The 61,896-nt window shown below is 45.4% G+C and overlaps 1 protein-coding gene across 1 annotated transcript; it reads left to right on the plus strand.

Annotated features, from left to right (window-relative positions):
- Nucleotides 1-5,802: 5,802 nt before the first annotated feature.
- Nucleotides 5,803-40,335, plus strand: C1QBP (complement C1q binding protein). The gene is made up of 6 exons (XM_069614600.1): nt 5,803-6,191; nt 27,291-27,441; nt 32,006-32,090; nt 36,451-36,546; nt 37,500-37,622; nt 39,572-40,335. The coding sequence occupies exons 1-6, from the start codon at nt 5,963-5,965 to the stop codon at nt 39,719-39,721; spliced, it is 834 nt and encodes a 277-aa protein (XP_069470701.1). The 5' UTR covers nt 5,803-5,962; the 3' UTR covers nt 39,722-40,335.
- Nucleotides 40,336-61,896: the final 21,561 nt, after the last annotated feature.

Raw genomic sequence — 61,896 nt, forward strand, 5'->3', positions numbered from 1 at the left:
ACTTCAAGAGTGTGTGGATGCTGTGGGGCTGCAGGACACTTTACAACAACGTGCCGGGCTGCTTCTCCAGTCACCATTCCCAGGGGGCCGAGCAGAACGACCAGCGAAATGGCACGCAGGCAGAGGAACGTGGCCATGGTAGAACAAGAGTTACAAGACCTTGAAATTGAGGAAGAAGAAGAAGAGGAAGAAGAAATCTTCTTCATATCTAGCATTGACTCCGTGAAGAAGAAGAAAAGAAGGCAACCCATGTGCACGATGACAGTCTGTGGGACATTGACTCCGCTGCTAATAGACACCAGCGCATCAGTATGCATACCTGCGACCAACCATTACGAGGCACTTCCAGGACCTCCAGTGTTAGGAGAAACACGTACCAAAATATATTAATTTGGAGACAACCAACCACTCCCCCTCCGAGGCGTATTTCTGGCTCAAGTGACCCATGCTGACAATACCGTCAGAGCGAGGTTCTTTGTGACGGATGTCAGCCCTCAAACGCTCTTAAATTGTGCCGCATTGGAGGCACTAGGAATCGTACACTTTGCACCCTCACTGTATGCCGCAGACATCAGACACATACTTGAAAAGTTTGCCGACATTTTCTGAGGCATGGGGAAACCCATGGGTGAGCCCATCAAATTGCATATTGACGAGACAGTGTGCCCAACAGCGCTAAAACATCGGTGTCCCCCATTGTAGTCGCTGCCAAATCAAAACAGCCAGGGTCTGTTTGCATCTGTGTGGACATGAGGTTACCTAACCTTGCCATAAAACGTGAAACACAACTCACAACAACACTAGATGGCGTGGTGGGGGAACTACAAGGAGCAAAGGTGTTCTCCAAACTTGATCTGTGATCCGGATACCACTAATTAGAATTACACCTGGACTCACAATATATAACGACATTCACAACCCATCACGGGTTATATCAATACAAGCGCCTGAGCTTCGGGTCTCCTTGGCGGCCAAAGATTTCTAGAATGTCATCAGAGGAGCCTTTGCCGGCCTAGAAGGCGTAATAAACTTGAGTGATGACATATTGGTATATGCCACATCAGAGACCGAGCACATGACCCGGTTAGAAAAGACACTTGAACGGATCAGAAACCTAGGCCTAACATTATACAGTGAGAAATACGAATTTCTCAAAGACAGCATAGAATTGTTTGGGTTCATCTTCCATTCCAAGGGAATCTCTCCAGACCCGCAGAAGGTAAAGGACATTCAAGAAACGAAACCCCCAGAAAACATCTCAGAGGTTAGAAGCTTCTTGGGCATGGTGACCAACTGTGTGAGATGTATTCCGAACTTGGCAACCCTTTCAGAGCCTCTCCGGACCCTGACTAGTAAGGACACTGCATGGACATGGTCAAATACTAAACAGAAGGGTTTTGACATCATAAAAGAAGCCCTCACAGGCGGAGAGACCATGGCGTTCTTCGATCCAGGGAAGGAGTCTGAAATAATTGTAGATGCCATCCCAGTTGGGCTTTGGGCAGTACTCCTTCAGCTGGACATCTATGGACAAATGAGACCCATAGCCTATGCCAGCAAAGCACTTACAGCAACAGAACAAAGATACTCTCAGATTGAGAGGGAGGTGCAGGCTGTTCTGTGGGGCTGTCGGCACTTCCGTATCTATGTTCTAGGCAAACCTGTGTCTGTAATTACCGACCACAAGTCACTAATTCCAATCCTATCGGGTTCATCCTCCAAACCACCACGTAGGATAGAGCAATTGGGAGCTAGCTCTCATGGAGTATGGGGTGAAACTACAATACCGACTGGGAACCCACAACCCAGCGGACTACTTGTCGCAACATCCCAGGTGTGGCAGCGATCCGGAAACGACAACGGTTTTGGATAGTGAGGAGCATGTCCGCCTAGTGGTGGACTCAGCGAAACCAGTAGCCCTGACGCTGGAAGCAGTGGCAGGGGCCTCAAGCGAAGATGAATGATTCCAGCTCATTCAGGATGCCGTTGTTAGCAGTGAATGGAGGTCAACTCTAGCTGGCACAACTCACAAAGGCAAAGACATTCAACGCGAACTACAACAACTGTGGCGGGTCCGATACAAAAACTCTCTAGAACGGCAGAAGGATTGATACTACGAGGACGACAGATCGTAATCCTGAAAATGCTGGTCACGAGAGTAATAGAACTGGCACACTGCGGCCACTAGGGCACGGTGAAGACCAAGGTGAGGCTGCACCCGCCCCAAGGTGTGATTCCCAGGGCTTGAGGAAAAGGTGGATGAGTATGTTAGCAAGAGCATCTGGTGCCAGGTAGCCGCCCCTGTCAACAAGGAACCCAGCTTCGAGTCAATAGTGCGAAGCAACAACCCATCGGACACAGTGCATGTGGATTTTGGGTCGACAGGGAGAGGAATGTACTTTCCGGTGATGATCGACAGGTGGTCAAGATACCCAGGGGTGGAACTGGTCGAGTCAACATCATGCGAACAAATCATTCAAGTAATGGAAAAAGTATTCGCAACCCATGGGTTCCCACAAGTAATATGCTTGGATAATGGACCACCGTTTCAGGGAAGACACTTTTCAGAATTCATGACAGACTGCGGTATCACACATAGAAAAGTGACACCTGGCTGGCCGAGAGCAAATGGAGAGGCTGAGTGTTTTATGTGCACGCTCAGCAAAATATTTCGCTTTGCACAAGAACAAGGAGGAGAGCTAAAAAGAACTCTATACCAGATCCTCAGGGAATATCGATCTACCCCCCACCAATCCACAGGGGTGCCTCCAGCTGAAGCCCTATTCAACAGATGCCAGAGGGGGCTAATTCTCGAGACAGATGGCTGACAACCGGGTGTCATCGACGACCAGAAGACGTCAGAGGACAGGCTAACGCACACAGAAGGTGAAAATACCAGATGCCGGCTCAAACCACCAAACATTGAAGTGAGCGATATGGTCCTGGTGAGAAACCGCCATCCGGGGGGAAAATTGTCCCTCAACTATGAACCTACTCCCATAGGAGTAACCCACGTAAAAGGGTCCATGGTGACCGCCGCCGACCAGCGAGGGTCGGTGACAAGGAACTCATGTTTCTTCAGAAAAGTTGCAAAAGAAGAACAGAGAGAGCTGCAAGAGGAAATGTCCCCAGCCCGAACAGTGAACAGAGAGCAGCCTCCGGAAGAAGACACTGGGGATGCAAAAGGGGGCAAGGTGACCTGGAAAGAGAGAGAAGCGATACTGCGACAGAAGAACGACATCCCCACCGGGAAGGCCGGAGATGTCCGGCGAGGTTCAAAGGCTACATCACGGACCCGAGCTGAAATCAACCTGCAGTTCTCTGTACTTGCCCACGTTGGGCTCATGTAATGTTTCATGTGTATTCACATGTCTGTCGATTTTGACAGTAAGTTATGCCTAACGGCTATGTTACATTTCGTTATGAAAAAGGAGGGATGTGACGATGATCACGTGAGCGCGACGGCAAGGTTCACCGTCGCGCATATGTAAGAAATAAAGTGGGTGTACCCAGGCTCGCTAGTGCGCGCCGGGAACCCGAACCGTGAAGACCTGTGTCCCGTGTCGCCTTCCAGGTACGGGGGGCGCAAGGCCTGACAATGGCGGTCCTTAGCACCTAATGGACTCAATGAGGAAATCAATTATCACTGTTTTCTATGATCTTGTGTTATTTCTACTGTCATGATTGGTATGTTCCTAGATAACACTTTATACAGTGTTATCAGTGCCCATATATTGTGAACTTTGTACAAGCTCTACTTTGATTCCTGGACTCATAGTCTTGGACCTAAAGTGCTGTTACTCGATGACACCAATCACCTAAGGTATGCACACTGATGTGCAATATAGATACTATTGCTTATTCTATTTACCTCCTGACTCCAACGCTGCACATCCTGGACCCTGTGTCTAGGACCCAAGGTGCCGCCCTAGGACGACACCAATGGCAGCGGAGTTTATTGTCATTTGCATTACTTTTTTCATTTGTCATTTTAATCTGTCAATACAGCCTTCTTGCACCGGTATTTCTTCTATTTCTACTATACTCTTTTTTCATTATTTGATCACTCTACAATTCCCCACTCATCCTCGTGAGGTCTGATAAATGTCTAGATTCATGTATTTCAAGTCCATTGGCCTGATTGCAGTATCTGGTATCGCCCGCGCGCGCATCGGGCCGCAACGCGGTCACGTGTCGTATTTAGGAAGCGTTGCCTCTGCAACACTGCGATGCGACAACGGCAGTCTGCTTCATGCCGGCTACGGGAGAACAGCTCCGCTCCCGCCCTCGGTACGGTAACACTTCCCTCACCTTTTAAATAATCATGACCACGGATGAGAACCGCTTTCAACAACGGGTTTCTTCTGTTTCCAGCAATCGCATTGCAGGCTACTTTACTGCGCTGATTCCGGTCAGGCAGTTCGATTCGGTCACCATATGGCCGCTACACTTTAGTTCGCCACACTCAACATTCTACCTACCAGTCACAGGTAACTGGCTTTTCTTGTTCATTTAACTGATTGTTACCTATATACAATAGTGACTCATTGGCCTTTTCCATTTTTCTTTTTTCTGCTCTTTCTTACTCATCTACTACTGCAACCTCAACTGAATGGTATGTTTTTAACTTTACCACGATGATGTATGACACCAATATGCAATTATGCACCATTTTGAATTGTTTTCTTTGTTTATGAATATGTATGTATCATTCTAAGACTGGCCCTGATGAAGGAAATTTATTTCCGAAATGCATTGGCAAATTTGGTCTGATTGATGAATTCATTGTGGCAAACTCTTCCTCACTAAGAAAATATTAGTGACCACTCATTTTTTTAGATCATTTTTTGGATATCAACTAATTTGAAAAACAACAGAACTTCTCGTTTATCTTTTTGAAATTTGAAGTATATTTTTGACTATTAAAGTTGAACTATCAGTAATTTTGAAAAACCACAACCCAGGAGAGTGGCTGTGTGACTAGGTATTTTACTTGGTCTCTTGCTCCACATGGACTTTTGAGTTTGGGTGTCTCCAAACTTGTCACAGCCAGCTCCTTTTCAAGTGTATAATATATACATAGCTCTCAACCATTTGTCTCGCAAAGGCGGGTGAAATCACCCGATTTTGTTTATGCCGGGTGAGACGCCCATTGGAATGAATGGGCGTGCAGGAGACTTGGCCGGTGAGTCAGCCCTTTGCAAGGTGGGTGACACCCGCCAAAAGCAGGTGAGTTGAGAGCTATGTATATATCGTTTGAAAGGATTTTTTCGTGCACTAATTTTGAATACCAAAGACACATGGATTTAATACCAGTGGTGCCCACTCACTTCACTTTCGGCTATTCATGAAACACCACACCTCGGAAGCAAGCTGGTGCAAGCTGGGCTATCCAGATTTTCCAAAATTAGTGTAACACGCAGTTACATGATATACACAGCTGTATGCCAAAGTCTTATGCCAAAACGGACAGATTTCAGATATGCAATCAAAAGACATTTTTAGTCTATGGAAAACCCAATGTAAAAAAAAAATCTATTTTGCAATGTTTTTGTTAATATTGCTCCTTGTAAGTTCTCCAAATTTGCCAAAGATGTGTGTGCATACCCCCAAAATAGTATTTATTTTGCGAACAGTTCGACGTTAAAGTTACAGCGGAAATTATTTAATTTTGTGTAACTTTCCTTGCTGTTATATAACCTTAACTATAGCGTCATTACCGTGTAATACATAGAGGTTCGTGTATAGGGTGTGATTACAGTAGTACCATTCCAAGATGGCTGCTTGATTCGTCGAAGCAGTAGCTCCTTTCCATAAGCCCTTTTCGATGCCACCCTCTACTGTAAGTGGAATGTCCTTGAAAGCTTCCGGTGGCGTTGATGACGCTAATTCCGGCTTTTGCCCTCTGCACGTGTGATCCCTGTCCTGTCTTCTGTATCGTAGTGACCCATATCCATTCAACATGTTGAGCTGTGTGTCCCGGGCGCTACGCCCCGCCTTCCGCCTTGCTTCCCGGCCACTGGAGCCGCTGCTGCCCTGTTCCCCCCTTACTGCTGTTGCTTCTACCCGACCTTTTACCAGAAGCCTTTGGCTGCTGGGCTCCGCCAGTACTCCCCAGAGGCCTGGCCTGCTGCACCACCACCGGGGCTTGCCCACCGTGTCCTGCGGCTGCGGGGGGCTGCACACCGAAGGTTAGTGCTAAAGAAGGGGTCCATTGATATGGCGGTATAAAATAACCCGAAGTGTGTCTAGTATAAGGAGACAGATGTGACTCGGGGTGGGAGTGCGGTTTTCAGACGTTGGTGAGCGTGATGCGCGTTCTACAGAGCTCGCAATTTTACTGTGGCCATGCATGAGAAGGCCACACAGTCCTGTGTTTTCCCGTTTGGATTCTTGGACTTGTAGTTTTTTCGTTCCCGTTTGAAATGAAGGAAAACTACAATTCCAAGCAAGGACTGGAATGGATGGCCATCTGCCCCGAAACTTGCCTTACCATGGCAGACTGCTGCACTCTGCATAGGAGTGCAAGGATTTCTAAGCAGATAACTGGTGACATGCCATTTTGTTGTGAGGTTGAGGGGCGTGACGGTGTGAGGAGAGAAAGGTGATTAGGCGATACCAAGGTCACTGGCGAGGGACACTGAAAGCACGAGAACCATTGGGAGGTGCTACACTCAGTATAGCCGCTATTATGTCATTTATAACGCGCTTTTACACTAGTGTTTCTAAGCGCTAGATAAATGTATATAGTAAGTATGACACTAGGGACATGTAATGAGGTGATACCAGTCGCCCTGTTTATACACTTATTTGAGTTGCTATTTCAGATTTTTGATTAGCCAATAACAGACCGTGGGTTCCAAGTGAGATTTCAATGGTCAAGGATGGCTTATAAAGTGATGGCTTATAAAGTGACGTATATCAACTGTTCTAGAAATTTACATTAATTGTAGAAAAATGAATTATAGGACACACAGTATATGATAGGTTAATTGTAAATTAAAATTGTCAAAATACTGGTGTTGACATGCACAGAATTGATTTCAATAGGAGTTAACCAATTAGTATAATGTAGGAGAAAGGCATGATTGAAGTCTGAATGGTGCAGCAGGACATTTCAGCACTACTGGTTCTGCATGGGCCGCTTTGGCGTGGGCATTTCGCTGCAGGAGCCAGTTTGGCGCGGCTAGAATTGCAATGTTAACAAGGACATAAAGATTTTATCGATTTCATCTGCAGCAGTGCTTATATTGGGCATAACATTCAGAATGACCCATGTTAAAAGAAGTAACTGGTGCATCTGAGTGATAAAATCTCTATAGCCTAGTGGTTATCTTGTCTGCCTCTCAAACCCTGCAAGCGAGGGTTTCGAGGCAGCATTAATACTTCATTTTGGTCATTTAATTAAAATCCTTGAACTACTGTATCGAAACGTGCTGGGGCCAAAAGATCCCGGCGCCGGACTGGCCTTGGTGAAATGGGGTGTACCGCTGAATGGATGAAAGAGTATATTTATAGGACAGAGTTCCTTGACTCATTTTATTCACTGCTTTTAATATTTCCTTCACACGGGCCAGAGTAAGAAGTGGCAGAAAACAGCATTGCTTCCTGTGGGGAACGAGATGCATTCATTTTTGTTGGTGCTTGGACAAAGTCCCGCCCCCTATCAGGAAGTGGATTCAAACGGCTGGCCGAGCGCACTCGACGCGCCTGCCCACAAGGAGTGCCTCGACGAGTGCTGTCTACGCATCAGAGGTGTAGAACTAAGCTACTGGCTAGTTGAAAGCAATGTGTTAAAACGTAAGGTTTAACTATGTAATCAAGGGTCGCAAAGGGGGTTATTACTGCGGCTACTCTTAATTGACTAGAGTTCCTCGCCTGAGTCCCTGGTATTGTATCACTCCCACTTTCTCCCCCTTCCCTTACTTTCGCCCTTGTGCGTGGGAGCGTGGAGCGTGACTATGCATGGCAAACTGAAATGGCAATTGAAAGCCTCTGTTTCACAAGGTGAAACAGAAACCTCCGTTTCTCCTTGTGTTTGGTCTGATCACCACATAATACTGTTCTCCATCAATTCCAATCCACCCATAGACAAACCCAACCTTGTCCCGCCCACTTATACACGCAATAAGGATATCTCGGCTGAGAAACTACTCCCTCTTATCCTCCCTTTACTGAACTCTGTTACATCTAGGTGCTCGGACCCTACTGTCCTGGTAGATACAACCGTGTCATGTTAAAAGCTCTCAACACCATTGCCCCTCTTAAACTGCGCGAACAAAAACCTTGTAACCACCTTAATTCTTGGTTCACCCCTCACCTTTGTGAACTGCGCAAAGAAAAGCTGAGGCCCATTGGAAAAGCTCACCTTTGCCAGTCAATAAAAACCTTACCACAGCCTCCCTTACAAAGAAGCCATATTATCAGCTAAAAAAGAAGTGAATAACAATAGGATCACATAAGCACAATCTAACACCAAGGAACTCTTTAAGATCCCCAAGGAACAAGTCTCCAGTTGCCCCACTTGATACGTGCACCCCGACACTGAGTGGTGTTCCAACATTCAAAAGGCTCTATTAGACAAAATTGCCTTGCTTCAAGCCAAAATTAATACCAAAAAAAGCCACCTCCCAGGCACAGAGGGTTACCCCACCTCGTACAAAATCCCCTCTCCTAAGCACTCCTTCAAACCTTTTAGTTTCACACCCCTTTCCATTAAAGATGTTGAAAATATTATCTTGTAGCTCAAGCCTTCTAATTGCCAAGGAGATGCTTGCCCAGCTCCGGTCATAAAGGAAGCTGCACATGATCTCGCCCCATTCATTACCTCTTTGCCTCCTTCAAAACTGGCTCGGTACCTGACAACCTCAAAGGTGTGTGGGTCATACCTCTTATCAAAAAACCTAATCTAGATCCTAGTAATCCGGCTAACTACAGGCCCATCACCACGGTGCCTTACCCACTCAAAATTTTGGACCGAGCAGCTTATCTCCAAATCCAGGACTATCTTGATACCAACAGCCCTGATTGATCTGAAAACCCAAATCGAGGACCTGAAAGACCAGGGCAAACAAGCTCTTTTGCTCCTCCTTGATCTCTCGGCAGCCTTCGATTTGGTCGATCATCAAATTCTCTGCCATCATCTCAAGATTGCTGCTCACTTCTCTGACACAGCAATATCCTGGATCAGCTCTTTCCTGGCAAACAGATCTATGAGGGTCTTCTCCCCACCTAGCTGCAGCTGACCCGGCACCAGTTCCCATGTGGAGTCCCACAATGTTCTTGTGCATCTCCCATGCTTTACAACGTCTTTACTAAACCGCTCTTTGATATTCTGGACTATCTGGGTGCCTCATACACTAATTATGCTGATGACACCCAGATACTTATTGCTGGCGATTATGTAATTGATGTCAAAGCTTTAAATGCTGTCTATACAGTCATCCAGGCCTGGATGGCACATTATGGGCTCTGCCTTAATGATGAAAAAACAGTTACTCATCCTAGGCTCTCAGTCCAAACTTACTAAACTAGACCCCAAATACAAATCCTTCATTATTGATAGTAACATTATCAAAGTCACTAATGTCTCCAAAACTCTTGGAATTTACCTAGATTCTACTCTTTCTCTCAATAGACAAACCGATTCAGTGACCTCAGCGTCTGCATATACTTGTAAACTGATCAGCATGCTGTCCTTTCTTGAGAGTGGGCATTGGTTTAATCCTTGCTAGAACCCTCATGTCCAAAATTGACTATTGCAACGCCCTCTACCTTGGGACGAGTCAAAGAAATCTTGATAAACTTGGGTCACTCAGAACAATGCTATAAGGGCAGCTCAATATTCCTAGGCGCTCCCACATTTCCTCCACCAGACGCAATCTGCATTGGCTACCCATTACTCACCACATCTCCCTCAAAGCACTCACCCTAACTCACAAGGCCCAGAATAACGCAGCACCCGCCTATCTTTCCACACGCTTTAGACTACATACTGCGTCCAGACCCCTGCGATCGGTACAGGTTCACACTCTTAACTATTCCCAGTTTCAAGCTGCAGACAGCCAAAGGCTCGAGCTTCCCAGTCCTAGCGGCCAAGCTCTGGAATTCTCTACCTAATGCTCCTGCCTTCCAATCCTTCAAAAATAAAACCAAACTCTGGCTTCATGAACAGGATGTCCTGGCCACCCCACTGTAATCCAGGCACTTGTTAGCAGTAAACTGGCTGCACATTGTATGCACTGTACACACTGGTCTGCTCTGCTATCCTTTGCAATGTTCTTATCCTCTATGTAGATATTTATAAAAATGCTATGTACCTATTAATGTAACTTGTAACTGCCTTCTAAACATGTGCCCAGATGCCTCTGGGCAGGGTGCACACTATAAATAAACAAATACAAAATACAAAGCTCTCAAAACGTCCAAAAGACTGGGGGCTGCACAGAGATATAGTGAGGGCCGGTAAAGGACTGAGGAGCCTGGCATCCCGACCTCTGTCTGGTTGCAGCATCCCAAGACAAAGACAATTGGCCATTGACAGAAGCACTTCCCCTTGAAGCAGAGGTTGATGAGTCAGCCGATGACCTTACCAAACGCTCAATGTTCATTGCCGGAAAGAGTTAACGGGTCATTGCTTAAGCTTTGTTTTGAGTTGAATCGTAAAATCATTGTGCCCTGCTTTGATGAGCTGTGATAATGTAATAGGAACAAACTTATCAAGTAGCCTGAACTTGGAAGCCCTGCTCTCCCCTTCAGAAAAATCGGTAGTTGAAAGCTTGGATGACAACTCCTCCCCTGTGATGTGTAAAAATGTAACCCGCTCGGGCCATATTGCTAGACTCTTCACCCTCAGTAATAATGCTGCTGCGAAGACCTTGGGATGATATATTGGCTAGCATGAACCTTCTGATAACATTACATGGCCACAGAGTAAGCAGCAAGGTGTGTGAATCACAAAAAGTGTTGGGAAGGTGGGGCCAATCAAATAAAGGTTTGCTGCCAAATTTGGTGTCTTAGTACCCCAGTAATATCGGATTTACAGAGGTATGTTTATTTACTGACCGAAAGATTCAGTAAATATTGCTGAAGACGACGCCCTAAAAGCCCTCTGTAATGAGAGATCAATGAGGAAAAGTCCAACTGTGGGAAGTGAAACGGATGAATAAAAGTGTCCCGAAGTGCCATGTGCGGAAACTGTTAAAACAAGGACCGACCCTAATTCCTGCATGCTGGGCAGTCTTTGCCGGGCAGTCGTCGTGCAGCAGGGATTAACATTCCGCAAAGTTCAGGGTGACTGAACAGCGAGACGGGTTGCGCTAAGAGGTCCACTAGATTAATGAATTTACCCACACCCCCCATATCCACAGAGTAGGGATTTGCGTTCTTTTGATCCACGGCACAAGGGTGTCATGTTTGAAGCCAGTAAAGTAGTATCAAGGGAAAACCTGAGCGACACTTTGGGTATTTGTAATCCTTCGTCCTCCCCTTTCTACAGGAAAGTGGGCCGTGACGCCTCAAGAAAAGGGGAGCCTAAACCCATGGTAAGCGACTCACTAAACCTTCATAACCGCGGGGAGTCAACTAAAAAGGTTAATTATCCCCAGAAGCCATTGTGACTTCGAGATTACGTAGCAGACAAGCCTAAGCCATATGGCTCACACTTGATGGCCCTGAATTTGAATTCGCTGGTGAAGATGGACCAACTGAATCCGATGGACCTGCCCCTCCCTGAACCGTTCTATCCTGCTTGATTTAAGGACGAGCATTCTTCCCATGTCCATGATTGGAAGTGGGGATATGCTAACATCGAACTGCCCAAATGGGACAGCACTACTAATTGGGCATTGATTAAATTTGTATGTCCGGTGGTGGTAGCGCTGTTGTGCACATCAGTGGACATTTTGCTAAAACTGGGTTTTAGACTGGTGGTTTTCTACGAAGAGCCTATTAAGAACCCTAGGGATACCTTTGAACATTGTATACAAAGCTATGTTCTACATTGTTTGGTAAGAAACCCTGGGGCGATAATGCAAGTGCCTTTACGACAGGATAGGGCTCTTAGTAGAAATGAACAAATGCGAAGGGGGCCCGAGATCTGGAACACCCGAAAATCAGTGGGGTAGGGGTAAATGATATTATATAGTTACCGGAATACAAGTACAGAAGGCTTGGTGCATTCGCTTGCTAAAGCGACTGTGTTTCTTCTACAGGAAACCTGGCTTGATAGTCCCATTTACTTGGATGGTTTTCACCTTCTCCAAATAATGGCCAATAGGGGTCCCCAGGGCTCGACCGTATGGGGGGGGTTAATTGGTGAGGCAGACCATAGATTCCCGATGCATTGAACTCCCTACCACTATTAGTAGCATACAAGTAGTGGAATTGAGGAAGGGGGATGGGAATGAGAAGTGTACCTTGTTGATTGTAAATGTATATATGCCTCCAGACACACTCTCCCTAGAACCCATACATGACCTCTTCCAGGAAGCCCTGCTGACAGGAGCGGTAGCTAGTGATAGGCAGATAACCGAGTGGAGATTTGAATTCCCTGTTGCATTGAGGAGCCAGTGTGCTGCCTATTGGAATGCCACTGAAAAATGTGTGATGAAACGGAAAGACAGCAATAGGAAGGGCTCCCAGTGGATGAATTTCCTGAGGCATAGAGATCTTATCCAATTGAATGGTAGAACCAGGGGAGACTGCCCGGGGCAACAAACGTGGGGTATGGAGAATAGATCTACATTAGATTATTTCTTAGGTAACCACTTTCATGCCTGGAAAAAAGGGCCACGAGTAATTGCCAGTATCTTTAGCTATCATTACATTCTAGCTTTAACTAGAACTGGACACAATACAGTTAGCAATCTCCTTAGCTGCCAGCCACTTTGCAAGGCGAACATATCTTTACATCAACTTACGCCCAGAGATATGTCTACCCTGAGACAGGAACTGCTGTAAAAGGCCCTCTGGTAGCCACAAATGGCTTTCATATTGCCATTTGAGATGCTAAGAAAATTACGTAGTGCTGTTTAACCTGAGAGGGAGCGGCAGCGTAAGACTAAGACCATAAATGCTGAATATAAATACTGGCTAACACAATGGTGATTTTCGATCAAGAATAGCCAATGGCAAAATATGGTTGTTGCCTTATGTAGCCATGAGAGTCAATCTATCTGGAGGATCCTGACCCAGGCTAAAGGAGAAGGAGCATACAAAACCGTTAACCCCATAACGAGAATGTGTGGTTGTCTTTCCTTAACAATTGCGATTGTGGCCCAGTAAAAAAGGAAAGGGTAGCTAGTGTTAAAGAGAATTCTAATTTCTGTGCTAATTCCCTTCAACCTTAGAGACCCCCAGCTCTGTTGCTGGACTTTTTATTTCTGTCCTGGAGTAAGTGAGCCCTTTTGCTCACTCCCTCATGTATTTTTGACCTGATTTAGATTGTGTTTCCTTTGTTTCTGGAGTCTGACGAACTCCATAGGCATCTACTTTTTGTATGGTGACTCACAGCACCTTCAGTGTAGTGTCACATTAAAATCCTTTAGATTTCCCATAAGCTTTAAATAACTTTTCTTGGGTGAACTGCAGTTCCCAAGAATAGTAAAGTGAAATTGACTTTACCTTTTTCCTATGTAGGTCCATGGGGAGTGCTGGCGGGTTACTTAGTAGCCCCTTTTCCCTACTTACTCGTAACACTTTTTTTTTTATATTGCCCTCACTACTTTCAATGGCTGGTGGCAGTGGTTTAATTTTCCTACCATTGTGGTTTTTTACTGCAGGCTGCATCCTCAGCTGCAGTATAGCACACATGGGTGACCATTGTGTCAAAATGGCCCTGGTCTTATTTTTTCCACCATTTCCTGTTTGTGAGGTCTTTCTTTGGTTTTACTCTGCATGCCAAACCAGGTTTAAGTCCTTTGTTCGTTTTGCCTTTGGCGGGCTTCAGTACTGAAACCCGCCTCTGGCTCAAGTGTGTCTGCAAGGGCAGAAAGTGTGGGACGTGCCTGAAACTCCCCTGTCCTTAGTCTCCAGTGAAACCTGAATGCACCCAGTCCTGGCTGGCTGGCTGGCTGTCCTTGCAGGACAGCCACCCTGCTGTGACAGGCAGCTAGGCTGTGCATGAATGGGAGAAACCTGCTTAAAAGGTGTGCCTTCTTGGACTGAAGACAGTCGACCACTGGAAGAAACATCTGCAAGAAGAAACCGTAAAGAGAATCTTGCTGCATCCTCCTGGACCGTTGAACTGCCCAGTGAAGCCCTGTTGCTGTGTTGAAACTCGTTTTCCTAATCGACCAGAGAAGCTCCAGAAGGGACGACTTCTTTCCTTGGGCTAGTGGGACCAACTAACCCAGAGACTTAACTTTGCTGGATGACCTTCCCCAACTGGCTGTACTTGCTGCTGTTGGAACAGAGTGCCAGGGGTAGAGAAATCCGTAGTTGAGTGCAACATCTGTAGGCCGGCCAAAAGCTCAAGGAAGATCCCGAGGGCCCCCCTGAAGCAGGACGACCCAGGAGTGCAGGATTGGATTCAAGAAAGCCCAACCTGTGTCCAAAAAGGTCCGCTGTTTACAGTGCGCTGAAACCGCATAGTGCCACTTAATTGAAAAGGGCCTGTAGTTGCCGCCGACCTCCAACTGCTGTGCAGGAGTCCTCCCTCTTGTCCCCATGACAGAGGCTCAGGAACACAGGACCTGAAACTGTGACAGAAGCCAGCTGGATCTTCTTCTAACCTAACTTACTGTACTTACCTCTTTGTCTGTAGCTTGCTTTTCTCAGTTGAGACTTGCAGTAGCTGCTTTTCCTGGAGTTGATCTCAGCTCACTTTCACAAGTGTAACAGCTTGTGGCCCAACAGTGATTTTCTACAACTATCTAATTTTGTGCAAGACATTTTGCTATCTAAAGTGCCTCAGCTCCATAGACTGTGCTCCAATTGACTTTGGCTGTCCTGGCTCCCTGCAGACTCTTCTGATCTGTTGACTTTGATTCTTTTTGTCTCTCATAGGTGATGCATTGGTTTTGAGCTAATATTTGCTGAGAGAGGTTTTTATCGAGACGTCGTTGGGAGATTTGAAAGTGCTCACATGTTAACCTTTTTCCTTTCTCGAACATTTCCTTTTTTGCCAACCTCAGAATTTTTAAGTACAAAAGTGAGATATAAATGCCAATACTGTCCTAGTTAGTGAAGTCACCTAAGTGTGTATAAAGCATCTCTAAAGAGTATCTACTTGCATTGCCTTGATTCGGAGAAAGTATTTTGAAGTGTATTTCTACTGTTGCACATTGCCCCTTTTAAAGAATGCTTATTTGAAACGGTTTAAATATTTTATTAGAAAACCTTGAGTGTATGTGTTATTTGGATACTGGTATTTGTGGATTTCGATTCTACATGCTCACATTTACCCCTCTTGAGATAAGTCTGCCTGCTTAGTCATGCTACCAACTTGTGTAGGACAGACCTATACTAATAGGTGGGTTACCTAATATTAAGAGGACAAGATTGGTTCGGTCCCCCGCAGGGATACTGCATCAATTCTTGCCTTACAGCTTGACCTCCAGGCTGGCCCGTGATTGCGACACAGGATGACAGAAGAGCTCTAGGGCACCGGGCCCTAATGGCCTTGTGAGTGCAGTATTAAAATACGATACCCAGGGGTGCGTAAAGATCCTACACATTTTATTTGAGAAATTCTGCTTGGCACAAGAGACCCCCTTGGCAGCAGTCAGTCTTAATCTCTGCAAAAAGGGTGATATATTGTTGCATGCACTACAGGCTGCTATCGCTCCTGGATGTAACAGGGAAACATTTTTGCATCACTTTTTTTGAAGGCTGTTCAAGTATGGGTAGAGGAAAAGCATTTGTTAAAATTCACCTAGACTGGTTTCCGTCCTGATGTGCCACCTCTCACAATCTCAGGGTCTTGGACATACTGACTAGGGCAGCTGCTACCAAGTGAGGGCCTGCCCTATATGTTGACTTTAAGGCGGCGTTCGACAGCATTAATCTTGAGAAGCTATAGAGCAAACTAGTGGGCATGGGATGCCCTTGATGGCTACTGTGCATCCTGAAGGGCCTTCACAACAATACGGGGGTGGGCGGGTGAATGATACACATATCCAGAAAAACAGGGCTGTATCTTGTCTCCCCCCCCCCCCCCCGGTTGTATAACATTTACCTGCCCAGTTTACCCCTTTGACTAGTGGTAGTGGATGCTGCCCAAAAATTGGGGGAGTGACTATACCTTGTATGCTATACGCCGCCGACATTGTGATGATTAATCATACCTACCGGGGCGCAAGGGAGATGTTTGATGCATTCTCTGGTGACAATGACTTGACCATTACCATGGACAAGACTAAAGTCATGTTGGTAACCGCAGAGAAGCTAAATCGACCTACCTTCTCCACACAGATGGGTACCCTGCTCTATGTTGAAAAGTATCCATATCTTGGGTTGGAAACGAGTGACTGTAATAATTAAAGTCGATATTTAAGAAGGTTGAAAATTGGGACTTGTTAACAACTATACCCATTTAGCTACCCTACAACTTTATAGATATACTTCTAGTGTTACCCATCTCTACTTAAAGGCTCAAACTAGCCTGCGGCCCATAATTTGAGGCTCAGGTTGCAAATAAATCGTCTCCCATTATTGGTATATAATGGGGCGCTACTTCAGATACAATCGGAATTAAGAACTTGCTGCATTTGTAAAGTTCTGGGAATGGTTGAAACCCAGGCATGTTTTTACAGAATGTAAAATGCTGGGACCAATTAATGCGTGAATACTAGGAAAATATGTACTCCACTACGACTCAATTAGGAAAGGGTCCTTTTGGAGCTACTGTCTGAATACAGAGCTGAGGGGGGTGTTCACATTGACCTGTACTGGTTGTGGCGGTAAATTGTGAAATTACTGCCGCAGGAGCACAAGGCTACAAGATGGTATCCCTGGACAGCAGTTTTTGGGCTAGTTGGGAAAGACTCCCGCATTAGGAAATCTGGGGGGTGGGCAGTGTAATTTTGTGTATGAGATTAAATGTTTTATTTCGTGATTTTATAAAACTGAGAACCATTAATCATGAAGACAATTACTTTAATTTTAACCATTTGTGATTGAACATTTGTGCAGTTTTGTACTTGTTTGTCTTTGTACTCACTTGTATACGTATAATGTATCCTAAATACTGATTTAAACTTTTGTAAAGGTTCTTTTAGCACCATATACAAATAATGTATAGGATAGAGGTTAATTGTAAACGAAAATTGTTAAATACTTGTGTGTTGACATGCACAGAATTGATTTCATTTCAAGAGGAGTTGCCCAATTTAGTATAGGGTAGGAGAAAGGCTTGATATATTTGAGTATTTATCTCTGAATGGATGGAAAGTATATTTGTGAGTTTATATTTTCTATATATAATTAAATACATTGATGACAATTAACGAAGTTTGTACAAGTTGTAGCATCTGCGGCGACCTACTCACGGTAGGCTCTAATATGAATTGACGAGGGAAGGTACCACTGAATGGATAGGCTAACTAAGTTAATTATGGAGTTCAAGTAAGCGTTGAACTTTCACTCTAGGGTTTGGATCCCTGTCTTTGAGGGTGCTGCTCATGGAAGAGGTAATTTCATCCTCTGCCAGTGCAGGGGTTAGTGCAATGATATCTAAAATATAGGAATTTGGCGAGTTGCATGGGGTGCCACATGCCGTGGTTATATGCCATAATTTGGTGGAAGTTGGTGCTGCAGGGTTCTCTTTAAGCTTTGTGAGAGTAGCGTTAATGACATTTTGGGATGGTGCCTAGTCCAAGTGAAATGATGGCTGCGTTGTTCAGGAAGTTGGGGAGGGGGGTGTGGAGGGGAGAACTAAGGATTGCCTGTGAAGTGGTTGTAGGAGAAGACGGGATCTATGGCAAATTCCACAGCTATCGTCTCCCATGGCAGTTTCTTCACCCCTGCTGTCTTCCTGTTCTCTCCAGTGGGTATTTTGTGTGTTCACTATTTGATCACCAGTGCAGCTCACAATGCCGTCACACTTGGGTTGCTCCATTTCCATGTGTAGCCATCTCCACAACCGAATGTTTGATTTTGATGATTTTCTTTTGCACAGGAAAAGTTGTTGCACAGTTCTTACATTGACACCTGCAATGTCACCGAACAACCCATAATATACTCCTTTTTAGACAACTCTTCTTTGAAAGTACTATCATATACTGTACTCTGCAACTTTCTGTCATTGTTGCCTGTGTATTGTGCTTGCCCCATTTATTGGGGGCTGAACTTAATGGAAATGTACTCTCTTTGAAGTCGATGAGTGCTATTCTTGCAACAGTGCCTTCCTTTACCTGTTGAAATGTTGTAGCCTTTTGTGTGTTCCATGCCATTCCTTTTCAGAAATTGCTGTGCCCCTGTGATCTTATCCCACCAATAATGTGCAAATGTGACACATTTGGTAACTGTTCGAGTTAGAAACACGTAGGCTACAACAGACTCCCACAAGAGGACACTAGGCTACTAATATTATATCCTCCCATTTAACAAAATAACAGGAAAATCTGTCCATCCTAACAAACTTCCACTGAAATAGCACTGGCCACTGGGACAACCACCAATCGGGACATCCAACCAAGAAAATACTTAATTGCTCATAAACCTACCCACTGAGTTACATATCATTGGGTCTTTTCCCATCCAGATAACCAGCTAGCAAAATGCACCCAACTGAAACTAAACATGCATACCATGAACCCAAACAAGCCGGCAAGCGCACAACCAACAGGACAAACCTCAACATAATGCCTTGCTCTCGGAAAAAGACCGCCATACAAGAACATCCAATAAAGGCGCAAGCTCCAGTGAAGAAAACCAAACGTTAGAATCTAGTACCTCAGCTAACCAAAAAACGCATAAAACCCTGCGCTAAATATCTTCATGGAAGAGAGCCCTTAGCAAGCTATTAGCAAGAGCACGACTGAAATCGCTCTATGCCTCGTTGCTACCCATTTACCTACAATCAAAATATTTCGACCACACGGAGTGAAGAAACAAAATCACGGATGTGTTTACAGGGATCAAAATCGAATGGTTCTTTCGGGGTGCAATGGTGGGAAAGAGGTTGATTTTGAGAAATTGGAAAACATCGGCTCCTGTTACAATTGAGATGTGGATTGCAGAGATGCATATTTTAGCAGATATGGAAAGAGTTCTGTATCAAAGAGAAAAGAAAACTACTATTCAGCAAGATCTGGGGTACATTTCTTTTATTTTATTAGGTCTGATTTTATATAGGATGTGACTCTTTGGGATGGGATGTTTTTATATATAGTTTGATTTTTTTTTTTTTTTTTGGTATTGCTTATTATGTGTTCTGTTATTATTCATGTATCACTATAATGGAAAGTTTGGAAAAAAAAATAGAAGACTAGAACAGACTGTAACACAATTCATCACCAAAAAACGGGCGAGAGGACAGAATTCAAAGGTGGGAACCCACACACCCCGACAATATCGACTGTTCACATAACCTACTCTAGCTATGCACGGAGGCAACAAGCAAGGGGGAAATATTACAACCAAGGGGACAAAATTGCATACCAGAAACAGATATTGCTCTATAAAGCTGAAATCCTGAAAGTGAATACACTTCACTATCTTGAACTAATTTCTCCAGCATCATCAGTAACATAAGAACTTGACAGGTTGCAATAATGCGCCCACTCCCTTGCAGTAACTATGATGACCTTGAAAAGCATACGACAGTTATTTTTTTTTTTTTTTTACTTGTGTATAATCACAGTGAGTGATTTTTACAAGGATGCGTCCTTTGAAGCGGGGGCAGCTTAAAATTTATAGAGCCTGAGTCAAGGCGTGTCGAACGCAATAGCTATCTCAAAGTTTGTCTATGGCGCGATCACCAGTTGCTGGATGCCTGAGCACTGAAGTTCAATGGCCAGAGAGGATTGGTTGCAGCGTTGATTTTGATGAAGGCTGCTTCCATTATTTTGGCCGTGACGGCAGCCCAGCAGGATTTTTCGCCAGATATCAAACGTACCACCATTTTTGCTCATCGATCAGTACCGAGTCGAGCCATAGGGGAGTGAGAAAAGCTGTACGAACTTGCGTTAAAGCGGGGCAGTTTAGGAGAAGGTGGCGAATGGTCTCAATAGAGTCCGGAATTTTGCACAGTCTGCACGTGGTGACTGTGGACCGCCTTCTCATCACTAAGATTTCTTGAGTATGGAGCAAGTTTAAGCGCGCTCTTAGAAATGTAGAGTATAGTTTTTTATCCGGGAATCTCAGACAGTACGCCATGGGGAGTTTCAATTTGTTGTAAGTTGGTGGAAGATGGTTTAGGAACTTGGTTGCTACCGCTTTGTCGATAGTGCTGATCCAGTCTTGCAATTTCAGTTTTTCGCTGACTCTTTGCGGGTTCGTGATCAGGTCGTTAAGTGTACATTGCAGGTCCTCCAGTTTGGTTTTGTGGAGGTGTATCCATTTTTGAACAGCCTTGCAGTTCGTTGATTAGAGTTCCTGTCCAATGATGTTGAGAATTGGCAAGCCGTCTTTGATGAGGGTCTTCCTGAAGAGGGCAAGTGAGGCCCTGCTGACGCTGGCACTTAATGATAGAAGGCCCAGGTCTCTTCTGATGGCTTCGATTGGAATGGCGGTGGGTAGGCCTAGGAGGGATTTCCAGATGTAGCCCTCCAGTGTCCTCCATAGTTTGGACGGTACAGTGAACATGGCGTCCATGCCGTAGGTCAGGGCTGGAACCATTTTTCCTTTATAGGAATTAATGGCCAGCGCTATCAATCGCTCTTAGTTGGGAAGTCAGTTGTTTGGTTTTGGCCCACAAACGTTGTTGCATTTTAAGTTCCTGCGAAGTCCTGTCAATGATCACTCCTAGATATTTGAAGTGAGGGACCACTTCGATATTGGTTTTACACACTGACCAGGATCGGGTTTTTTCTGGAAGCGGCCCGATCTAGAGAGGATCATGATTTTGGTTTTTGTCTGATTGATCTGGAGGTTGTTGGTGTTCATATAGACTGCCAGGTTATCCAGCTGCTGCTGGAGGCCGATCGGGGTTTGGTCAAACAAAATCAAGTCGTCAGCGTAGAGAAGACGGGAGAGGGTGCAATTACCAAACTTCGGCGGAAAGCTACGGACCTGGGTTTCTGAGTCTTTGTAGTCCCCCAAAAAAGCCACGAAGAGCGCCGGGGCTAGGGGGCAGCCTTGCTTTACCCCTCTGTGTGCTTGGATTTCTTTGGACAGTGCTCCTTGTCTGTTCAGCCGGACGTTGAGTGTAGTGTTGGTGTGAAGGGCTATTATTGGTTGTAGGACATCGTTCGGGCAATTCCAATTTTCCAGCTCTCTCCACAGTCTTGACCTCTCGACTTTGTCGAAGGCCTGTGAGAGGTCGATAAACGCCACGTAGACTGTGGGGGACCCTTGTTTTATTTTGGCTTTCAAGATGGTAAGTATGAGGATGTTCAGTGCAGTACCGCCATTTTTCTTGAAGCCTAGTTGGAATGGGTCACTGCAGGGGGCCATTTTCGCCCATCGGTTGAAGTGGTCCAAAAGAAGAGTCGCAAAAAGTTTGCCCATGATGTCCAATAGGGCGATTGGACGATAGTTTGCGGGCGCTTCCCTGCTTCCCTGCTTCCTTGTTTGAAAATTGGAATGATGGTTGCTTTGTACCACGATGGGATCTTTCTGGTGGTTCGGCAATGCTCAAACAGAATGCCAATGAAGGTGGCCCATTCAGTAAGATGTTTCTTTAAGTCTATATTCGTCAGGCCGTCTGGGCCTGGGGTCTTGACGCTTTTAGTTTTTGAATAGCTGCACTTATGTCCGCTGGGGCTGACAAGTCAATCCAAGGGGCTGCGGTGGTATCGAAAGGAGTATTTATTGCAGGGATCGGACTGGCGAAGAGATCAGTGAAAAGTGACCCAGGCTTGTTCCGGGACTGAGTTAATCATGCTTGAGGCTGTGGTTCCTTGAGAGGCGTTTATCAGGGACCAGAAGTCCGCTGTTTTCTTTGTCGTTAAGACTCGTCATTGATTCAGCGTCATGTTGGTATAAAGTGGCTCGGCGTGCTCTGATCCATGATTTGTAGATTTTGTTTTCGTCTTTCCAGCAGTCCCATGCAGCAATGGTGTTGTCAGCCTTAGCGCGTCTTCTGAGCTGTCTCAATGCGTTTTTTTTTTTCCAGTGCTATTTGTTTGTCATACTGGTGATTGTAGGCTTTTGGGGTCGCCAGACCAGGTGTCGCGTGGTGCTTGTACTTGAGAAGCATAGGCAGGTAGTTCGGCCTTGGTGGTGGATCAAGAACCAGTTCTGACTCAATTTCTGAGACGTACTGTTGAGTGATCAGTCTGATGTTGGCCGATGTCAAACGAAGGCGCGTTTGTTGGGAATTCGTTTCGACCGATGCTGGGTAGCGAGATGGGATGCGGCCGGTAGGGCCATGATACAGTTAACATATTGTGGTCGCTTGGTAGAGTTTTGACTACATGAAAATCTTGGATTACTGCACACAGTGCTGGGGAGGCAAAGATGTAGTCTAGAGTAGCTGAAGACCGGCCTCTCTCCCAGGTCGGTAGGTGGGACTGCCCTTCCAGAATCCAGGCGGCATTGTGCAGGTTCCTGGATGTCATAAGGGTCATCCAAGCTTGACCCCTGAGCTCCGCTGCTGTGGTGACGGTGGGATTTAAGGGGATGTTTTGCGGTTGTGTGCATTTCGCGTTGAGATCCCCGCAGATAAGTAGAAAAGGAGTGTTCCATTCAGTAAGGATCTCGTCGATTGCCTCAGCCATAGTTTGACAAAAGAGTAGTGTCGATGTCCTTTGAGGATTCCAATAAGTAGTGATCAAGGCGAGTGGTGGTGCTGAGCACTGCTTTGCATGTTTCGGGATTTCAGGCGCAGGGTTCCATTCGATTAAAACCGCCAACACCTCATAGGATCTTGCCGTTGTTTTGTTGAGTTTTAAGTTTTGATCTGACCGAATGCCAATCAGAAGGCCTGCTGAGGGGCGGCCTGGGAGACCTTTGACAGCTGGCGAGATCACAATGTCGTATCCGTCCATTGATGGTTTTTCCTGGAGCCATGTTTCCTGCAGACAAAATATGTCAAATTGACCCAGGTCGACGATATTGTGATCAGTTAGACAGTTATACACACCCAACAAGCCATCATCACTATACCCAAGGGGACAGCAACACCTTTTGCCAACAACCCACCTCCAGAAGCAACCACATGATTAAGCTACTTCACGCTAATCTCAACGGAAGACTTCTCCAAACTAGTGGAGGAATAGAACAAAGCTGGATCACCACTAGACCCTTGCCCATCCAACATCTACAAGAAACTCTACAATGTTGTTGCTGTGGCGCCCTCCCTTCTGTATCTGTTTTCTATTAAAGGCAGTCGCCATACTCCCTTTTGAAAGAGCATCGTGCCCTGCCATTTGAAGACCAATGACCAAGAAGGTGGTATTGACCCTCTGTATCATAGGACATGTTTCAACCTTATTGGCAATGTTCTAAATCTCCTGTCCGTAGTCATTTCATGTAATTTGATGTATTCGTATTTGTAGAGCGCGAAGCAGCCCAAGAGCATTGTGGCACTTGTTACAGAGATTGATCAGAACTTAGTTACAAAAGAAAAACACACACGCATCATTTTTATACAATTTGCAACAGACAGTTTGTAAAGCAGATGGAAGGGAGCGCTTTAGTTAGAGAGCAGTTGGTTTTTTCTAAAGGCAGGGAGAGAAGTTTCTGCTTTGAGGGCAGTGGGGAGCGAATTCCAGAGTTTTGGAGCTAAATATGGGAAGCCTGTCCCTCCAGCTTTGGCCCTGTTAATGCTCGGTACGGTGAGTTGGTTGGTGTAGCATGTTCTGGTTGAGATGGATCTGTAGAGTGTGTCTGAAATGTAGGGCGGAGCTGTGCGGTTGATGCATTTGTGTGTGTGGTTGTGAGAATTTTGAATGTGATGCGTTCTTTGTCTGGGAGCAAAGTGGTCTCTTTTTGGAATGCTTAAGGCTGCTCTTAGTGAGTTATTTTGGGTGATTTGGAGTCTGTTTATGTTTTAAGTGCTAGCTAAGAGCGCATTGCAGCAGTCAAGCTTTGCACCTATGGTTGCCCTGGCTATTGCAAGACTTTTCCTTAGTTAAGAAGGGTTTATTGGTATTGATGAGTTTACTTAAGGCGGAGGCAGAGACAATAGCACTGACTTGCTTGTTCATAGACAATGTAGCATCAACGTGGACCCCTAGAGTTTTAACAGATGATAGAACTGGGATGTTGCAGTTGTCGATTTGTGGGATGTTGCAGTTGTCGATTTGTAAAGTAGACAGTCTAGCTTGGCTAGAGTGGCCTTTTGGCCAAGAATAAGAATCTGTCTTGTCCCCGTAATATCGCAGTAAAGTACACCTGCTTGCTGCTTTGTTATTGGGCATTTGTACAGCGCCTTATAGACCATTGTTATGATTTCAAAGCGCTTTGGGTTGTACACCCTTGGAGACTGTAGTCCAGGTCGTTCAGATTAGGGTAGTAAATAAACCAGTTTGTGCTGAGGTTTCTTGTCTGGAGATATGCTCTCAACTACTATGAAATGTTATTGCACATTTAATTGACTTGCTAAGATCTTGGATATACACTGCTCCTTTTATAAACGTGCACATTATTGGTTTATAGCTGGACTTTAGACTGAAATATTATGTCTCCAAAACAGGGAAATTACTGATCTTGTGACTCGGACCATGAGGATTTGCCATTTCCCTGGTGTTGATAAATCAGAACGTTGCTATTGTAAATTGTGATAAAAGGATCTCATTGACACAATCATTATATAAGATCTTAGATCCGTACATATGCAATTTTGTATGCGCTTTATTGTGGCGTATGCACTCTTGCACTGGACTATCTGCAATTTCTTTTCTAAAGGTTGGGGACAAATGTGTACTATCTACCAAGACACAAGGTTTTAGCTGGTTTTAGAGCGTTTGTATTTTATTCACACTCTGCATAGCATGATGCCATTCTAAGTAGTTTAATATGTTGTATTAGTTATTGGATTTTTAAATATTATGCCTTTTCTGGCAAATGACAACATTGTCAAATAAGCCGTATAAAATAAATCCGATCCTAAAGCTAGTCTTGACATGTTTTATTACCCTTTACAGATTCATATACATTTATTTTTAATTTCTTGATGGCTTCGACCTTACAGATTAATAAAATACAAAACCAATTCATGCACCTCATACTCCTTTTTTTAATGTAAAAAAAATATACAATTTAGTCTGCTCTATAAATCAGGCTAAATTACATATTCTAATTTAATAAGTAGTATTTTTGTCTGCCACCCAAACCTTAGTGTTGCTTGTCTCTTGCAATAGTGATAATAGTTTTAATACTGTTTAGTTCCCTCTAGTCCCTGCACCGAAAGGGTTTAAAGAAACTTCTAAATCCATTTAGCAGCCCAGACGAGCTTAACCTTTGTGTAAGCTCATCAGTCACACCCTTGTTACAGAAACCATTGCTCACTTCACAATCTGTATTGTGATCTTGACACTTGTAACATGTACAGTATGAGCATTAAACCTGTCGACCCAGCATGTTTAGTAGGTAATTTGCTCCATCAATCTCTACATAATTGGAAACTTCTATAAATATGTATTTGTACTAGCTGGGAAGAGGCCCAGTATTGTTTTTGCCAAGGTGCGGTGAGGAAGACACATTATGGTGCCGGCTTTGAAATAGATTGGATAAGCAGGAGTTAAAAGCAGCTCCTGGATTTTGTACATCTTGCTAATGGCCAAGAACCACCACCACCCCCCCCCCCCCACCAAGATGTCTTGTCTTCAGCGAATATTATGTTCAGCTAAATTCAAGTCACCCTTCAAGGAAAAGTGCATAAAATACAAAAGATTGTCTCACGTGACACAGAAATCTGCAGTACAGGTACAGAAGTTGTAAGCCAAACATGTTCTTATTAGTCTTATTAAATGCCGTATGTCCAGCCTCTTAAGGCTGGAAGGAGATTATTGGTAATTCACTTGTCCCTTTTACTTGCTTTTCTTATATATTAGTATGTGTGTTTCTGTCCATTAAGGAGGTGTTTGCTGTCCTATCTACACGTCTTCTCTTCTCGCCTTATATTTCCTCAGACGTTTTCTTCCGGCTTGTTTAGTGTGGTTTCTGCACCTGTTTCTTCAGTATTCTATTCTCCAAGCTGGCTAGCTATCAACAAAGTGGTGCTTTCCACATCGTGGATCCTAGAGTTTCAATAGACTTTACTTGGAATCCATTGATGGAAATACATGTTTTCTGTATCCCTACAGTCCCCATACCAGTACTTACGTCTGCACTCACCCTGCACTTGCCACCAGCTGGCCGTTCTTTTTTGTGATTATTTATTATCCCATGTACTGCAGTTCCCCGCCCCCGCACTTTTTTTTTTTTTGCTTTTTCCACCTTCACTTGCGCGAGCTGAATGACACCTGGCCTCGTAAAACCGTTCTGTCTTCCCTCTGTCCCCCCCCCCCCCCCTCCCTTGCCTCGTTGCGCCTTGAAACACTTGTGTATAGGCACGTTATAACTGTCATATCATATCCCAGTTCATGGCTATGCATGTACAATTCTATATGTAGCACATGTAGAAATACTGTAACAAGTTGGGCATCTTAAATTGGTTGTGGTTTGGGGAATGTTTAATGTCTTGTGTGTTACTAGTTCCCATCAATTGATCATCTTAATTGATCCAGTCACTTCTCGAACTGTAAAATGTTAATGATTTCATTGAATTGGCCAGATTTAGTTAAGAGTTCACCACTAGGCAGATTTTCCTTATCCAGGAAATGTACTGATCGGTTCTTAATCTGTGATTTTAAATTACATGTGTAATGCAGCAATCCTATATCCTACCCGTTTGAACTGTTCTGTGCTCCTTCTTAGACATTATGTGCCTAATTTCCAGGGCATTTTCCAATGGGGTTTTGCCATTATAAAACGCTTCTGTGAATTAGGCCACCTCTATGCTAATTTATGCTTTCATTTCATCACATGCATATAATGTTGATGGGAATGCCTAATTCACCACCAAGCTCCTCCCCAACCCCCCCCCCCCCCCTTTGAGAATGGTAGCGAGTTATCAAGGGGACACTTTCCGCATCTTTAGGGCCGTTTTAGGATGAGGGAACACGTCTGTGCCCCAACATTTGTGCACATATCTATGCCTTCTACTTGGAGCTTTTTCTGAGTGTTTTTCTTGTCTTTAGGGGACAAAGCATTTGCAGAGTTTCTCACAGATGAAATTAAAGAGGAGGCAAAAATTCAAAAGCACAAAAACCTGCCAAAAATGACTGGTGGTTGGGAGCTGGAATTGAATGGCACAGAAGCTAAATTGGTGCGGAAAATATCTGGAGAAAAGTAAGTGGCACGTTAGTTGATTTTTATGTGAATGAAAGAGGAGAAAAGGGACCACGTCTTTGCTTGCCCCATTATCTAATGTATAGCAGATCCCAGTTGCGTTCTTTTTAGTTGATGAATCTGCAGTCTTTCCCTTATAAAGTTTATAACCTAGTCCTTGTCTCTCATTGAGACAACCTAATCTGCAGCATAAAGTTCAAAGTTGCTGACACGACAAAGTTAAAACTCTTTAAATCATTTAGCCTCCTAGCTACCCTATGCTAACACAGTATTCCAAGGATCTGCCCAAAGCAAAGGTTTGACCATATTCTAAAGCAGCAAAGCTGATGTATTCTTGGTTCTTGTAGAGGTTCTTGGTCTGCTCTCCTTTAGGTGTCTGACTTCACATGCCTCTTTAATCATCTGCCAGGATTTTTATATTTAACAAATCTGTGCTCTCAAGCTTGTTTCCTTCTCCCCCTTGGATTTTTGAGGAGTGTTGCAGGTCTCTCCTATACCTTAAATTAAGTATTCAAACAGGATGTCACTGCTGGCCCTTAGCGTTCACAGACAAACCCTTCTGGACATTAGCTTTCTCTCAGGCTTCACTACAAGTATTGTCAGGCAGCCAATAATATTTCCTCCTGCTGCCACAGGTCTCCCCTCTCCTAACCCATGGCTGCTGATTTTGGGGTGGAGGGGATGACTTTGACATTACAATACCCCATCCGGTCTGCGAGTTTAGTTTCTTTATACCGCGCGCCGAACCCTGAGGTAACTGGGTGCCAGAGGCTTAGAGGAGGTTACAACAGAATATAGACATACAACATAATAACAGTAAGTGGCGCTGACCAGGTCACATGGTGGTCGACAAAGGAAAAGAGTACATTAGTGTGTCAGACATTGGTGGAATTCTTGTTGGTGAGCCAGGACTTCGTTTTTGCTCTGAAGGTCCAAAAGGAAGGTTCTGCTCTAAGGTTCAGTGGTATAGCGTTCCATTTTTGCCGGCTAGGACCGGGAAGCTGGAGCTGCCTGTTTTTTTGGGGGATGGATAGGCAGTGAGAGTACAACGTTCTGGTTGGAGGGTGTTTGAAAAACTTGTTTGCCAGATATTTGAGGGCGTTGTTAGAGAGGCATTTGTGGACGATGACGAGAGATCTAAGGGTGATTCTGTCTCGTACAGGAAGCCACTCGGCATCTTGTCTGAAGCTGGAGATGTGAGTGCTGCGTTCTGAGGTGCCAAGAAAGAGAGTATTGCAGTATTCGGTTTTTGAAAGCACTAGCGCTCTGGCCACTGGAAGGTGAGAGGAAGGGTTTGATGATCTTATTTGTATAAGAGGCTATGGCGTTCACCTGGTTTTTTTGAGCGAAGTGTGGAATCTAGATAGACCCCTGGAGTTTTAATTTCTTTGGCCACAGTGATTAGGTTAGTCTATGTGGATAGAAGCGTAACGGGCAGTCCAGTTTGTTTAGCCGTGGTTGGGAGAGGATGAGAAGGAGCTTAGGTTTCTCATCGTTAAGGCATAAGCAGTGTTCTGCCATCCAGGCTTGGACCTCCAGGTAGATGTTAATCCGTATGGAGTCCTCTTCATAGCAACATGATGGGGTGATGAGAACCTGTGTATTGTCAGCATAATTTGTGTATGTGACGCCCAGGTTATGGAGGCAGTCGAACAATAGCTTTGTGAAGATGGTCAGCGAGACGCACAAACCTTGTGGGACGCCACAGAGGATGGGGATGGGGTGGGCTGAAGCCCCTGGTGAGAAGACGTGGGTGGTTTGGTCGGCTAGGAAGGGTTGGACCCAGGCGGTCGCCTGGCTAGAGAAAGCAGCTGAGGCCATCAGATGTTCTGTTAGTATCAGGTTGACGAGGTCAAAGGCTGCTGATGGGTCAAGCAGCAGGAGAATGGCTAGATTGCCCTTATCCTTTGCCTTGTCCATCTGGAGTTTTAAATCCAAGAGGGCTGTCTCTGTTCCGTGTCTTGGTCTGAAGCCAGATTGTTGAAGGGCCAGGAGGTTGTTCCCTTCCAGATGCTTCTGGATTTGCAGGTAGGCCACTCTGTCTAAAATCTTTAGGATGTAAGGGGCGGTGGTAATTGGCCTGTAGTTGGTTGGGTTTTTGGGGTCTAGGTTCGTGTTTATTTGTTTTTTTGTTTTAGAAGGGCATGACCCAGGCCTCCCTGAAACTGCTAGGGACTGAGCTCGTTTTGAAGGTGGCGTTGATTAGGGCTGTTATGAAAGGGGCCAGATCATTGGCGCCTTCCTGGATGATGGGAGCTGGGCAGGAGTCCCCTTGGCATCTGGAGTGCTTGAGGCCTTTGATGCTTTCCACCTCTTTAGTTGACACTGGGGTGAAAGAGAAGGGGGGGGGGGGCATGTTGGAGTTTTAGAGGTGGGTGGTGGTGGAGGGTTTACTTTTTTTGGCTAGGCTGAGCTTTTTATGTTCAGTTCTGGATTGTAATAGTGATAAACCAGCCTTTGATTGGAGTGGACTAGGCGAGTTGTAGGGAGTTTTATTTCTGACTTTTGGGACGCTTGCTTGTAATTGGTGCTGCCTGGTCTGTGTTTTGTAGCTCCCAGGGCTGTTGAGAGCTTGACATTTAGTTACCAAAAGAAAATCCAAAACACTATGGTGACTGGCGCTCCATGTAAATTTTATTCAGTTTGTGCTTTGTCCTCTACACGTGTTTCACCACCTGTTTATACAGTGGCTCATCAGGAGGTAAGCAGATATTTCCAGATTTTGTATGGGAGAGGATAGAACCTCCTGTTGTCAGGCACGCTGTGGGGTTTGAAGTTCTTCCCACCTCATCTGTTCTGAGGGACCCCTAGCCACGCCCACCCGCCACAGACACCAGAGGCCAAGGGCGACACGTTCTCGGGAAGAAACCTGAATAAAATTTACATTGGAGCGCCAGACACCATAGTGTTTTGGATTTTCTTTTGGCATTTCTTGATTGTAGCCAAGGCTTTTTGGATCCTCTCACACCAGTCTGCATCTTTCACGCAGCTTTATGAGGGTGTGGAGGGAGACTCATTTCCTGAGGATGGCGAAGAGCTCTTTTGATTTAGATTTGGCGTTCTCCATTCTGTTGTCTTATTTTTTTTATTTATTTTTTTTTTTTGCCCTGAGGATAAAGGTTCTGTAGCTGGTGGCCACTATCTTGAGTAGTTTTTTGTTGGCCGAGTAGTAGCATAGCACACTCTCTAGTTATCTTCTCTCTCCAGGTTTGGCCTTTTTTTAGCCTGGTTGCTTCCCGTCTGCTCCATACTACCCTTGCCATCTTCCAAGTTGTAGTCTTCCTGTCCGTTTCCTCTGGGAATATCTTAGTCTGAGTTTATCCCATCTTTTACTCTTCCTGAACTGGCGCTTTGGATCTACTCTCACTCCTAATAGGTTATTCCTCATTTGTATTTCTCCAAGCTGATTGGTTAGTCCAGGGATATGTTCTAATATTTCTCAGTAGTACCCCGGCGAGAGACAGTCAGAATGCAACAAGCATTCTGATTGGCTCTCGCCAGGTCCCTACCCGGCCAGGAATCCCTCTGTCAGGATTCCACGGCCTTTGTCCCCGGCGGGGGGGCGAAGGCAGCCCCTCAGCCAATGAGGAGGCTCGAAGCGGGCCCATCCCCGCTCCGAGCCTCCCCGTGGCTGAGAGGCTGCCTTCGCCCCCCGCCGGGGACTCGGGTAAGTCTTTTTATATTTCCCCTCCCTCCCACACGCCCGCCCCAACTTACCTTCTTGATCCTGCGTCCCCGGCAGGGGACTAGGGAAGCCTCCAGCCGTGTGGAGACTCGGAGCGTGGCCATCCCCGCTCTGTGCCTCCACATGGCTGGGGGCTTCCCTTGTCCCCCGCTGGGGATGCAGGTACTTTTTTTTTTTTTTTTTTTCTTTTTTTTTTCTCTTTTTCCCACTCCCGCCATCCCAACCCCACTTACCTTTTTTTTTTTTTAATCCTTTTTCGGGAGCAGACGCGCTGGGAACGGAGTCCGTTTTCCCTTTCCATGGCGGCGGCCATTTTCTTGGTGGTTTTTTTTTTTTTTTTTTTTTTTTTTTTTTTTTTCTTTTTTCTTCTTCCCTGTCCCAAAACGCTGTGGCGTTGAAACGCTGTATCGTTTCGGGACAGAAACAAATAGCTTTTAGTACCCCGGTTAGGTCGGGTCCTTGCCTATGGGCCCCGGGGCATTACCTGAGTCGGTAATGCCCCCGCCGCTCTGGTTCTTTTGCTTAAGTATCATATGAAATATCTATGCAGCATGCACTACTAACTAATGAGTATGCTTTCCAAACTTCTACTCGTTATCAAGGCACAGATTTAAGCAGCCGATGTGCAACATGTGCTTTGGGGCACTGGTGAACTAACGTTGCATGACCAAGGTATTTTTAATTTGGGAATTTTTGGCTGAAGCTGGGCTTGCAACGTTTGTTTATGTATCCCAAACCCATTTTAATCTCTGAAATAAAAATGCGGAATGGAGTTGGTTTTCTGATCTCTGAATTGCATGGATTTGTTATTTAATATCTGCTTTTAAGTATCAACAAATCTACCTGAAACACGTATTTTGCTTTGTGTTGTTCAAAAAGGATAACAGTTACGTTTAACACGAACAACAGCATTCCACCTTCTTTTGATGAAGCAGACGAAGAGAAGAAAGCAGATGAAAAAGAAGTAAGTAAGGCTTTATCTTTCATATGACTGATGCATTCAACGCCACTTGGTGATTTGAGTCAGTGCCATGGACACACTACTTGTGTCCCACTAAATGGTGGCACTCCTTCCTCGAAGGACGAAGACCCTTTGATGCAAATATATTAAGTGGGAATGTTGTGAGGGGGGCAATGGGGGTGGGGGTGAGGCTTTGCTTTTTGTAATGAGCCACATGAGCAAAACATTGATTACTGTTCCTTTGAAATAAAATGGGTGCTTACTTCTATGTATCACCTGTTAAGATTTACATTTTATTGGGAAAAATAATCCTTGCGTTGATAACATTGAAGTTGTAACACCCACAACTGGCTATAACTGCCACCTTACGTGTCCCCAAGCTGCTTGTTCAATGTTTCCAGTCCTGGATTCTGTCTCTTACTGCTGCAACTGGGCCCAAGCATCCGTGTATTCTTCTTTGACGTGACCATGGTCTTGAAACAGTCTGACTTGTGAGTCGTGGGCTTCATTGCAAATATTCGTGCATTTTGGCTTGCACCTTTATGGGGAGGTGTGCTGATGTAGTCTTTGGTTCTGTGCTCTGCTGGGGCCTTAGCGTAAAGACATTGGCGTGAATAAAGAAAACTTTCTCTGTATGATGTCTGAGAAAGGTCATTAATAGTTGCCTTTATTATTCTAGTTCTTGTGTGCTGGTGATGTTCCAGAGTATTTTGTTTTGGAAGTTCACTTGTATGTGCTTTTACTAAAGTTGGAGATGTTGGCAGCATGTACACATGCCGCATCTGGTTGAAATATTGGGCATTAACAAGTCTAGGGTGTTTGCTTATTGACAACACTTCTTGTATGTGATTAACCTGCTAAATAAGGCTGAACTAACCGAGCAAAGAGACTTAAAACCAGAAGGGTTTATATAATCGGAGAAAGATCTGACACTAGTGTTGTCTCAGCTTTAAATGCTTGAGCCAATGCTGAGCCTCTTGGAAGTCTTCATTGTCACCGTGGGCAAGGTAAGCAAGAAACATTCTACACTGTCAATCATGTCATCCTGGCGAATCTGCTCTGACACCCTTGGCACGTGGGCCTGGCACTGGACTGGTTGACTTCATTCCACTCTGACCGACCTTCCCAGGTTCAACTGGACCCTTTTTTCCTCCCCATCTCACACTGCCTGTGGCGTCCCTCGAGGCTTTTTCCTCTTGCCCTGGCTCTTCAACATCTACCTTGCCCCTCTGATCTCCTCCTTCTCGCCTCACTTCCAGTGTTATGCAGACGACACGCAGCTCTCCGTCAGTCTTCTCCTACTGCCTCCTCTTCCAGCCCTGGGTTTCTGATTGCTATTCAGGCATGGTGTACCACCAATGATCTCTGCATTGGTGTCAGTAAGACTGAAATCTTTCTCAGTGGGACCCCAGCTTCCTCCTTCCTCTGGCGGCCCGCTTTTGGACCCCCCCCCCCTCCCCTTACCTACTTTTGAGGCAAAACCGGGACCTGCAGATCGCAGCAGCGAGCGCTCAACCCACTGAGCTATCTTACCGACACACACAGATATGATAAAAAGGCTCTGAAAACTGTTTGGCCAGCTGTCTCCTGCAGGTGTTAATATGTAATACAACCATAATTCTATACCAAAACCAGCTCTAGAGGCCAACTACAGTGTTTGGTATTACAGTAGATATGTAGATTTACAGACTGGATGGAACTATTGATCACTACTTTGCGTAAACATCTAGTTAGCTTGGTGTATTCATTATGTAAAAGGAGGGAAAGAGACTCGGCAGAGTGGATTGTGAAGCAGGCAGAGACCTGGGCAGACTAGGTGGACTATTGTCGTTTGTGGTTCTCATTTTCAGGTTACAGTGTATTGAATAACATGATGATGTAGAATGCCAATGAGTATGGGTTCGCTCATGGGTTGAGCACCAGTTGCAAGATGACCACAACCTGCAGGTTACAGACCTAGGTTTTCCATCAAAAGCATTTGATCATGTACATTTTCAAAAGTGTTAGCTCGTCAATTTGCATCCTTACACAGCCTAAACTGTAAAACATTGAGATGATGCAGTGTTTTACAGTATCAATACTGTAATTATGCATTATGTAACCACTTACACTTTAGGAATGGAATTGCATGACTGTATTAAAAAAATATAAAGTTGACACATATTGGTCTTTGCCAGACAGGATATAGAACACAGACAGGATGTAGAACACTAAATAAAAGTATCACCTCTGGTTTGCAATTATTTGAAAAAGAAAAATAGTCTTGCCTAGCACTCCCACACACGCCTTTGGTGCTTAAGAGTGGAGGAGATGATTACTGCTGCACTTTCTCACCATTAGCAGTTGAAGTGAACAGAGAAAAGAGGGTGAGGAGAGTATTAAGGGCAAGAGAGGAATGCAGGGCAAGCTATACTTTCATTGAAGGCGGCCACTTAAATAGATATATGGACACTTGTGTAGCAAATGTGATTAGCAGACCCACAGAATTGCATAGCAAATTGCTATGCGACACTGCTTATTTTATGCCTTGCTGATTATATATATATATATATATATATATATATATATATATATATATATATATATATATATATATATATATATATATATTCTTGAAATAAGAAATTCTACATTTTCAGAGGTTTCATGTTCTGATTGCCTTTCTGGGGCCTGGGACCCTGGACCCCAGTACATCGAACTCTCCCTAAATACCTCCTTCTAGAGCCCTTTGGTCCTCTAGCTCCAACACTCTGCACATCAGACGTTTCTCCAAGCAGAGAGTGGGGGGAGGGGGTAGATCTTTCCTCCACAGGAGCTTCCCTCTGGAATTGTCTCCCTGACCCTGCCCCCGGCTTGAGCTGGATCTCCCAAGTTCCGGAAGCTCCTCGGGGCCCTCATTTTCTCTTCTTCCTTCCCTCTCCCCCTTCCCTGCTAAGACCCCCCCCCCCACCTCTCTCTGCTGCTGATTGGCTCCCTCTGAGTTCTACAGGGCACCAGGCCCCCACCTTGGCCACACCCCTCCTTGCACTTTGCATGTGGACCAGCACCCCATGCAATCCCTGGCATGTAATCTTGTGGCGCCTTGAAACGCTATTTGTATAGGCAATATCCAATCAATGTATAAAAACCCACCTCCGGGCATATGCTGTGCACTTATGGAGATTCTCTAAAAAGGACCCATGTTAAGGGTTTGTAACCTAGCTGTTGAGTCTGGACTCTAGAGTCACGCCTGATCTGCACATGGTTGGCTTCCTTCTGTAATTCCGCCAAAAAAGGATTGTTGGCATGTAATGTTACCTAGAAGAATAGCCAATGATTGAGAAGCATTAATTAAAGCATGTTTTGCTCTTTTCACGTTGGCATTTTGTGTGAGCTGCGTCATTCCTCAATTAGTTGGATGCCTTGCATAGAGGACGAACCAAGGTACCAGATAGTTGATTGGTGTGCTGGCACATGGTACATTGCCATACTATAAAGAAGTTGGTGGCTGGACCATCGTAGTCATGGTATGGCAGTGCAGCCCTAATATTTGAAACATTTGTTTCCCTTCGTTTGTAGAGCATATGCCCAAAGAGTAATGAAACGGTTTTGACCGTACTTTGGATAATTGGCTCACTCTTACTGATGTTGACCTGCAGTTAACTTGCTTGCATCCAGTTTTTGGAAATGTGCAATGAAACACGTTGCAAAGCATTTGGGTTCGCAGAATAAGAAAAGTTGTCTGGGAAGACTGGGCCACATGAGCCGCCCGTAAATGGTGGGGTGATCTGTGGTGACAAAGTCCACGGGTATCTTTTTCTTTTCCCCACATCCGGTAAGCAGAGTATGAGAGCACAAAGAGCTCTCTGAGAGGGCCCTTACTATCAATCTTGTCCGGAATAGCAAGATTGGTAAAGTGACAACTTGGATGCTGGCTCTTGCCCGATTGTTAGCTTTTTTTCAATTGAGGTACTGCTTTACACAAAGGAAAGCTGGGACATTGAGCCTCAGAATGATTGGTTTCTAAGCAGCAAACGAGTAAAAATGACCTTTAATAAACTATTTGGCAGGTTCAAGTATTGAAAATGTGCCTAATTGGTGAGTGCACTGATGTATATTGACTGCAAGGGAAAGTTAACAAACGGAACACCTGGCAACCTGGATACAGAGATTACTGAGTTAATTTTGCCTGACCTTTACACCGTGTAAGTGGGATTCTGATGTTTCATGAAGGGCCATTTCCCTGGGATAGCATTTATTTACACATTTTCTGTAGCATAGGTTTAATGATGGGAAAGACATTATCTTTTGGAAAATATTTAATTTTCTTGGGTAATGATATTGGGAAGTAGCTGCATCCTTATATTTTGCATTTTTTTTGCAGCCGGATCTCGTGTCTACGCCTAACTTTGTTGTGGAAGTGTCGAAACAGGACTCCAGGCATAACCTGGTGCTAGACTGCCACTATCCAGAGGATGAAGTGAGTTTTATATAAATAATTGGCAATAACAGTTTGAGTGAATGTAGATTGTTCTAATATTTTCAGATACGGGGCTGCTTGTCAAATTTAAATTACCCATGATTTCACCTTCATTGTCTCTTATCCATTTTATGATGTGGCCAACATGAATCCATATGAAAGGATGTGACATTAATGCATACATTATATTCTCCATTAATACTCTTGTTTTAGTAATACTATTGTAAAAGGGCCTTACAATGTTTTGAGGTTTTATAATCCTCACTACTTGCTTTGGTCTTAACTATGACCCTCTCGTTGATGCCGTTTATCCCATGAAATAGCTGGGTTAAGCCAGACACTCTGCATCACTCTTCACGAGGCTCTTTCAGCTCTGATGCTGCAAACCATACAGCGTGTAAAACATTTTTTACATTTTGAACATAAATTGAGTTATGACTAGATAGATCAGTGCCTTTTTGCTAAGCCTCAGCACAGAGAGGTTCACCAAATATATTGGCAGTATCTAGGCTGGGACTGTGTCTGGCTATGGTTCTATGATGGCATAGAGTTCAGGAGCCAGCAATAGCAAGGTCATGGAAACTATCAAGATCTCGTCTTGGGGGACTTACCTGTTTATAAACCATTTCCTACAGTGTCTATTCCATCATTCATAATTCGAAATCGAATAAAACTACAATTTCTGAACCCTACATTGCATTTTATTTAAGTGGGGCGTCCTACAATTTTGGAGGGGCAGGAGGTAGTGTTCCGATGGCTGCTGTCAATTGTAGGTTTTTAATTTCAAATGCATTAAGCTATTGGGCAAGTCAAGAAGGAAACCTTGTTCTGTTTCGCCTAATGTTATTGCGTTGACCTGTGACTTCATTATGAACATGAAGCCTTGGCCAGGAGCATTGTAACTGACTTGCCAGTGCCCAAGTTTGCGTTATATATTTCAACTTCTTTTACAGATTGGGCAGGGTGAGGAAGAGGAGAGTGACATTTTTTCAATTCGGGAGGTCAGTTTCCAACCGACTGGGGAAACCGATTGGAAAGATACAAGCTACACCCTCGGCACCGACTCGCTGGACTGGGTAGGTGCATCTTTACACACTTTTTCAGGAGACATTGCATAGGTGTTTTTCTTCTCCCATTCCATGGTGACTTAGTACACATTTCTATGCTTTGAGAGTGAGAAATCTAAATGCCATTAGTTTGGTGTCATAGCTGAGGTGCTTGGCTCATCCGTTTATGGTCTCATTGCTTTTTTTTTTTTTAATCCAATTATGGTTATTAAAACTATTTCATAGATATGGTACTTTTCTCTGTTTTTCCAAGCCATGACAAGATTTATTTGGGGATTGTCAAATCGTTGGTGTTTAGACAAGGTAGCTTACTGACTTGGAAAAACGGTTCCCTGTAGTCCACCCCCCCCCCCCCCCCCCCCCCCCCCGAAATTCACCTGAAACTATTGTCTTGATTTACAGCATTTTGATGGTTTAGAAGGCTGGTTGAAATTCTTTCATGTTTTTGGACTGGTTCACAATGGATGTGCTATGCTCGCTTAAGACTTTGTTACCACACAAAGCCACCATGTGACTGCGTCTTCATTCTGAGACTAATGTACTGCTAGGTTCAATAGAGGCCATCCATATTACTCTCTGGTAAGGAAGTTACACCATTCCTAAGCCCCATAAACTGAGCAGGCTAGTATAGCAGTAAAAGAGGACCATGCTTGCTGTTCCCAGTTTCGGAGAGGTGAGCATCCTTGTGGTTAAAAGAAAATAAAGTGCACAGCAGTGCACTATTAGAGAAAAAAAAAATCACTGCAGATGTGAGTCATCTAGAGTACCATGGGAACCACAGGGCTGTTCATTAAAATTTGTTGTAAAATGTTACTTTAAAAAATGGTCACTTACTCAGAAAAGGTTCAAGACTCCGTGGAGCTAGCAAAAAAATAGGAGGGGTTCCTCAGAGTGAGTTTAAAATACAGAAAATTGTCTTCCTTTTTCCGATACAGCACATATTACAGGGTGTAATTTACCCTGTAGTATGTGCTGGCAAAATGTGCAGTAATCTCATTGTGTATAAAGGAGATTAATTATTAAGTGTGTAATACTGGAGGCCAGTCTCCAAGTATGGCACCGGGATTCAAACCTGTGTCGTCTTGCTTACCAGTCGAACAGATTGTCCCTGAGCTATCCTCCTGTTCCAGGAATGATTATGTCCTCTGGGCACTCAGATTGTTTAATCAAGAATGTAAACCTACCACCAGCCATCGGTTATCCGTTTTCTTGCTGCTCTGTAAAACACTTTTTTTTTTCTATGTTCCTCATGTAGCTTTTGAATGCCTCTTTGCTCTGCCCTATTTGTTTGCTGAGATGTGTATATGCACTACCCTTCTGTTTTTACTGGGATTTCATAGTTGCAGGCACCCTGGCCACTGGGTGGAGTGAGACTGCACATACAATAGACTATTGACTGTGCATACAATGTCTGGCAACACGTGTTATGTTTTGCTGTGTGTCTCCTGTATGAATGTTTAATTCCAGTTTAAGCCTCTTATATTTAATAGTAATTCTAGGTGGTAACCTGTGGTTCCTGCTTGGTTTGGAGTACGTTGAAGAGGGTACCTTTACATTGGGAGTCTGTGTTGGGCCTTAAGTAGGGTTTTATGTGATTCTCTGTAAATCTACAAGTCAGCTAACCAAAATAGCAAATCAGGTGCCTTTACCAATAGAAAAGTGCTTATTTATGACTTGCAGGTTAACCTGCTCCGTTTAGCCAATTGGTTGCCTGGATAGGGTCTTGTAAAACGATGTGGTGGGTATTGCTTTGCACTTCTAACGTTTCCGTGTTGGACAATGAGCAAAAGGTTGAACTGTAGCATTTAGTAGGCTGGTCATGTCTTCCCATTATGTACTTATTTTGTGCCAAGACTAATAATGACTACAATTGAGAAATTGTTTTGCTGACCTGAGCCAAAGCTTTGTTGAAAATTGTTCAGGGGTTAGATTCAGAACATTCTTTGTTTATTTTGCAGGCACTCTATGATCATTTGATGGATTTTCTGGCTGATCGTGGAATCGACAACACGTTTGCTGATGAGTTGATTGAGTTGAGCACTGCCCTGGAGCACCAGGAGTACATCAAATTCCTTGAAGAGCTCAAATCCTTTGTCAAATGTCAATAATTTACATGTCTGATTTCAAACATTACACATTTTGGAGTAAATCCTACTGTCTGGAGAAGCTGACTATCTGTTCACCTATGCCACCAATCGTGAGAGGATATTGATAAACTTTCAAATGGAACGTCTTTTGGATGAATTCGTTTTTTTCCCTCTGGAAAGTATTGGGACAAAATCAAGGGTTTGTCCCTGGAACAAGCTTAGGCGAAAGGTCCAAATAGCAAAATGAGAATAGACTGCTCGTTGGTCTTATAGAAGCTGGTGTAGCATGCAGGTCAACCATTCTGTATTATGTAGTTCCACTCTTGTGTCTTGAATGCTACTGACTAATGGAGCCATGTTGATGACGTTTCTGGACAGTGATCTATTGATCTCATGCAATTTATGTCTAATTTGTATGCCCAAAATTCACTGTTGTGCATACAAAGATTACTTCCCAAAATAGCTCTGTCAAGTGGGTATGGAGCTCCTTATTCCATATTTAATGGTATATGTACAATGTGTTTCCTCTGGTCTCCTAATGCAATCTTTCCCTTAATAGCACTTTGTGTTTTGTACTATTGACAAGTGGAAACTGATGTAAAAAGAAAAATGTAATGAACACGTTTGCCCATGTCTTCCATATTGAACGTGTGGTTCCTGTACTAAAACGCAAATGTTTTTGGGGGTGTAACAGAACACTGTAAATTGAATTTAATATGGCGTGTCTCAATAAGAAAGGGAATTAGGGTGTAAACATTAGAGCTACTTTGAATGGTTGGAGTGAGCATGTTTGTAGGGGTAACGGTCTTGATCGTAGCCCTTCGTCTCCCTCCCCTTTTTAATTTCAAGTCTGAAATCATACTTTCTTGTGTTGGGCCTTTTGAGTTGAGGTAATGTCTTGACAATGATTCAAGCTTAGGGGGCAACTGATATAAGTTCATTGTGACCAGAGCAGTTGCAATAATTCAGTTATTTTGAGATGGCTAGGTATGTGGCACAATTGCTCGTGTGACTTGGCTGGAGTTATGTTATATGGCATTTGTATAGCACCTAATAATATTGGTTTGTTGACTCAAACACCCTTGGAGAACTGAGGTATGAGAAGTTGGTGAAAGGATTTTGGAAAGTGTGTGCATTTTAGACCGAATGAAGGTAGGGGCGGTTAAGTCCCTGCTAGTGATGTATGGTGATCTGGCTAGTGGATAGGTGCTGTGATGGGCTGTCGGGAGAGTATGCGAGTGGGACCTGATGCTAGTTGTGTTGGAGGAAGGGATGCCAAATTGTGTCATGGGGTTAAGTGGGACTTTAAACCATATATTGAAATCCCCTGGAAGGCAGCATGAGTCACTGAGGGTTTTCAGAAAAATGTTTGCTGTAGTAAGAAGTTGTATGTGGAGAGGTGATGAGAAAGTTCACTAGTGGAGGTGGGATTTGCAGTCAGAGTTGCAGGCTTGTTCCTCAGTGTGATCTGGATTTGTAAAGGATGGCGATTCTGGCAGCCCTCCTGACTCTGTTATGCATATTGGTGTAGCCAGGAGGGAAGGCCATGAGGAGCGCAATGGGCCGGGGTTCATGGGAGAACCAGGTTTCTGTGCTGAAGAGGATGCCTGGGCCTTCAGAGAATATTGTCGTTAATGTGCTTTTTTTTTTGTGTGCAACAGATCAGGCATTGATTCGGATGCACGTGAGTTGTTGACGTGAATGAGTGTGGCAAGAGAGCTGAGAACCGCCACAGATGAGTGCATGGGCCAAGGGTGGGGGTGAGAGAAACAGTGCCTAACATCTGTGGAAGAAAGACCAAGTCTGAACACTAATCCTGTAGAGAAAGATGCAAAGTATTGGCACAAAACAGTAGCTAGATTCAAAATACAGGCCTATGGTGCTATCCCTGTGGAGAAAAATATAAGGTAGTTGCACAAAGTCGGCATGTTCAAAATTCAGGTCTACAGAGCTGTCCTGTGGAGACAGATGCAAAGTAGTGGTACAAAACAGTAGCTTGGGATCAAAGTACAGTTAAAGTCAAAATACAGACCTACATCAGTACTAAAAGGTACACGCAAACCTACGATGAGGCCTGGCAGAGGTGCCTAGGACAAACGGGTGTTGGAAGGTGCCCTTAGCCAGCTGCCTTGTGAGGGCCAGATGTCTAATGTAGGTCAGCTGACCACCCAGCAGCGTCCTCTAGTCAGGGGTGGGGAGCAGGGATGGTGGGGTTGGGCAGACGGAAGCGTGCTGGAAGCACAGATGATATAACATTTATAGTGCGCCTATACACAAGTGTTTCAAGTCACGATGAGGCAAGGGAGGGGAAACAAAGGGAGGACAAGACAGCAATCTTACTAGGCCTAGTGACATTAAGATTGTGCAAGTGCCGGGGAGAGGTAAGGGGGCGAAGAGTAAGTGCGGGAAACTGAATCAAAAACTAGTGTGGCCAGTAGGTGGCAGTGCAAGGTGTAGGCAGGTAAAGAGACTGTTGGGTTGCAGATACAGAACAAAGTGCAAAGGTTGCCAGGAAGAAGTGCAGATGTGCAACTGGGTGGGCAGGTACCTGGGCCCGAAGTTCAGAGGTTCCAGCCAGGTGATCAATGCTGTATCAGACAGGAGATCAGCAGGTAAGAGGAAGAGAGAAGGCAGAAGCAAAGTGGAAAGTCTTGAGGCGCTTCTTGAGCTGGAGATGGTTCTGCTCAATTTTCAGAGAGGCAGGGAGGCACCAGCCGAAGAGAGAGATCTGCCCCCCAACTCGTTGCTTGGAGAGAAGCATCTGACCCTCGGGGAGTTGGAGGAGCAAAGGGCTCGTGTAGGAAGCTATTTCAGAAGAGCGAGTTGAAGGTATTGCAGTCCCAGGCCCCAGAAGGCCTTGTAGACAATGCAAAGGGTCTTGAACTTGATCCTTGCAGCCACTGGGAGGTTCCATGTAATCGGAATGTCCCTGGACAAAAAAGTTGCTGTTTTTTGGCAGTAATCATTACGCTGAACATATGGGTGACACCCCTGCAACCCCTGTTTTATTTTTTCTTTCTTAAATGGGAGCAGGGGTGAAGGCGGCCACTCCCCCAGCACGCTATATCCAACAGACCAAATAATGGACGCACCCCACTAAGGAATGAGACCAGGAAATGGATTGCAAATAAAACAAGTTTAGCTTATAAAATAAGTTTTGCATGCGGAGCGCTCTGCCAAACATTACACGGGCAGCACATTATAAGTCAAGACCGCATCACTAATGACGCCACACTATAGGTACACAACTCTACAGTGCAATTGGTGAAACAGTATGTATCCATATAGGATGACCACGTTGGGTTGGCTGTTACCTGGGTGTGTCTCCTGCCGCATGTGGGTCAGCTGTGCTCCTCTCCACGGAGTGGAGGTCGTGTTGGCAGAGTGTTACTTTCCTGGCTATCTAAGCTATGACAACAGGATCTGAGGGCATGAGACAAATGGCGAGTATTAAAGTTTGGCATGACTGGGAGTGCTTTTAGAGTTCACTGACGGGTATATGAGCATTCTACCCGTTTCCGCCTTGGGGGTTTTGATCTACCTGATGCCTCATGATACGGATGGACATGTTTCTATAGACGATATATTGGTGCATAGGATTAGGGCTATGGTGGGTGTCCTCGTCTGGTCACTGCGAGGGGTCCGATGTGTATCTGTATCAAAAGAGCAGAGGGGCATGGGCCCAGTGGGCTGTGGAGCCTGGCGGGGTGGGGGTTGAGGGAGCACAGGCTAGTGGAGATGGATGTGCTCTTGGGTTGTGGCCTGCTCCAGTCTCACACAGTGCAATGAGCTCATCTTTACTCAGGACGACACTAAATGTTGCAACAATGAATGGCTGGACTTCCATGAGAACAGGGTTTGTGCGGAGGCGGCCTGGACTGTCTGTGTGAGGCGCTGGGCAGGGGAGAGGCAATATTGGAGATCATTTTCGGGCCTAGTAAAAGATGGCGTTCTGTGTGTCACAAAATGGAGGTTCCCAGCCTCGATAAGGCTTGGCTATATGTTTGTGCTTTTTCTTTTGTTAGTGGTTAGAAAGCGATTAGTACACATTACAGATAGGGTGGGGGGTGTCACCCCCCCACCCCCCATAGCACATACGGGATATGTTCAGCGTGGGAATGGTAAGGGGTGTGGGAAAGACCATCCCCCTCTCCTGCAACATTCCCCACTTTCGTTACTACGAAAGTAACAAATACCCTCCCCCAGTACGTCTGTTCCTCTGCCCGCTTTACTGCCTCATCCCAGGCAGGAGTACCTTTTTATTGGCATCCAAGCTCTGCACACATTTCTTAGGCTCTCCCCACGCTGTGCATATTATTCAGGGGTACATGTTATATAAATGCAGTCCCCATCTAGGTCATACTACTCTGTAATTTTCAAGATCCTGAGGTTCTTTAATAGTGGTGTGATAGTAATTGTCTATTACATCCCCTGTGTTTAAATATTGCTACCATGTGGTATTCGGGTTCATCATTCTCACCAGTTTGTACTTGGGCTTCCCTAGTATCATGAGGCATCTTTCCATTGCTATCTTTGTTGCCTAAATTCACCATCATCGCACTACTAGGAATCGCTTCTGCGCAGCATCAAACCCCTACCTAACACACACAGATTAGCAGAAGGAAGAAGATAATGGGGACAAGTAACTTCGTTGCAGTCCTGAGCCATTATGATACCAAATCGAACGCTATGTTGAACCAGTCACAGGGCTGAACACTGCCTTCTTTTTTTTTTATTCTCACTCCAAATTTGTGTACTGTAGCAATTGTGAGTGTCCCGTTAGCATCTGAAGAAGGTACAAAAGTGCAACATGCACTCCTGTTTTTCGGCAAACACCGCCCTCCATAGCTGCGAGTCGGTCGAGCACCTACCTGTTCTGCATTGTCATTAGTCTGAGTGATCTTAGTTCTACTTTGATGACATTCTTCAGTGTAGTCCAGTTGGATCAGCTCCCAGCGGATGATTTGGAGCCATTTGGCGTTTGCTTGTGCTTGGATGCTGGGTATCAGTGATGCAAAAAATGTCTCTGCTGAGTTGAAAAGTTTGTATTCATCAGGGATCTGTGCCAAGATGTCAGAAGAGTCCTTAGAAAGATAGTTGGATGTTCTTTTTGCGCGACACTTGATCTTGCAGCTTGTCTTCCGAGAGTATGTCCTAGAGGGGGGTTCTTCATTTGTTGGTTTTGGTGCCAGTTGCTGTGTGTTGGACTCCCCTTCCTCTAGACATGGTTCTCCGGCATCAATCGCCAGAGCACAGTAACCCCTCCATGATGACGGGAGGTGCAAGTATTTGTTTGCCGCACACTGAGTAATGGTCCATCAGAGCAGTAGTCGCTTTTCACATATCAGGGATGACGAGGGTTCTGTTGCAGTGTGTGTTTGAACCCATGGGTACTCTTCCTTCCCTGTCTTCGTTTTTCTTCATGCTGGATCTTGATCGTTTTTTTGAGAGCTGTGAGCCATGTCAGCTTCGTGATGTGCTGGGACCATGTCTGGGCACAGGTATCTTCCATCCATTGTAGTCTATTGCCTGTTAGGCCACATAGCGCTTCTGCCTTGCGCACTGTTGCACCTTGCCATTTATTTTCAGCAAACATGTCCTTTTTATTGCTAAGAACGGCTCCTTAAAGCATGTAGCACTTTCTGCATATCTTCTCATCTGGAGAAAGCAGTTGTAGTTTTACTGTGTGTGCCTGGAAGGTGCTGTTAGGGAGAATTCTCAGAAATGTGCTAATTCCCTCCTCCTTAGAGACACCCAGCAACTTTGCTGGATTTTGAGAACTTGCTTTTTTTTTTTTTTAAACCTGGAGAAAGTTTTTAATGTGATTTAGAACTGTTTCTTTTGGTTGTGGAATCTAACACACTCCATAGGCATCATCTTCACATTGTGTCACAGCACCTTCAGTGCAGTGGGACAGGGAAGTCAATTTCCCAAAGGTTTAAATACCTTCTCTGGGATTAACTACTGTTTCCCAGAGCAGTAATTGACTTTACTTATAACTTTCTAGACCCAGCACACACTATCTTACCTAGTATCCCCTTTGTCTAGCTTCTCATGTAACATTTTTTGTTACCCTTTGCTCACTAAATGGCTGGTGGCAGTGGTTTTGTTTTAACTACCGTGGTGTGCATTTACCGCGGTCTGCGTTTGCAGCTGCAGTAAAGCACCCAAGGGTGCCATTTTTGTCAAAATGACCCGCACTTATTGTTTTCACCATTTCTTTGTGGAAAGGGCCTTCTTGAGATTTACTGTGTGCCAAACCAGGTTTGGTCCCATTGTTCGCTTTGCCGGGATTCGCAAGTGAAGCCTGCCTCTGGCTCCAGGGTGTCTCAGGTAGGCAGGTAGTGAGCGAAGTGCCCGAGACCCCCCCCCCCCCCCCCCCCCGTAGTGATTGCCCAGCTGACTGTCCGGCAAGGACAGCCACCCTGCTGGGTGACTGACAGCTGGGCTGGAATGAATGGGAGAGAACTGAATAAAAGGAGAGACTTTTGGCTTGGAAGGCAGAATCGATCACTCGACGAAGGAACCGAAGAACTACTGCAACCTGGACTGTTGATATGCCCTGTGAAGCCCTGCTGCTGTGCTGATACTACAAATTTGTATAATCAGGGCAGCCTCTACAAGGACGACTTCACCCCTTGAGTTGGTGGGACCAAAGAACTCCAAAGTAAGCCACCTGGACATCCTTCTCAGAGCTGATTGAATTTCCACAGAGTTGCTTCTTGAAACCGTATAGCCAGGGAGAGGAACACCAGATTATGTGTGTTGCTTTTAAGCTGGCCAAGAGCGCCAGAAAGATCCTCCGGACACCCAGAAAGCAGGACTGACTGAGCCTGAGCCCCCTCAAATGAGTGTGGGACCCCAAAAGCAAGGAAAGTCCATCTCGACAGCCAGGCACTCCGGTGTTGCTATTTGCGGTAGTTGCGAGGAGCTGAGACACTGAAGTGCCACTTGTTGGAAAGATTGCCGGTTGCGAGCGGTGACTGTCCCATTGCAGTGCAGGAGTCGCCAGAAGTCCTCCCTCTTGTCGCCACGACTGAGGGCCAGTAACGGATCTGCAGAGCTGCACAGGAACTGAAGTCATCTGCTGCACTTTTTTTTTCTCAATACAAAGGTACTGTAAAGTCTGAGAACTTGATCTTCTGCCTTTTCACAAATCTAACAGCTTGTGGCCCATTTGATTCTTCCTTTTTCAGAGACTTATGAAAACATTGTGCACAAACATTGTCTACTTACCTGCAAAGAAGGACTCCAGCTCAGATAGACTTTTGCCTATTGATTTTGGCTTAGCCTTTTTCACTGAATGACTCTTCTTGGAGGACCGGAAAGTATTTGCCGGTTTAAGAATATTTGTGGTCTCTTGTATGTTCTAAATAACCTTTTCCTTTTACCAAATTCAACCGTATTCCAAATGCCAACAGTAAGATATTCACGTCCCCAGCACCCTAGCTGTTGAAGTCACCTGAGGGTGTAGGTTGTGTCTGTGGGCCATCCCACAACGGTCTTTACTGATTTAGAAGCTAAGAGTGTGTGTTTTGAAGTGTATTTGAGTGTTACCTTTTATATTGCTCCCTTCTGAGAAAGGCTTATTCTAACTGATCAATTAATTGTTTATTTTAGGACTTGTCACTGTGAATCTCTGTAACTCCCCTACAGCTCACATTGACCCCTCTTGAGATAAGCATGGCTGCTCAACACACTACCAAAACTGTGTAGTACAAGCTTATATCAGAGTTTGGGTTTCCTATACCTGTAGTCAGAGTTGTGTGTAGTGCACTGCATACACACTTTGCAAAACAGGTGTTCCTGATTCTACATAGTGTGAGATGAACAAGACATTGGGCTTCTACTAGGGGAGGGGGGGGGGGGCGGGCATTCTTGAGTCGCCAAATCCTTAGGTGTCCCTGACGCATTGGGTATTGGTGAGCACACATAGCAGCTGCCATTCGTGGCTTGTCTTCCTGTGGCGCTCATGTCAGAGTACAATTTTTTTTTTAGACTGGACCTGATGGTGGCGGTCTTCTACCTTATCCAACCCCAATCCATGATATGCATCATACTTGTGCTGGTGCACTTGCGTTTTTCGTCTGTTTGGTAATTTCTTTTGATCATCAACGAATAACCTTTTGTACCATTTATCAACAACACCTGGTGTTCTGTGTGCATTCATGGTTTTTAGTTGATAAATACCTGTGTGAGAGTTTACATTGGTGTCGCTACTAAGCTGCCAGTATTGGGGGCTTGGGACAACATTTGGCGTGGCAGTGGGAGACAAACTATACACAATCTCATCATTTGAGGTAGGTTCTTCAGTTGTCTGCGAGGCACTTTGTGGCATTGTAAACATTGCTGCAGTGGACAAGTCATTGTTTTGTACATAAAATACTCGTTTATTTACCAGTAACCCAGGTTGTGGAGCCACCTTTGTGTAAGGTAGTGAAGTTTGGTGATGTTTTGTGGTCCCATGTTAGTTTTCCCCCCTCCCATTATGTCTCCCACAATAAAAAATATATTCCAATAAATTCCTAAACTTAACAAAATGATTGAAAAAACAATTGCTATAAAGTACAAGCCACAGTCACATGAATATGCCTTTGTGGCACTTATTTCATTCCTACTGCTATCGGAGCTCTAGTAGTAGAGAGTGGCATCCTTTCCACCATGTAAACACCTGCAGAATGTGATATAATGGGTTAAATAAAGTTTGAGTGTGAATAATGTATGAGAATAATAGAGAAGCAAAGGAAAGCATGGAATCGAAGTGCAAGAAAAAGACATTTCTTTTGACATTTTAATATATTCAGTTTATATACATTTTTTTTCTTCAGAAATTACATTACTTTTATGCCTCTATTCTCCCTGTCTTTTTCCGTGTGTTCTGCATTTTCTCACTCTCTTGCACTGCTGCTTCTCCTCATTGCCTTGTGTATTCTCTGGGGTTACACGATCATGGGCCTTTCTGACATTGGACAGGTGGACCCAATACTTCATGCCCTCCTACTTTACTGCTAGAGGGGTGCAATGCAGCACTTCATATGGGGTATGAAATCTTGGTGAATTCCACCTTCGCACAAAACTGCGAATGTACAGTTCCCCAGGCATGAAACATTTTGTTGGGCTATCAGCTAAGGCAGTGGCGGTATCTGTTTCACTTTCTGTTGTGGGGCAACTTGTTTTGCAATGTTTCTCACTGCTCTTGTGAGTTGTGTGAGGTACTCTGAATTCTTCACCTAAAACTGTTGTCGTTCTATGTGCATTGGACATTCTTCTCACTGGTGTTTGCATATGTTGGCCAGTCACTATTTCATGGGGGAGACAAGTGATGATCCTTGTGTGCAGCTGGAATAACGACAATGGTAAACAGTTATTTTTGAGTGTGTGACAGTTTGGACAATCTACTCTTGAAGGGCGTTGATTTTCGCGACCACCCCATTTGCTTCAGGATGGTAAATTGAACACATTTTATCCCCAATAAGGTTGTTGGAGATCATTGACAAAATGTGTTCCATTGTCAGAGCGTATGACCTTGCATACTCCCTGATGAGGGAAGATGTCTCTCACTAAGAATTTTGCTGCACGCTTGGTGTCTGAGCGGGTGCAGGGACCTGCTTCCACCCAGCGTGAAAAGGGACAGACCACCAGTCTCTTGCCCCATCTCTCCCATGACCGCATAATCTATGTGCAGTTCACTGAAGGGTCCGATGGGGCAAGGCAGTGTTCCTTGTGTTCTGAGAGACATTCCTGAATTAAATGTTTTGCTTGTGATGCATTCAGTGGTCATTTTAGTAAGATACTCTTGGAGTTTCGGAATGACCCAGTCCTCCTGGATGTCTGCAGCATGTGCTGTTTCGATGTGTAAGTAGGAAAGTGTAATTGTTGGAATGCTACTTGCAACAATTCAACAGGCATCACTACCTTCCCTGTCGTGTCCTGCCTCCTGGCATCCCTGTTTTGTCCATAATTTTTGTTCTACAGGTGGTGCTTTGTTTTGAAGCTCTGTTATTTGTGCTATTGGCAGTGCATTGTAGCCTCTCCTTTGGGCTCCTCTGTCATGATGCCTACCCCCAGGCATCATGGCCAAGGCCCTCAGCACTGGGAGCAGGCATCCAGACATTTGTTTAAACCTAGCCCCGGTTAGAGGCTGTCTGGGTTCAGTCCATAGAAATCAGTCCTGGCGCCAGGCTCATAGACTTTACTTACCTGATGCAGACCATGCTGCAAAAGAGTCCAAGCCTACATGAGGCCTGGATGGGACTATTTTGTTACAGGGACTATTTTTTACTCGGGCGTGGCTCTAGGGAACTTCTTACCTGGAACTACTTTGGAGGCTATTTAAACCACACGCGAACAGCAGCACATGCTTCGTGTTATTCTGCATCCAGCAGCGTGACGCTCACCGTGCCCGCAGCCAGCATCCAGTCTTCTGGCACGTCCGCCTCGAATCCGGAGCTCCTAGAATAAAGAAGAGGAAAAGGACAAGGTTAGAAAACAAACTTATTTCTAATTCCGTAACCATTTCACCTCCGGACCTGGAAAGTACATCAGTCCTGCATGCGTCGCTTCGCCAGCTCCAGCACGGCACCATACTCACCAGTTCTCACTGCATCTTTCGATCCGGCACTGTCCATCATTTCTTCGCCGTAATCCGGCACCTAGGGGACACAAGAAAAAACAAGGTAAGCCAAGGGAATCAACAAATACAACCTCTTACCACCGTAGACTTACCTGATTTACCACCGGCGGTATTATTCCATAACACTCCACATTTTCATATGCCGCATCTGTAAAGAGGGAGAAAAAATAACACGTTAACGCATGCAATAGTTACCAGACAGCGTTGGGTAACAGAGACTTATCTGAACGCCAGCAGCAGCTACGAGACCGCCTTCTCACGAACTCAGTTGCAACTTAAGGAAGGAAGGAAGGGGACAAGAGTGAACATCGGGCACATTGAACTTGATACTTACCAATCCCGCCAGGGACTTGAGAGTCAATACTTACCGGAACTCTCCCAACACCTTCAAACCAGTGAAGTAGCTGGTATCTACGTGCCCCTGCAAGACACACAGGATGGAAAGCTCATCTTTTACGAACATAAGGAAAATACTTCTTCGGGTCCAGCAGACAAGACTAGGCGGGCCAGTCCAGACAGTCATCTCTGCACTACGCATCACGTTGAAGGAGACCGCAGCTGTCTGTGTCCGATCGACACCCCTGTGGGGTCCAGGTGAGCGTAACATCTTCCCCTCTACTTTTTAGCACACATTCTGTGGTCGGTTGTTTTTTGGAAGTATGCTGGTGGTTTTGCAGTGGTGTCCGCCGCCGCGTTTCCCCAATGATATTTTGCCATTGTTGTTGGTATGAGCTTGGCATTTTACCTGGACCACTACTAATGGCTCTGCAAGGGCTTTGATTGACTCATTTAGTAACTCGGCGTACCGGGGACCCATCTGCCCTTCTGAACCCCTCCCCGCCACTGAGATAATCCAGCATGTACTGTGGTGGTTGCGTGTGCTGAATCTGAATAGATGGTTACTGCACACCCTTTTGCTGCATGGAGGACTTCAATCAGTTCTGCTGCTTGGGCTGTATAGTGCAATGGTAATCGTTTTTGTACCAGAATCTCATATTCTCCCTCCTCCAATCTCACTACTGCTGCGCCAACGTGTTTTTCACCAGTATCTGGGCTAATGGATGCTGACCCGTCCACAAAGAACACTTCTCCCTCGCTCAATGCATTCTCATTTGCTTTGGGAATGGTGTCTCATTCTCCCTCATAAGTGGTGCAATCATGGTTCTGCATGTCCACCACCATGCATGGCTCTAAGGAATGTGGCTAGATTTACCATTTTGCAACATATCACTTGGACATTTGGGCTTGAGATGATTATTTCATAGGCTGATGCTCTCTGTGTTGTGAGGGTGGATTTGGATTGTTCAAGTATGGCAAACGAGGAGTGTTCCATGAACAATGTGACTGAACATCCCATCACAATTGCGGCTGCAAGAGCCTGTTAGCAAACAAAATGACCCTGCATTAATAAAGAGTGTCGCTGTAGTAAGCTTGTGGCCCAGGGATGTTTTTTTGTGTCTGCACTGCTGTCATCAATGTTCCGTTTGAATGTGAGAACAAGAAAAATTCCCATTCATAATCAGGCATGGCTAGGACGGGAGCTGTGCATATCGGTTCTTTTAATGTTGTGAAAGCAGTGTGCATCACAGGTGTCTAGGTAATTGGGGTTTTGGCTTTCTGAGCTTCTTTTAACCCTTGTAATATGTGTCTTATGTAGGCAGCATAGTCTAAAATCCATGCCCTGTAGTAGTTACACATGCCAAGGAATTTCTGCATATCCTTAACAGTGTGGGGTCTGGCTGAGGTGTGCACTGCAGCCGCTCGGTATGGTATTATTCTCTTGCCATCTTTTGAGATCAATTGACTTAGCACCTCTGCCAGGCAATATTGGAGTTTGTTCTTGTCTACCTTGTACCCTTTGTTGGCCAGTAATTTGAGCAGGGTAACAGTCCTTCCTGCATGTTTCTTCCCCCTCACTACATATTAGGTCATCAACGTATTGAATGATGGTACTTTGAACTTCAATATTGCAGAGGTCTTTATGCAATATTCTGTTGAAAATGCTTGGGCTCTTGTAGTACTCCTGGGGCAGTCGACAATGCGCATATCTCTTCAATGTGAAGGCTGTTAATATTGGGAGTCTGTGTCGAGGGGTACTGAGAAAGGCGTTTTCCAGGTCCTCTATGGTAAGGTGCGTGGCCTGCTTTGGGATACTGCACAAAATGGATGCTGGGTTTGGGACCAGAAGGAACTCCTTTTGATCAATGTCATTAAGCAGGCGGAGGTCTTGAACCATCTGCCACAACCCCCCCCCTTTCACGTTCTTGATCGGATATATAGCCGTATTGCATGGTGAGTTGGAGGGGACAATGCCCTGTTGCAATAGTGCGTGTATCATGTCTTTTATTCCCGCCTCTTGACAGGGGGTACTGTGACACCCTGGGCAATACTACTCCGACTGAGTTTTATTGGGGTCACTTCTTTCAACATCCCTACATCCTGTGGGTTCATGGTCCATACATTTGGCGGTTTTGCAAAATGATGGCAGTGCACTGAATGGCGATAAGGTGGTTTGTCACTCGCCTGTGAACAGCTCATCAGTTAATTCACGTAATGGTACGTTTGGGTCAGTTCACAGTCCTGTCTGCCACTCGCACCCATGTGTGTCCAGACCAATCACCACAATACGTTTTATGGAAACTTGTACCCCTTGCAGATGGAGGGGCAGGACAGTGCTGGGAAATATCTCGGGGGTGGCCACTGGGCGGAAATCAGAAGGTACTCTCCAGTCATTTCTGGCACTACCCTTGCTAGCACTTGTATTCCATGAACGAACATGTCTGCATTGGTTGGTATCCCTTGTATGGCTGTCTTGATAGCTACTGTCTGTATTAGCAGCATAGCTCGGCCCAAGCATATTCCAGGGATGGAACACACTAACCCCTGTCAGTGAATGTGATTGTCATATCAAGTTTAGTGAGTAGGTCTCGTCCCAATAAATTTACAGGTGAGTTCTTATGGTATAGGAAGGTTGCTCATACTGTTCCCCCTCCACCCCCCCATTCTAACATCCAAATCTTCTGTGTAAGAAACTGACCACAGCCCGAGAGAATCCTTGCGTCTCTATTTTTGCCAGATAGCCGGAAATTGCCTTCACATAGATGTGATTTCTCCGCCCTCCACCAGTGTTTCCTCGTCTGAGGGTATGGTAGTTGATAGGACTGGACACACAAGTGCTCTCTGTGGGCTGGCCTAATCTGGGTGGGTGTTCGTTCCAGGGCAAAAAAAAAATGTTTTTGCTCAGTACCTGGTAAGGCGCTTGTGCACAGTTAGCAGTGGTGATATTTGTGTGTGTATATGTTTCACTTGGTTCTGACTGGTAGGGCAGGACTGCATGCAGTGTGGGGGTGGGGGTGGGGTTTAAGTGTATTTGTTTGTCAGGCTGCCCATCTGGTTCATAATTTCCCATGGGCAAGCCATACAGGCTACCTGGGTGTGGGTGGCTGTACTGTTTTATTTTCTGTAGCTCTGGTTATTTTGATAATTGCCACAGGTCGAACGTGGCATTCCCTTGCAAAATGGCCCCACCTCCAGCACAACCAGAATGGTCTGGGTCCATGCCCCCTTGGCCCTTGTCTTCCATATCCCCTGCCTCCTCCCTGTTGCCCTCAGTACCCACCTATCCCGGGTCTGCCTTGCCATTGGGTTAGTACTATTTCTAACTCTCGGGTGGTTGGACCTGTGGGGGCAGGGGTTGTGGTTAATTGGACGTAGGGTGGGGGGCAGGTGTGGTAGGAGCACTTATACTGGGTCAGGCAGCATATCCCTCTGTGGGTCTTGTGAGCAATGATTATATTTTCTTGGGTTCCTCGTTCTCCTTTCCTTCCACACCCTCTTTTGGTTTTACTTTGGGCTCTGGTTCCCTTCCCTTTCCTTTTTATTTGTTGGGGGTGTTTCCTCAAACATCCTCCACAAATTGAATACTTGTATTTTGGAGCTGCATTCCTTGTATTTAGGCATCAAATAAGTTGCTACATGATCTAATATCCCCTTATCAAAAGGCCACTCTTCCGGCCAGACATAATGTGACCCATTGCCCATGGTATTTATTTGGTCACTATACAAGGGGAAGTGCTTACAAATATCTGACAGTGGTGTATCCATCCCCATGTATGTCAAGGGTTTCTTCCCCCCCCCCCCCCCCCCCTCCCCCCCCCCCACCCCACCTTTACCTTCAAATGTTAACCTTTACTGTATTGATCAAATTTTTTAATTCTTTGCTTTAAAATGTGTGTCAAAATGGACACAAAAACATTAACCATTTTAACGCAACCAACAAATATAGAACATAAAACCTTAAGATATTCCTTTATACTCTGGACCCCTTCTCATTATACCCTACTCCCCCCCCCCCCCCCTCCCTCCCCTACTCAGCATTCACATCCACCCCTCCTGGGCCTACCTCCACAGAACTGTAAGACACTAAAAATAATAGAGGAGCCATGTAGGAGGATGTATCCTTGCTACAGCTCCTGCAGATCCTCACATTATCCTGCTGAAAACCGCACAATGCATGATGCAAACGTTCTATAACAGAGGATCGCGTGTGGGAAGCTTTGGAGCCCGTATGGATGCATTATGGCATGGACCCGTGAAGTAACAATGCTGCCGGAGAAGATATGCAGGTGAGATCACAACGGGGAAAAAAAAAAGATGGCTGTCGCTTGACAGACGAAAAGAACAAAGGCGTGGCCAGATCGAGTGCTTATTCCCTTAACTTCATGCAAGCTTGTGGTGGAGGTGCTCCGAACAGATTAAGCGTTGGCCACGAGTGGTGAAGACATAGTGTATACCTGACACCCTGATCGGGGCTTGAGGGGTGCGGAAGCAGCTCTGTGCACTGCGGCATCCCGAAGCAGAGGTGTGACAAGAGCGACGATGGGACTGAGCTGGGCCTGAGCGGAGCGATACAGTGTGTTGTGTCACAGGGGTCGACGCAAGCAAACTGCTGCAACCATACGCTTAGCCTTGCAACTGACAGACGGCTTATGTCGGCGGTGATACAAATGTACCTAATGCGATAGATCCTGAAGCATACAATATTTTAGCTGTAGCATGAAATACCGTAAGCCGAGAGAACTCACAAGGAATGGAATGGTAGCTCGCCTGAAGCAAACTAAGGAGCGGATTGCCAGCTATGGACAGTAGAATGAGGGAATACGGACTGCAGCAACACTAGAAGAAAATGGCGACCAGCCCCATGTCGAGAACAAAGAGCAGCGCTGTCCGGCAGGGGATGCACCGGCAATGCGACCAGAACAGAAGCGTCCAGAGACAAGCAGCACGTATGGTGCACACCGCAGCAAATGGGGCGATTCTGCAGACCTGTAGCGGGTGATCACTAGTATAGTGGTAAGAAGGACGCTGTGTGTAGGGACGAATGAAGCACAAATACACACAGAACTCGTAGCCAGCGAACCCGACGGCAACCACAGGAACACTGGTAAGGACGCTCACCCACACGGGAATGCCGAAAGGACTTAGCCACTGAGGGCGAAAGGGACTGCTGGTATGGCAACAGCTAAGCTGGTGATCAAAGCCACTATTGCGCTTGCCGCACTCGGTGATGTGAAGCTCAGCACTGCTATTGCAGCGGGCGGAGCAGCGTGTTGCCGGAGCCAAATTGAGAATATAGCCTCGAGCCAGCGAGAGCATGTGGCACAAAGAACAGTTTCTGGGAGATTGTAAGTGTTAGCACATGGGCGTATCTTTACTCTGGGCACTGTGGCAAGGGCATGCACACCACACCAGTGCTGAGGCATAACCCTAAGCCATATCAACTGCAACCATTTCAGAAGGGTGGAACAAAAGGCCTGCACTTTACAAGGGAAGGTGCAGCACCTAAGTACACAGAACAAAGGACTTCTGGGGCAACTCAGCAAGACAAAACTCAAACAAGCAACAAATAAAGAGCACGCAGAACAGTTGGGGCCCTCTGTTACAGGTCAGCTGTGCGATCAGTACGCCAAAGCCCACGCAATCCCCCTGCATGATCCGGGCATAATGGATATAGGAGCATGGCCCTCAAGCCACACCAAAGAACAGACACTGCCCACGTAAGTGCACCCAGCTCAAAGACAGTGGAGAGTGTACCGAGCGCGTCGCCCCGAAGCAAAGGCCTGCAAGGGATACGCAGCGCACAACTGCAGGAACGAAAGGCAATGTGATTAGAGGACTAGTAGAAAGAACACACCAGAAGGGAGGATGAGAAGTGCTCGAGCCCGTCACCTGGCTTCATTTGTAGCGGGAAGCACAAGACCACGCGGGACACAAGTGGAAGAACCAAAAACAGCTGAGGACTCCCGTCGGCATGCAAGGAGGCCACACAGACGCAATCTGTGTGAGGTGAGAAACCAGATTGCGGCAATCCGGAGCATAAGGGAGAGCCATAATGGCGTCCAAACCCCTGAAATCAAAAGGGAAACAAGCTACGATAGAAGATTACACTAAAATACCCCATGCAATGGTGGGGGTCCAGCAAGATGGACAAAAATCAACAACCAGACAACATGCTAGAGCGAGACAATCAGCCGACCCTGGACGCAATCGCAGACCTGAAGTCAGCTTGGGAGACCAAATTGGAAGCAGCTATGGCAGATCTTAAAACATCATTGGATCTTAAAATTGGAGTGGTACTACATCAGCAAGTGGACAACTTGTAAAGCAGAGCTGAGGAAGCCGAAGGATGGGCCCGCAGGAATAATACATGCATTGTTGGGCTCTCGGAAGGTAAGGCCAAAACCCCACGGACTATATGGAGACCATGTAGCTACAGGAAATACAAGGCAGAGCTCTCGCTCAGGGATTCGCAGTGGAGAGGGTGCACCAGGAGCCCCTCCAAGGCCGATCATGGCTAAGATCCTGAACTACCGAGACAGGGAGAAAATCCAAGAATTCTTCTGAAAAGGAGGCATGATACACAGGGCGGCTGCATCCATCACAGCGTACCCAGACTATATGCTCCTGGTGCAGAGGAAGCGACTGAACTATGGGTCCATCAACGCTACGAGATGCGGGCTACAAGCACATGTTGACGTACCCAGAAAAGTTGAAGGTGCTCCACAAAAACAAGGCCCTTTTTTCCGAGATGCCAGAAGAAGCTACAGAATGGCTAAAGCTGCCCAGATGAGACTGGCCTGCAGAAGGTGGACGGAATGGAGCAGTGCCTCCGGAAACCAAGTGCTGTATTTCTTAAGACAATGGGACTAGAATATAAAAAAAAAAGCACAGAGCAGCATTACGGTGCTTAACACAAGAAGATTTGTGCATGCAGCTTATTGAGCATAATGTAGTACATAGACCCACTGCTACACCCCAGTAGGTTAGTTAGGTTGCCGGTAGTAAGGTAACCACTCTGCGGAGTCCCTAATATCGGCTAGCCGAGATAGGACTAAACGCGGGAGTGCCCGAGATCCAGGGATGGAGCTGGGCAGCAGTTTGGGATGGGCAGGGAGGAAGGGAGTTGAGGGATTTGTATTTGTTGGGAGGGAGGGAAGGAAGGAAGGGAGTTTTGGGAGTTGAGGTGTTAGTAGTTCAGGAACAAGCCTACAAAAGCACACATCCAAGGCAAAAATGGATAAAGAGGGGAGGGAGGAGGGACGGAATATGGATAAGACATGGGAGACTTGAAGATAATGACCTGGAATGTTAGGGGGCTAAATAGTTATCTAAAAAGAAATAAAGTCATGATGTACCTAAAAAGACAGAAGATAGATGTTGCACTGATACAAGAAACGTACCTCACTGAAGAGAAACTAGAAGTCCTAAAAATGAAATGGAAGGGCACCCTTACCGGTGCAGCATATTCAACCTATGCTAGGGGGGTGGACACTTGGGTGGTGCCGCATGTTCCATTTTAGTTGTTACAGTCCACGACTGTTTTCAATCAGCCCCCTCAGTATCACCATCCTCAAAGAAGTATGTATTGTTAATACATATGCCCAGGACACAGTGACCTACTCTAGGACCCTATACAGCAAAATGAGCCTGTACCTAGGCTGCACAGTCATTTGGGGTGAGGACTTTAACTGCACATTGGATCCAATAGTTGACGGATCAGATACGAAATATGATAGACCCACCCCTGTTGCCAAAGCCCTAAGAATGCTACTGCGAGACTTCCAACTAGAAGACACGTGGAGGCTGTGCCACCCACACGACAGGCACTACTCGGCCCCTCAAAATCTGTACATGCGGTTGGATTACATATTTGTCACTCCAGAGATCATCCGAGAAACTGTGAATCCAGAATACAAAGTGAGAGTCCTTTCAGACCACTCGCCACTGACCTTATCCTGGCAATACGCAACCCCAAGAGCCAGCATCCCCACTTGAAGACTCAGAGCAGAGGCCTTAAAGGACACGGTCTTTAGGGAAGACCTCAGAAACGATATAGCAGAATAATTACGAATTAACACGGGAAGTGTAAAGTCAACTGGGATCCTGTGGGAGGCTTTTAAGGTGGTGGTGGTGGTTAGAGGAGCAGCTATAGCCAAATCAAAGGGACTACAAGGGGGTATACTACTACAACTTCAGAACGCAGAGAAGAAACTGGAGATCTTATCAAATAATGGGAACGATTCCCAGCAAGACGATAATAAGATCACCCAACTACAGCAGGAATGTATGGGATATTGGGAGAGATTGTGTAACTTAAATTATAAAACATACATGGAGCGGCAACACGCTGAGGGGGATAAACCAGGAAGATTACTGGCATAGTTATATAAAAGCGAGATCCCTAGGCCCACGATCAGAGATTCAGGGAGAGGGTGGACAAATATTGGATACCCAAGAAGGTGTGAATGAAGGGTTTTTTGATTGTATAGTGATACTGCATCGGGGAACGAAAAGGAAATAATTGAAACCTTGGAGGATATTGGTCTACCGAAAATAAGTGCCGAAGAACGAGAACATTTAGAAGCCCCGATCACACTAGAAGAATTGGAGGCGGTGGTAGAGCAGCTACCAACTAGCAAGACTCCAGGCACAGATGGCCTCCCTAGCGAATTCTATAAAATCTACAAGAACGAAGTACTCCCCCCCCCCCCGCTGTTAGCAATGCTAAATGAAGCTTACGAGGTGGGGACACTGCCGGAATCCCTCAGAGACGCGATCATTATCCCAATCCTCAAACGCAACAAGCCAGGCACAGACTGCGGATCGTACAGACCGCTGTCAATGCTGAACCAGGACAGCAAAATCCTCATGGCCGTGCTGGCAAACAGGATGAAAGAGGTTATTGGCAGGTTGATACACCCCGATCAGACTGGATATGGCCCGCACAGAAGTATATCCAATAACCTTAGAAGGCTACATCATGCCAGAGCAGTCCAAGGGGGCCCTCAGGCAAATTAGCTATAGTGTCCTTAGATGCAGTAAAGGCCTTTGACTCGGTCAAATGGCCATGGCTGTTGGCAACTCTGAAAGAAAATGGAATGGGATCAGGGTACCTGAAATGGGTGGAATTACTATATAGCTCACCACTAGACAGAGTTAGAACTGGAGTGGTCATTTCAAAAAGATGGCAACTTAGTAGAGGCACAGGACAGGGATGCCCCTGGTCCGCGATGTTGTACATCCTAGCGTTGGAACCTCTGGCGATATACCTAAGACAACAATATGAGGAAGAAGGGATTTATACAAGGGGAGGACCGCACTTCATATGCTACTATTTCTAAGGTACCCAGAGGAAAACCTGCAATATATCTGAGGTATTTGAGCGATTCGCATTGCTCTCGGGTATCGCGGTAAACCCTAAAAAGTCCTGTATATTCCCCTTAGGATGGTAAATAGAGGTCCCACACGATAAGCTACCAGTACTGCCAGTACCCTGGGTGATGGATACCTGGGAATCGATATTTACCACAGAACAGGCAGAACATATAAATAACACCGAAAAAGCCCTAACGAAAATTGTCAATAGTATGAAGTTCTGGACCAAACTCCCCCTAGCCATGATGGGGAGGGGGGCACTATTGAAGATGGTGGTATTGCCCAGATTACTGCACCTCTTTGGGAACATACCATACATCATACCAAGGTGCTTCTTCACTAAACTCCAAGGCATATGCAGAGAATTTTTATGGGCAAACAAGGAATAGGATAGCCCTATGGAAATTGCAAAACACATTACAAAGGAGGCATAAATTTACCCAATTTTGAGATTTATTACCTGGCCGGCCAACTGAGATATGTACCTGAATGGCTAGCCGAAGACTACAGCAGAATCCAGGCTGTTGGGACAAGAATGTTCCCCGTATTTCCTGAGAGAATGGATCTGGCTTCCTAAACGTGAAACAGGGAAGAGCTCAGGTATGCTGTTATTAGGGAGGCAAGTGTGGCGTAAAATGTGCCAGTCCATAAATAATCCGACCCCATATTCACTGCAAGTGTCGCTAGTGACACCATCCATACACACTGGGAGCCGGTAGGGATTGTAGCGATGGGCGATATATGGCAAGAGGGGGTGGGAAAGGGATTTGATGCACTGGTAGAGGAAACTGGATTAGACCTGGGACAACATGTAACCTATACCAGATTAGTACGACAGGGGACGGAGACACGGTCCAAAATAACGCTAGAGGAGCAACCAGACATGGCCATTGAAACACTATGACATTTCAGAAGGAGGACACAATGTCTCCTGGATATATGAACTAATGATGTAGAGAGTGGGAAGGGAGTTGAAACAGCTAACACAGGAATGGGAGGAGGAAGCCAGAGAACCAATGACGGATGAGCTATGGGAAAGGGTACCACAAAAAAGTGTCCAGAAATGCGAGGCTACAACAAATACAACTGTATAAAACCCATAGAGTATACATGAACCCCCCCCCCCTGAGAATTTCACAATTTAAAGGCACGGAACCACAAAAATGTCCTGAATGCCAGGCTGATACACACGTTCTGGGCATGCCCTGAACTAAGAAGGTATTGGGGAGAGGTGGCCCAAAGACTGAACAAGAGAGAGATTAACCTGAATATAGACTCAATATGGGCATGTATATTGGGAGGGTTCCCCAGGCCACGCCAATTGAAACACATTAGCAAACTCAGAGACATGGCCTACATATTGGCCAAGCGCAGGATAGCCATGGGGTGGAAAGCACCTAACGGACCCAAGGCGGAGGTCTGGTGGGACGATCTCCATAAATGGTCCGAAACTGAAACAGTTGTATGGAGTGAGGCAGCTAACAAAGAGCGCGAGGAAGAATCAGAAACCCCAACAGCCTGGAAACATCTAGTGGTCACACTCTGGGGCCACATCCAAGGGGTCTCGAGTACAGAATCTCCTGAGGATACTGACTAGGAAACACCTCTAATGAATAAAGAGCAAGGGTATGGAGCAGGGTAGGCTTGTTGGAGGGTGGGATAAAGGAATCCGTAGACATCAAGCACATGTCCGCATCATGCAATATAATGCAAGTACTGTGGGATTTGTTAGTTTATTGGTGATTGTTAAATGTAATGTTTGGAAACGAATAAAAATTGTTTAAAAAAAAAGTATACGAGGTTCCTACTTTTTCCCTGTTCCTCACTTATTTCCAGCACTGGTCGGGAC

This window comes from Ambystoma mexicanum, chromosome 9 (assembly GCF_040938575.1).
Source record: "Ambystoma mexicanum isolate Mex_15411 chromosome 9, UKY_AmexF1_1, whole genome shotgun sequence".
In the NCBI taxonomy this organism is placed as follows: Eukaryota; Metazoa; Chordata; class Amphibia; order Caudata; family Ambystomatidae; genus Ambystoma; species Ambystoma mexicanum.

Bases quoted from the DNA above. Each gene is read 5' to 3' on its own strand.
- C1QBP (XM_069614600.1), top strand. From the start codon at position 5,963: ATGTTGAGCTGTGTGTCCCGGGCGCTACGCCCCGCCTTCCGCCTTGCT. The intron at 27,442-32,005 runs GTAAGTGGCACG...TTGTTCAAAAAG, and splicing joins CGGAAAATATCTGGAGAAAA to GATAACAGTTACGTTTAACA. The intron at 36,547-37,499 runs GTGAGTTTTATA...CTTCTTTTACAG, and splicing joins GCCACTATCCAGAGGATGAA to ATTGGGCAGGGTGAGGAAGA.